A 67,316-nucleotide genomic window follows, 5' to 3' on the forward strand; every position below is an offset into this window, starting at 1 on the left:
TGTTGGAGCAGAGAAGGCTGGTGACTGCAGTGGGGGAGACCATGGGGTCTTGAGATAGGGGTAGGAGTTTTAAAGATGGAAAGAAGTAGACCTTTTGCAATTTATTGTTGAGGCAGGACAGCAACTGGATTTGGGAGTGAAAGAAAAGGGGAAGCCAGGAAGACGGTTAAGGAAAAGGGAGTAGCACCATTTGGTGAGACAGTAAGGGGTCCTGGGGGCAGGAATTCAGGTGGAACGCCAAGAGGTGGATGACTGACACAGCCCCTTTCAGACGCTGAGATATCCAAGTGGATGTCCCATCAGTCAACAAAGAGGGAGCACTGTGCTCTAGGTCCTGGGGGGCCATGGTGAAGAACATCGACCATAACGTCTTCCCTTGGGGTACTCCCACCGCAGAAGGGCAAACTAGACCCAATAGAAATAATACGTGGTTTTTTGGAGACTATCAATACTATTGAGAAAAGCAAAGCAGAAATCAGGAACAACAGAGAGCAGCATTTTCAAACAGCATTTTCAAACCATTTCAAAAAAATGGTCTAAGAAGTGCAATGTTGGAACAAAGGCCTGAAGGACAGGAGGGAAGCACTTCCCCTCAGCAGCTCAAAAGTATCATGTTCCCTCCTGCCACAGAACCCTTGTGCGTGCTGGTTCCTCTATCTGAGATGACATCTGTGTGACCTCACTTTCTCAAGGACATTCCTTCCCCGCAAGATGAGTAAGTCAGAGGTCTTGGTTGAAGGTTCCTACCGGGTGACCCTTTGCTCTGAGGTCACCTCAGTGTACACTTGTCGACTTGCTAGTTTGTGTGTTCAACCAGGAGTCTTTGGGAAGTGCAAACCCATCTGTGAGCTCATCTGATGGGTCCCTCAAAGATGGGTGGTTCAAGTCTATCTCCGAGGGCCCCTTGGAAAAAAGACCCGCCAGTCTACTTCTGAAAAATTAGCCATTGAACATCCGATGGTGTCAAAGACAATGTTCTACGTTCAGCTTTGGTGAACAGTAATTAAGGCCTTCAAACCTACTGAGTGGCCGTCTAAGAGACAGCCAGTGGTCTCTCCTGGTCCAGAGCAAAGAAGAGTGAAGAAAATCAAAGACGCGAGGGAGCAATCAGTCCAAGGGCCGAATGGAGCCTATGAACCCCAGCGATGTGGCACTTAGACCAGAAGACCCGGATGGTGCCCCGCCGGCACTATTGACTACGCAGAAAGGGATTGCCATAGGAGATCATGAATAGAGGGGGAGGGAAATGTGGAGCAAAACTCAGAATAATGAAATATACCATGTTCACGGTCTGTTAGACTGGTGAGCCCCCTGAGACCATGAGCCTTAGACCCCTTCAGTCCTGGAACTGGACTTACCCCCATGGCTCAATTTTCAGCCAAGGGCAGACCTGTAAAGTGGACAGGGACAGCAAGGAGGTACACACCCCTTAGACCAATCAACTGCATGAGACCAGGGATCCAGCTCCGAAGGCAGGGAGCGATAGGAACCGGCTATGCAGGGAAGGAGGGGAGGAGTGCCGTCTCATAGTGGGGATAGCAGTCTGCGTCACAAAACAATCTGCATGCGTTGTTGAAAACCAATGTACTCTGTAAACTTCCACTCAGATCATAATAAAATTAAAAAAGGAAAAAAAAAAGCTAGGGAGTGCAATTCTTCTACACTGATACATGCAGGGTTGTCCTGATCAGAATCAACTTGACAGTAATTGGTTATTGGATCATGGCTGTTTACTGTCTCCTGCCTCTGAATTATGAGCCTCATAAAATCAGGAAATGTATCTGTCGGGACAAAGCCCTTCTTCTTAGTGAGTGAGTGAGTGAGTGAGTGAGTGAGTGAGTGAGTGAGTGAGTGAGTGAGTGAGTGAGTGAGTGAATGAATGAGTCTGCCACAGAGGCAGCCACCATTTCACCATATGGGGCCTGTAGGGGGCCCTCCTGGCCCTCCGTAGTTCCTGGGGCCAAGCTCTGGACCAGAAGCCTCTTCCATTGCCGGCATCCGACACAAATTAGAATGGATAGGGTCTGAGTCACTGCTTGCTGACCACCGATCACCATCGGATCACAGGCAGTGCTCCCTTGGGAAAGTCCCATGGTATCTCGGGCCCTGGATACTTTAATCGCTAACCAGTGCCTCCTGACTCCTGTCTCACAGGGCTGCAGGCAGCACCAAAGTGCCGTTGGATGGGAAAGTAGTTTGAAATGCCTTTCACAATGAGCCAGCGGGAAGGGTTGTCTAACTTTTCACAAGGGAGTTTTCCTAGATCTAAATACAAAACCAAACCAAACGCACAGGGGGCCAAGGCTGATACCAGGGGTCCTATATTTCTTACCCTCCTGTGACAAGACAAGTCAGACAGGGGCCTGCTTCTGGCCCCACCCATCCCTCCCGTGTCCACCCTGCATCACTGGCTGGAATGCGCTCTGTCCTTGAGCCAGGAGGGCAAGTCATTCTCTGACCCTAACGCTCCTCGAAGCCGCTGCCTGCCCCTGCTGTGCCTGCTTCCACTCCTTGGGGACCTCTCTGGCTCCAGGCCCAGAAACCCGAGCACTGACTGCTGTTAAAGTTCTCTGACCTCCGCTGAAGCTCAGTGGACTCATCAAGGACCTGGGTTTAAACTCAGATCCCACTCCGCATCCCACTGTTCGATGTGATTAAGTCGGTTCCGACCCACAGTGACCTTATGCACAACAGAACAAAACACTGGCCCGTCCCGCGCGAGCCTCACCATAGTCCCATGCCTGCGACCATCGTTGCAGCCACGGCCTCAGTCCATCTCCTTGAGGGCCTGCCCCTGCTTTACTGTCCCTCTACTTAACCAAACATGATCTCCTTCTCTGGGGACAGGTATCTTTTTTTTTTATTTACATTTGTTTGTTTTTAATTGTTTCATTAGGGGCTCATACAACTCTTATCACAATCCATACATACATCAATTGTGTAAAGCACATTTGTACATTCATTGCCCTCGTCATTCTCAAAACATTTGCTTTCCACCCATGCCCCTGGCATCAGCTCCTCATTTTTCCTCTTCCCTCCATGCTCCCCACTCCCCCTCCCTCATGAACCCTTGATAATTTATAAATTATTATTTTGTCATCTATTTCCCTGTCCAACATCTCCCTTCACCCAATTTTCTGTTGTCCATCCCCCAGAGAGGAGGTCACATGTAGATACTTGTAATCAGTTCACCCTTTCCAACCCACCCTCCCTCTACCTTCCCAGTATCGTCCCTCACACCACTGGTCCTGAAGGGATCACCTGTCCTGGATTCCCTGTATTTCCAGTTCCTATCTGCACCAGTGTACATCCTCTGGTCTAGCCAGACTTGCAAGGTAGAAATGGGATCATGATAGGGGGTGGGAGGAAGCCTTTAGGAACTAGAGGAAAGTGTATTTTTCATCATTGCTACATAGCACCTTTACTGACTCATCTCCTCCCCTAGACCCCTCTGCAAGGGGATCTCCAGTGGCCTACAAATGGGCTTTGGGTCTCCACTCCGCACTTCCCCTCATTCACTACGGCAAATGTTTTTGTTCTGATGATACCTGATCCCTTCGACACCTCGTGATCGCACCGGCTGGTGTGCTTCCTCCATGTGGGCTTTGTTGCTTCTGAGCTAGATGGCCGCTTGTTCACCTTCAAGCCTTTAAGACCCCAGACCCGGACAGGTATCTCTTGACAACAGGTTCAAAGTGTGTAAGATGAAGTCCCACCATCCTTACCCTAAGGAGCACTCTGGTTGCACTTCTTCTGAGACAGAAGATGGGTTTGTCCTTTTAGCAGTCTCTGGTACTTTCGATATTCTTCTCCAGCACCACCGTTCAAATGGGAGGAGGAGCCACTGAAAGCAGTGTCCCACTAGACCAGAGGCTCTTAACCTCCCCATGCCACGGCCCATTCGCACAGTGCCTCATGGCGTGCTGACCTCCCAACCATAAATGTATTTTCATTGCTACTTCATCCCTGTCATTTTGCTACTGTTATGAATCGGGCGACCCCTGTGAAAGGGTCGTTCGACCCCCAAGGGGGTGGAGACGGGGTCGAGACCCACAGGTGGAGAACCGTGGGACTAGAGGCATGTTAGAAGTGCTGGGCTGCGGCCAACTTGGAGGAGAGGTAGAGGCGGGAAAGGGAACAGAGCCAGGCTGTCCAGGAAGCATGGGTTGGCCTAGGGAGCAGTTTAAGATTGTTCCCACCCTCCTGATCTCCTGTACGGAGATAACATTTACCACCCACCCCACCCCACCCTTACACAATTTCCCTTCTCTCATTGGAAGGAGACAGGATGCTGAGTTGGTGAAGGAAATGGGCACCGTGTGCAAGGTTGAAAAGACAGAGGAGCCAAATAATAATAATTTATGAATTATAAAGGGTTCATGAGGGAGGGGGGCAAGGGGAGGGAGGGGGAAAATGAGGAGCTGATATTAAGGGTTCAAGTAGAAAGCAAATGTTTTGAGAATGATGAGGGCAACAAATGTACCAATGTGCTTGATACAATGGATGTATGTATGGATTGTGATAAGAATTGTACGAACTGCCAATAAAATGATTTTTTTAAAAGAAAGAAAATACAGAGGAGCCACCGGGTCATTGAAGTGGGGAGGCGGGGAGGCTGCTCTGGGAGTTCTCAGGAGCTCCTCCACCAGCCTGTGCTCTTGGTTAGCACCTGCCCACCCTGCTCGGCCTCCCAGAGGCTCCTGGTCACTGGCCCCTTCTCATCCCACCTCAGTGACTGCTTCCCCCGCTGGACCCCCTGACACCTGGACAAGTAAAGAAGAGCGGTGTTGAGTCTGTCCTGACGCACGGCGACCTGTCCGTGTGCTTCACTGGGTTTCGATGTCGATGTCACCGGGGAAACCAAACGCCTCTTGGGTTGGCAGCTAAGCTAACACACCTCGTAGCACCCAGCGACCCCTCCTGCCCTTTAAAGCAAGGGTGGGTTTTCTGAAGGCTTGCTTAGGTGGTCCCTATGCTGCATTGACCCTTCTGAGCCCAAGTGGGGTCACTCAGTGGGCTGCTCCCTTCAAGGTCCGGAAGCCACCAGCTGCTCCGAAGAACGAGGGAACTTCCTGCTCCCGTAGAGCGACCTTGACATAAGCTCGAAGGGGCAAGTGTACCCCATCCTCTTCTAGGGTCACAATGAGTCAGCATCGACGGCAGTGAGTTTGGTTTGGGGTGAGTCATAGTCTAGATATGGATATGCAAGTGACCCACCAAGGAGATTAGATCCCTGGGTAATAATGCAACTGAGGTGCATGCGCTCTTCTGGGGACGGGACCATGTGAAGAAGGTGAGGAGACCGGTCAATTGTGCTGGCCCTTCTGGGTCCCCGAGAGGAGGCATGTCCGCCCCCACCTCGTGGGAGTTGGCCTCAGGCTATTGCTCTTGGAGCTTCTTTCCCACCCCCCACCACGTGAAGGTGAAGTCAGAGAAGGTCAGACCCACCCCCACTTACACCTCCCAAAATAAAGCCTGGAGATCAGTGGACTGCCGGGCACATTTTCAGGGTGGTGGCTCGGAGTTTTCATTCTAAGTTTCCATTGGGTGCGATCTCTAAAAATAGCAGATCGTATGACGTCGTTCAATGAAGCTGTTAAAGCTCCGTTTGAAGCGTGCATCTAATGGAACCCAAGCATATGGCAAACGGATAGCTTTCCTCATTCATTAAAGGAACTGCGAACCACACGCAAGGTTTCCGTTCAAACCCACCAGCCACCCGGAGGGAGAAAGGGGACCCAGGGGTGTGGCCTGGTTTTTATGAGTTGGACTGCGGTCTACACAGTCAGCAGTTCAAAACCACCAGCAGTCCCTTGGGAGACTGATTGAACTTTCCACTCAAAAACCCACAGAGGGTTGCTGGGGGTCAGCCCTGACTTGAGGGCAGTGGATTTGCCCGATGGTTTGGGTCTCCTCCTATGAAGAGTTCCAGGCTCAGAAACTCTGTGAATTGTTATAAGCCAGAACACACTCAGTTTGGTGTCATCTACAACCAATTTAACAAAACTAACCAACGTGAGCACATTCTGTACCTTGTGGCTGAGGCAGCCCAGTGGCTGTCAGGGCAGGGAAGGGGCAACTGGGAAGGGCTGTTGTGAAGGGCAGGCAGGCAGACCAAGGGGGATATCTCAACCACTGCCCTGGCCAGAGACCGACCAGCTGGACGAGACAGAGGCTCTGTGCATGGTTCCAACCAAACTGCCCAGGCCTGGGCAGGTCCTGGAGATGCTCCTTGGCCCCCGCCGGGGTGCACTATCCCAGTTGGCCATCACTGACACAGCTCTGCAGACTGTGTTCCCTGCCTTCCCCCCACAGACCAGCGGGGCCTCGCTCAGGTAGGGGCAGAGGGAGAAACAGGAGCTGGCACCCCACTGCAGCTACAAGACGTGGTTTCCTTTCTTTCCCAGTCCCAAGGCTGCCCCTCCCTCCACGGGACCCCACAAACTGCTCGGTGCCCTGGAAGACTGCTCCTGGGGAACCCAGGCCTCACAGCCCCTGCTCACGGGTTTTCTCACACAGGACCGGCTTGAGGACTGACGGAGACCTACTGCGTGCCTGTGCTGGGAGAGCCCAGAGATGGTGACGCGTGACCTTCGCCCTTTGTGGGGCAGGAGGGCGGCACCTGCTGGAGGCCAGGAATCAGGCCTTCTTTCTTGCCCTGGCCCTCCTCAGCACTCTCTCTCCGGGGGAGCCCCCCTTCCTCCAGGGCCCAGAGCACCCAGGGGTGGAAAGGTTTGACTGAGCAACACAAAAGGACAGGACGAAAGGGATACAAACTCCAAATCCAGCCTTTATTGCCATTCTCCAGCCGCTGGGCAGTAGGGAGGAGGTCCAGGCCTGCTTAGCGCATTTCCGGAGGGATGAGGGACGGAATGGCAGCCTGAGGGGAGCCCTGGGCATACTTCTCTAGCCGGCAGAGGGGCGAGGGATGGGGCAGTCACTGGTGCTGCTGCCAGAAGCAGAGGGCCGCCCCTGCAGGAGGGCGGCACCAACCAGCAAGGACTAGCACAGGTGTGGGAACAGGTGGGTGGGCTCCACAGGTGAGGAAACCCGTGGGCTCTCCCAACAGCATTGAGATTTCACAGAAGATTTTCACTGGTTCCGGGGACTGAGACCCTCCGAGAAGCAGCACACTCCCCCCCCCCCCACCCCGACGGAAACTGAGGTCCTGTTCACAAGGGTTGCCAGGTCAGGGGGCAGAAATTGAGAAAGCTGGTGGGCAGAGGACACTGAAAAGGGGCCTGGCTGCGAGCATGGGGGGCTGGGCGTCAGGGTCGGGCCTGGAGGGGCCCTAGCAGAGAGGGGGTGCTGGGCATCAGGGTCAGGGCCTGGCGGAGCTCTAGCTGAGATTGTGGGGGACTGGGCATCAGGGTCTGGGCCTGGAGGGGCCCTAGCTGAGAGGGCGGGGCTGGGCATCAGGGTCAGGGCCTGGCGGAGCTCTAGCTGAGATTGTGGGGGACTGGGCATCAGGGTCTGGGCCTGGAGGGGCCCTAGCTGAGGGGGGGGCTGGGCATCAGGGTCAGGGCCTGGCGGAGCTCTAGCTGAAGGTGGGGGGCGCTGGGTGTCAGGGTCAAGGCCTGGCAGAGCTCTAGCTGCTGGTCTGCTGCTCCTGCTGGCGGATGAGGTTGGCGATGGGGCTGGTGATACCGCCTATCAAGGTCCAGTACTCATCAAAGCTGATGCGCCCGTCATGGTTGGCGTCTAGGTTCTGGATGAGCTTGTCGGCGGCCTTTCGGTTCCCCGTGTCCTGCAAGGGGACCAGAAGTCAGCAACTCTGAGGGTGGCAGCCCCATGGAGCCCCAGATAGGACAGGACCCTGGCAGAGTCCAAGAAATCTAGCCAGGGCAGCCTCTGCCGTGAGAAAGCAAACAGAGCCCCTGTGGCTGGAGGCTGGGCACCCAGAGGAGAGGATAGAGGCCCTAAGGTGAGGGGGGGGGGGGGTAACACAGGAAAGCGGTGGAAGGATGAGAGTCTGGGGTGGGGGGCCCCTGAGAAGACAGAGGGAGAGGGGGGTGGGAGGGGGATGGGGGGCCTCCTAAGGTGGGGGCAGCTCACCGTCAGCATGTGGTTGAGCTCCTTCTGCAGCATCTTGCGGAAGCTGCTCCTGCTGATCTTGTTCTTGACCAGGCTATGCCGGGACACGTACTTGTAGAAATTCTCCACCAGGACCACGACGGCCTGCTCCAGCTCCGTGTAACAGTCTGCCATGGCTTCACCTGCTCCCAGGGCCTGCGCCACAAGGGAGGGGGGCCTCAGGAGACCCACCTCACACATCCCAAACCCCCCTCCCTGCCCCTCCCCAACCCTGGAGCTGAGACAGGAGGGGAGGCTGTGATAAGTAGTTGGGGGGGGGCAGTTGGTGCTGGAATGACAAAGATGTGGCTACCCTAATCCAGGTGTTGCCTGGTTCAACCGCCCCAGCAGGTTCTCTGGATCCTGCCCCAGCCCCAGGCCTGGGCTGCTGGCTGTCAGCATCAGTCAGACAGACTCCCATGGGAAGATGAGAGTACTGGCCCACCCCTCCTGCCCAACTCCACACCTGGCCCAGCCCAGCCCAGCCCTGCAGAGGTGAGCCAAGGAAGGCAGGGCTAGGAATGCTCACCTGCCCTCCCGCCTGCAGGGTTGGTCGAGGGCGGCACTAGCCCTAGGCAACAAAACAGGTGATAGAGACGAGGCCCTCCCCCCAGCCCCCAGCAGACCAGTCCAAGGGGAATGAGGCCAGGGGGTCCAGCTATGGCCGGCCCCTCTCTGGGAAAGGAGAGTCCCGGATCCATTGAGTCACCGCACTGTGCAGAAGGGCCCTGCCACACCCACGCCTAAATCTGGAGCAAGAATCCACCCACTCACACGACCCATTACCTAGGCGGACATCCAGGCCTGGTGTCCCCCAACCCCAGCTGCAGTCAGACCGGACACAACACCGCAGCAGCTTTGCAGCTCAGCACCACATCCCCCTCAGCCCTGGACAAAAGGCACTCTCATGCTAAACGGATACAGGCCTCTGAATAACAGGATATGAGGGGAGCAGGCGGATCTGCTCTGGGAGTCACCGCCCATGCCCAGAGCCCCCCCAAGTCAACCCTGGCAAATCAGACTCCCCTCCCACCCCCAAGCCCAAGCATAAACTCCAGCCGCCCTCGCCTGGTGCGTGGTGGACATAGCGGGCAGTGCCAGTCTGGGGCCCAGGCAGCCCACAGTCTGATTCAGACCAGCTGCCTGTTGTGCCAGCCCCCAACCCCCACCCGCAGGCCTGCGCTCACCACCTCCTGTCCAACTCCCACCCAGCCTGTGGCCCTCCCTGCTCCTCCAACCACACCCACTCCCCTGGCATCGACCTGAAGAAGCCTGCCCCTCACGGCCCTGCCCAAGCCACACCTCCTGTGGGAAACCTGCCCTGACCCTTGCCCTCAACACCCTCCTCCAACTCCCACAGATGCAGCCGGCCAGCCGTGTTCCCTGCCCAGCCTTGGCATGGGCCCATGGCAGGATGACCCAACCTCTTCTTGGAGCCTACCTCCCCACATAGTCCTTGAAGCCAGGACAGCATTGCCACACAAAACCACCAGTCCCTCCTTACCAAGCCACAGGCCCAGAGATGACCCACCAGACTGGTATCCAGGGAACATGCTGCTTTAATCCCTGGGCCTACCAACTTCCTGCTTCAATCTCCCTGTCTCCCCTCGCCCTTCCTGCAGAAGGACAGTGCCTTGCTCGGGACAGAAGTTATGAAAATGCTCCCTCCTCTCCTGCAGGCCCTGACACCAGGGAGCCACGGCTTCTGAGCTGGGGCAGGCCTCTGCCTTCCGGAAGCTGTTCCTTCAGGGAGGCTGGGATGTGGATGGCCAGGGAGAAGCAAGGAAGGAGAGGCCAGGGAGAAGGATCAGGACAAGGTGGACAGCCATCTCTGGCAGGGAACCCTGGCCTCCCTCTGCCCCTCCCGACCCACCTGACCATTCTGCTCGGTGGCCAGAGGACAACAGGGGATGAGGCTGAGACTGCGAGAAACCCTTTTCTTTTCCTTACTGGGTACTTGCTGCCAGTTTAACTGTGCGGGGTTGGTGTTTAAGACTTCCATAAAAAATTCTAGCCTTCACAAGTGAAGTGAGGGGAAGTGTTTTCAATACATGAGTTGCCCCTCCTGTTGCCTTTGAATGGGGGCGGGGGGCGGGGAGGAGGCCGTCCAAGTCCTTGGGGATGCTGAAAGTGGAACTCCCTTCTGGGAGGTCTCATGCCTGCTTCTGAGCAAGAGCCATGGGTGTGGGGAGAAACTCAGAAGGTGCCCTCGTCCTGGCCAGTGCGGACCTTGTTCTGTACCTAAGGAACTCGGAGCCCGCAAGGGACAGAAAGGGGAGGAACATGATTTGGGGGGCAGTGTGTCTCTCTGCTCTCTCTGACCCCACCCCACCCCACCCCCCACCTATCTAACTTCCACCTCTTCTTCTCCAGACCCCTCTTCAACACCCTTCCCAGCCTCTGACAGCCGCCTTGCAGGCAGCACCCAGGATGAGCCTCCCAAGGGGCTCCGTTGACTGCAGTCAGTGTGCTGAGTGACCCCAGAGAGGCAGCTCTCTGGGCTTCAATTCCCAGGGCCTTCTCCCAGGCACCCCACAAATACACATGGACACACACACGCCTTCGAGTCGAGTGACTGATGCTGGAGCTGACTGGCTGCACAGGGCTTCCTGAGCATGGGGCACAGTGGCACAGGGCTGCTGCCCCACCCATTCCTCCCTGGGAAGGGTCCGCTAGAATTGCCACAGGGAGACCGTGACCTAGGAGTTAGCGACAATATGCAGCGTTGGAGCCTTAGAGAAAACTGGGGCTAGGGACCATGTGTCCTCCAAGGTCCCTCTCATCTGGGCCCCCAGCCCCCTCCCCACAAAGTTCTCATTGTCTTCTCCCCTGTTGACTCATCAAGCAATCAGGAGGCTCCCGCCCACCTCCACTGGGGCTTGCTGACTGCTCCGGAGCCCAAATTGCCCTGACACCATCCCCTGGACCTCCGCCACCCCAGCCCCGCCCTCCCGCCCCCAGATTCTTCACCCCACCCCATCCAAGGTCCTTCTAACCCCACCCCTTCAACTCCCAGGTCCCCTTCCACCCAGAGTCCTGAGCACCCACCATGCCTTATCAGTCCCATCAGCAAGCACACTTCCTGAGGTTTACATGGCTGGGGGGGAAAAAAGAGTCGGATATGGCCTGGGACGCCCACCCCTCCCAGGCACAGCTCTCCCCAGAGCCTGGCCCTCCCTCAGCTCTGAACTTAGCATCCTCTCTGTCCCTTCCACTGACCTTCCACTCCTTCACACCCTTTCCTTCACCCTTCATTCACTGCTCATTTGCTCACTCTTTCAGGAACACATTCATTCTCTCACTCATTCCCTGGGCTCCTCTAGAGACTCCATCTGCCAAACTAAAGCCACACCCACTGCCACGGAGGCGACCTGAGAGGACAAGGGAGGCCTGACCCTGACAGCTCCTAAGAAAGCCCGTCTTGCTCCCTTGCGACTGGTGCTTTTGAACTGCCCGCCCTGCTGATGGCAGCCAGAGGAGTGTCCATGCCATTTCAGAGGTCAGCCCGAACAGCCCTGTTCTCTGGTCTTTCTCTTCGCTCTCTCCTCGGTTCCAAGAGATGAAACTCTCCATGCCTCCTACAAGAGCTCCACGTCTTCCTCCCCAGCCCTCCCAGACTCACCACAGTCCAATGCAAGGGACTCACACCCACAGCTCAGAGCCCGTCACCTTCACCGGCTGTGCCTCTGCAGCAAGCAGCTGCGGGAAGACCCTGGCTGCCCCAAGCTTCTTCCAGACACGTGCCCCAGTGAGGTTGGAGCAGTTTGGCATGGGGAGACACACACACACAGGCTGATGGGTCCTCTTCGGGGAAGAAAGACTGAGCCCCAGAACCAGCACCACAGTGTGCTCTCTCCTAACAGCCCTGCCCTCCCCCCACTAACAGGGCTGGGCAGGGGGAGGCTGCTGCCTTGCAGCTAGCTGTGCCAAGCAAAGCAAGTCAAGCCAGGACCTGCTTGGGTCCTGAAGTTCTATCCCTCGCCTTCTAGGAAGCTCCAAGGCTCCCGCAGGCCCTCACAGAGTCCCTCCCAGATCAGCTCCCAGAGTCCAACAGGGACCTTGAGGTAGAGTAGAAGCCACCTCAGTCCCTGCTTTCGCTCCCTGGCTCCTCCTGGTACCTGTCACCTCCCCGTCCCCAGAACAGAAGAACAGAACACAGACCCAGAACCCAGAGAGGCCTGACCCGCCTCCTGCCCCCACCAACATGTTACACTCTTTTTCTGTTTGGAAAGGGTTGGGACAGCTGTGGGCAGAGCCCGGTGGCCCAGCCCCTGGAAAGGAGCCCAGGCAGCTGGCAGCGGGAGGTGGGGGGAAGGGGGGTCTCCCCACTCTATATCTTGCTCTGTAGGCCTTATACCATCCACCATCCCAATCCCCGGTGCTGAGGACTCCCCATTCCAAACCGGGAAAGTAAATATATCTGTGGAATCTTCCTGGCCTGCCTCTGTCCGGGAGGTGGGGGGCTCTCTCCCTAGCCCAGCTTCAATGCCCCTTTTCCTGGCCCCTGAAGCCCGCGGAGCCTCTTGGAAGCGTAGGCCCACCCAGGCTGGGTCCAGGGCACTCACCTGCCACTTCTTTTCCTGCAGGGCTCTGAGGCCTGGACTCTGGCACTGCCAAGCAGCTCCGCTCAGCCCAGCTGGGACTCCTCCCCGGTGCACTCCCAGAATCTGCCCCACTCCCTCCCTGCCCTGCCTGGTGGAGCTGGCTCCTCCGGTGGGGGAGATAGTGACTGAGCTCCCACTTGACTTGGCCCAGGGGTTGGGCCCTTGTTAAAGGGAAACACACCTTTTTTTAACACCCCTCCACCCCCACTCTAGAGGGAGTGGCGGAAGTCGGCACTCCCCCTACCCCACCCTCGGCACCGGAACCACTGAGCAGGGCTGGACATGGCGAGAAAGGAAGGGAAGGACAGTCACCCACCCTTCTCACCTGAGTCACTTGGGGACCCGGTTTCAGGCCCCCAGGCAGGTCTGGCTGGCCCCTGCTGCTGGGCTCTTCCAGGAATGGCCCCTGATTTCTGGAAGTCCCAGTCTGCCCCCTGGACGTCCATCCCACAAGCCACCAACAGGAGACCCGGGCTGTCGGCCATCAAGTCAGCTGGACCCCACAGGGGCTCCAAGTGCATAGAGTGGCACTGCCCCCCTCCTGTCCTCCGGGCTGTGACTGAACTCCTTCAGAAGCAGAAAAGCCAGGGCTGGCTTCCCAGGCCCCTGGAGATGGGTGGAATATGCAAAACACCCGGCTTTCCCCTGGAGCCCAGTGCTTACCTGTGGGCACCTACCAGAGCCTCTGCAACCCATCCTAACCTGCCCCATAGGACTTCTCAGGAAGCCCTCCTCCACCCCTGCCCCAAAGTCCCCTCTGAACCTGGCAGGGCCTGTCTCACTGAGCAGTGGCCGCTGACAGTGGAGAGGGAGCCCACTCCCACAGCTCCGGTTCGTGTTCAGTGACTCCTCACTGTGTGTCAGGATCTGCTGAGCACTGGACATGATGCAACCCTGTCTCACCTCGACAATCCTGGGGTGGGGGGTGCTATGAATATCCCCACTTTCCGGATGAGGAAACCAGTACTCTGAGTATCCGCCCGAAGTCCCTAAGTGCAGAGCAAGGATTCCAATCCAGACCTGTCCCTCTATTTCCATTGTCGTTGTCAGCCAGGTCCCAGGACACCTGGGTTCACATCCTTTCCCCTAGCCATGTCCACACAGTCTCATCTCCTGGCCAGGTCCCTGGCACAGAGGAACCTGTCCCTCAGAGAGGACTAGGTCTCCCACCACCACCGGGGTGGGGTCTGGAGGCACCCTCAAGCCCAGCCCATGGGGGAAGAGAAGCCCCCACTCACCTCCACTGCCAACCACCTGGGCCTTAGCATGGCCGCCCCCCTGCCCATCCCTTCCCTATGTCATGTACCTTCAAACCCATGGGATAGCCAATCAGAACAGCTGTCTTTTTTTTTCCTTTTTTTTTTTTATTAATCAAATGATACAAAACAATCATCAGTGTGTAAATACCCAAGCACCCAGCTGGTCCCTCCACCCCAAGGTCACAGGTCAGGCATGGCTTTCTCAGATTCCTCCCCCACCCAGCCCTATTCTCCCCTTCCCTTGCCTTTGCCTTGGGACAGAACCCTGGGCGGAGGCGGGGGTAAAGCTGGAGGTAGGAAGAGATGGCACTGGGCAGACAGCTATGGCTGGAACTGGAGGAGAGGCTAGGAGGGGCAGGTGCTTGGAGATACTTTTGAGTATCAAATATTCATATGAAGACAGCCCTGTTCCCAGCCCCTCCTCAAATCATCCCCTAGACCCAGCCTCTCTGCCCCATTACCAATTTCCTTGGATCTTACACTATTCTTATCCCTCAATATGCATCCTTGACCCCAACCCCTCTTTGCCACGCCACCCCCCGCCCCAGCCTCCTTCTGGTGGGACTCCTCGGGGCCCCATGGGCTCCAGGAATGGGCGCTCAGAGGCCCCGGGGAGGCAGAGATGGACCTGTGCTGAGCCACAGGCAAGGAGAACTGTAGGCTCTGTGATAAGGTGGTGGTGGTACAGAGAAGAGCTTTATTTCCAGGCTCACGGACACACACACACACACACACACACACACACACAAATTCCAAAAGCGTCTCAGCTCCCCCTGCAAGGACTCTCCAGCTTCACACTCTTGGCAGCTTCTCCAATCAGCTCCCAGAAACTTCCAAACTCCAGTTTGGAGTCACTGCAGCCACCCAAGCTGGCGATCTTCTCTTCCAGCCCACAGTTGTTCTGCGGAGACAGAGGACACCCTAAGCCCAGAGAGGCAGCACCTTCAGACAGTCCCACCACACCCTGCCCAGGGGCAGGAGCAGAAACTCGGCCTACCTGGCCATGGCAGGGGAAGGGCTGGGGATGGCTGGTGCCAGGGGCCCAGCAGTCTGGGTGGGGTCCTGGGGAACAGGCTGGGGCGGGGTGCATTCCCTCTGAACCCATACCGGCATGAGGTGGGGCAGCTGCTGGGTGACCAGGTCCTGCAGCTCTGAGGAAGTCAGCGTCTCCTTCCCGCCCTCCACGGAGTACTGGTGGAAGTTCTTGATGAGGGTCTCAATGGCGCGCTCCACATCACTGAATTCCTGGGCATCCTGAAGCAGGGGAGTCACATTGCATCCAGGAGGCTCTCCCTTACCACCCACCCCCTTGCCCAGGGATCCCTTGCATCCCCAGAAGCCCACAAAGCCAACAAGGCACCCAGACTCCCACCCAGCCCCAAACGCAGAATCCAGCTGCCCCTGCCCCATGGGCGTCCCAGGCACACAGCAGCCTCTGTGGAGCCAGGTGAGGAAAGCCTTCCCTCCTCCATGTCCAAGCCTCCAGGCAAGGAGGGCAGGCCCCAGCATGTGGTCTCCCTGGGAGGACTCTGTTGAGAGCACCCTGTGTGGGCACCAGAGAGGGGGCTGGGGCTCATAGATGAGGTCCTTACAGGTTGGCAGGCTGAGATGAGGGCCCAAAGCTGTGGCGACCACAGAGACTCAGGGTGGGCAGGGCAGTATGGGAGCACGGAGCACAGGGATGAATGGGCGTGTACCTCAGCGTTGGCAGATCTGCACTGGCCCATGGTGCCGGGTATACTCGCCTCCCTGGAGAGTCCTGTGTCCTGCAGCTTGTCTCAAAGGAGCTGGTGGCTCATGCCTCGCCTAGAGAAGAGGGGACAACGGAGGGGCCCCCATGTCCTCTTCAGCTCCCCCTTTGGGATCCACCCAATTCTCACCAAGAGGCCAGACACAGGCTAAGGTCACAGCCCCAGTTCAGCCCAGTTAGAGGGAATCCCTTAGGTTTCACCTCAGCCTCCTTGTTCTTGCCCCCTCCTCTAAACACACACACACACACACACACACACACACACAACCCCAGCCCAGTTAGAGGGAATCCCTTAGGTTTCACCTCAGCCTCCTTGTTCTTGCCCCTTCCTCTAAACACACACACACCACCACCACCACCACCACCCTCAGCCCTTCCCCTGGCAGTCCAGGTTCTAGTCTGGAGGGGAAGTCTGCCCTCCCAGCAAATGGCAGCCCATTTGGGTGAAAAGACCTGGGTTTCCTTACCTGCTGGCAGCTGCTGAGGCAGGACAGGAGGGGCCAGCACACCTGAGCTCGGTTCTTATACCTGGGGGAAGGGAGGGGAAGCCAGTGGGGCTGGGCCTTTTCCCCAAGCCACCCCTGCTATTGCTGCCTCCTGGGTTGGGAGCCAGCTGTGTGGGCCCCACCCTCCTTTGGCCAGAGCAGAAAGCCCGCCCCCTTGCCGCGCAAAGGGAACCGGTGGAGTACCCAGTCTGGGATACCCCTGGCCCTAGACCAGCTTGTCGAGTTGTAGGGAGAAAGGAGGGGCTGGGAAGAAAGAGGGAGGGGCTTGGAAACGCCCTGGGTTAAGCCTGGGCGGTGGCAGGACCTAAGGGAACTGTGGGGCAGAGAAGGGGCCCTGGGTCTGCGGTCAACGACCAGAACTGGAGGGGCAGGGGCTCACCAGGCAAGGTTTGCAACACTAAGGGAATGAGGGGCTAGCGGGGTGAGAGAGGTCCCAGGAGGAGAGGGTACTCCGTGTGCCCAGGTCCCAGAGCCCTAGTCTTTCCCAGTCCGAGGAGGAGGGGCAGGTGGAAGGGACCGTAGAAGGGCAACCTGGTAGAGGTGGCCAGACTGGGTGTCATCCTGACTCCCCCACTCCCAGGTTTCCTCAAATGGTGATGGCCCAAGTGGCTCTTGGCAGCTAATTGCCTCTCCAAACTCGTTTGGCTGCTTGCTCCTCCCCCGCCCCCCTCCAGTCGCCATGCGTTTCCCTGGCTCAGCAGCTGCTGCACAGCAAGCTACCCTCATCCTGGGGGCATCTTAGGACCCCAGCTTCAGTTCATCCCCAACCCAATGGCCCTGGTCATCTCCCAGCCCCAGAGGAAAGGGGCTACAAAGGGCAGAGGGGTCAGGGTGGGCCAGAACCAAAGTCCCCCGGGGTTTCTTTCCCAAACCCTGAGATCAGACTATACCTTCCCACACTCCTCCCTCCCTGGGTCTCCTGCTAGGGCCCCTGTACTTCTGGACTCCGCAAAGAGACGCCTCCAAGTCTTGTCTTCTGAGGGTCTCTCAATTGGGGATGGAGGTGGGGGGACTTTCCTACTGGGGCCTCGGTTTGAATCTCTGAAGAATCTAAGTCTGGTGGTCCCTCAAGGGTCTCTGACTGAGGAGGGGCCCTAGAGATCCAGAATGTATCAGCCCCCCTTCCCAGAAAGTGCCAGCCTGGGCGTCCCACTGAGGTGTCTCAGTCTGCTGGGAGGGGCCATGGAGGGGTTCAATAGGCTCTTGAGGGGAGCTAGAGCTGGTCTCACATAAAAGTTCTCTAGACTCAGCCAGTAAAATCAGTTCCTATCCAATGGGGGGTGGGGGTGGTGGTGGTGGTGTGTGTGTGTGTGTGTGTTCAGAGTAGAAGTGAACTTCTTGGGGATTTCCAGGGCTGATAATTCCGAAGTCATCGCCAGAACTTACTTCCAGGGCAGCCTCTCAGGCAGCAGCCAGGCGCATTTGCCGCCCTGTGTGGGCGCCGCCCGGGGCCTTACGGACGGACGCGCGCGGCTGCCCCGGCTCCACCGGACTGGACTGCCGGGTAAATGGGCAGAGTCCGGTCTCAGAACGCAGCGTGCGCCCAGCCGCCCTGCCCGTGCTCCCTCTGGCGGCAGGTGGTGCAAACCACACGCCCCTCCAACAAGGGGACAGGGAGAGGGGGGACCAGCCAAGAAACTAAGTCCACCAACACTGGGCCAAGGCCGGCCCCGCCTCTACCTTCTGCTTCCTGGGATTTGCGGGTGCCAGTCACAGGTCACTCGCTGTATCAGCATAATTGTGGTCCCTTCTCACAGCCCTTTGAGACAGGGCCCTGCGGTTAGTAGTGCTTTGCATCCATCTCTTAAAGGCAGAGGAGCCACCACTGTGTTTCCTTCTGTTGTGCGTAGAGTCGCTATAGGTCAGAACCGACTTGAGGACAACAAGGACTAAAGCAGAGGAGGCAGATTTTGGAGAGACAAACAAGAACAGGGGAGTCTGGGTGGAAGTTGCAGAGTCTATGTAACTAACCCGGATGGCATGGAGGCTGGAGAACTCAGCACTCTCCTCCCCACCAGCCTCCCCTGCCCAGCAAGGTGGTGGGAGAAGGGGAGGCAGAAGGCTCTGTCTCAAGAGCTGTGGAGTGGGGGAGCGTTGACTTACCTCTCCCAGTGCCGGTGTTGGGGTGGGTTAAACACTCAGCTGCTAACCACACAGTCAGTGGTTCAACCCTACCCACCACCACTCTGTGGGAGAAAAACAATGAGGCAGTCTGCTGCTATTAAGATTTATTTACAGCCTTAGAAACCCAATGAGTCACTCTACTCTGTCCTGTATGGTCACTATGAGTCAGAATCAACTTCCTAGCAATGCACATGGTTTGGGTTTGGGTTTCGGACAAAGCATAGAGTTAGGTGCTTGCTGTGACTTGTGAAGGTGAGTAACATTCACTGCCTTCAAGAAGCCTGAGTACAGCAGGCAGTTTGCACTCGACTAGCCCCCAGGTGTGTGGTTGCAGCCCACCCACCCAGTGGCTCTGCGGTAGAAAGGCCTGGCAAAGTGTCTCCACAAAGACAGCAGCCAAGAAGCCCTATGGAGCAGCTGTGCTCCGGCACCTGGGGTCATCCAGAGTGGGAATTCACTCAACAGCAGCAGGGCACAGGTCCTTAAGGAGCCCACCGTTTTCAGATCCACCCCCAGGTAGGGGAAAGCTATCCCACTCACTTGCCTCAAGAGAAGATGCCCCCAGTGGTTAAGCACATGGCTGTGAACCTAAAGGTTGGGAGTTCAAATCCACCAGTCCTGCTGCAGGAGAAGGATGTGCACTCTGCTTCTGGGAAGGCGCAGTCTTGGAAACCCCGCAGAGCAGCTCTACTCTGTGCTACAGGGTCCCTACGAGTCGGAATCACCTTGACAGCAACAGGTGGTCTCAGATAAAATGGGAAGACAGTGAAGAAGCAGCACATTCTAGTTTCAAGAGGGAAGCTTTATTTGGGGAGGCTGGGGTTCTGCCTGGCCAGCCCGACCCGGCCCAGTCCAGCCAGCTGTTTACTTCTTCCGGATCTCCAGGGCCTTCTCTTTCCGGATCTCCTTGGCCAGCTCCCCAATGAGCCTCCAGTACTCATTGAACTTGAGCTCTGAATCCTGATTCACGTCCAAGCTCCTCATCTTTTCCTCCAGGGAGCTCATATCCTGGGGAGACACCAAGAGGAAGGGCTGAGTTAGAAACCGAGCCCCTCTTGAGACAAACAAGGACACAGAATTGCCAGCTGCCTTTCTCTGAGAGCGCGAGGATGGTGGGGGGCGGGGGTTGCCTGCAGCACCAAGGGGCACCAGCTGGGAGAGGAGGAAGAACCTGATTTAAGCCATTTGCTGGGGTGTAAAGACTTCCATCGTGGGCAATGTGGAATGACAAGCACAATGACCAACCATGCACAGCTGGGAAGAGACCAGACAGCCGAGACGGGCCTATAAGGAGGCGCTGATTCCAGGACGCCAAGTCGGCCATTAGAGTTGACCAAGGTCCCCTTACAGAAGAGCCTGGGGAGGGGGGTGGAATGAGCCAGTCAGGGTGCAGTGTAGCACCGATGAAACATACAACTTTCCTCTAGTTCTTTCATGCTTCCTCCCCCACCCCACTCTCATGATCCCAATTCTACCTTACAAATCCACCTAGACCAGAGCATGTACACGGGTACAGATAAGAGCTGGAAACAGGGAATCCAGGACAAATAAACCCCTCAGAACCAACTGGGAGGGTAAGAGGAAGGGGGGGGGAGAGGGAGAACTGACACAATGATCTACCCATAACCCCCTCCCCCCGGGGGATGAACAACAGAAAAGTGGGTAAAGGAAGACATAAGTCAGTGTAAGACATGTAAAAAAATAATAATTTATAAATTATCAAGGGTTCATGAGGGAGGAAGAGGGAAAAATGAGAAACTGATACCAAGGGCTCAAGTAGAATGAAAATGTTTTGAAAATGATGAGGGCAACAAATATACAAATGTGCTTGAGACTGGATGTATGTATGGATTGTGATAAGAGTTGTATGAGCCCCCAATAAAATCATTTTTTTAATGGGGGGAGAAAAAAAAGAAGGAGCTGATACCAAGGGCTCAATAGAAAGTAAATGTCTAGAAAAGAATGAAGGCAACATATGTACAAATATGCCTGATACAATTGATGTATGGATTGTGGTGAGTTGCATGAGCTCCCAATAAAACAATTTTAATAAATATAGTTAACACGATCAATAAAACAATGAAGACACAAAAATAAACCAAAGAGATTTAACCAAAGATACCAATGCAGGGGAGGGGGATACCTCTTGTAGGCATGGATCCAGTCTGGTCAACCTTGAAGCCACCTTCCTTCATGGGCGCTCTGGGCAAGTTCATCTCACTCATCTGCTGATTTGCTAATTGCCTCTCCACGTGGAAGAAAAATACATGCGGTCTCTCTCTCTCTCTCTCTCTCTCTCTCTCTCTCTCTCTCTCTCTCTTTCTCTCAGATTTACGGCCTCAGAAACTCCCCATTGAGTCACTAGGGTTGGGGTCAACCCAATGGAGTGGGTTTGGGTTCTCTTGGTTTCATGCCTTTCCAAGGAACCCTGGTGGTACAATGGTTAAGCACTCAGCTGAGAGTTAAAAGGTCAGTAGTTCAAATCCACGAGTTACTCCACAAAAGCAAGATGTGGCGGGCGTGGGAACCCTGGTGGAGCAGTTCTGCTCCGTCCTGTAGGGTCACTGTGAGTTGGAATGGACTTGATGACAGTGGGTTTGGAGTGTCAATATCTTCCCATCTTTCCCCCTGGGTCCCAGACTGGAAGGTAAGGCAATGGCATTCTAGGGAGCCCTTGATAACGTCTTCCACAAGTTGCCTGCAAAATCGATGAATACTGTCAACAGGATCAAAAGATGGGTTGCAGGATAAACAATCACAATCATAACATTGATGATTAAACATTAGATCAACATCAAACCAGAGGAGGGTGCCCTGGGCCACCGTTGATGCTCAACGTGTGAATCTAACTTGGATGAAGGCAGAGAAGACTTGCCAGGCCTACAGATGGCACAGCGCTAATTCATAGAAGAACTACACAAGGATTTTACCATCGCGCTTAATTGTAAAACACTATAAATATTGCCAGTGGAAAGCAAGGGTGCCCAGTGTAACATTATATTAGGAGAGATAACGACAACATGCAATTAGGCGAGAGAAATAAAAGGTACATAAGTATTGGGAAAGAATATTAGCAATTATATAATTGCATACTTAGAAAAATCAAAACTGTGATAAAGGCTAGCACTTCAAACAAGCGTAAGCATTTAATCGTGCTGACTGTCCCAGACATCGTGCTAAACACTGCACGCTTGACTTCACTGAATCCTCATAATCTGCTGCAATGAAAGGCTCCATGAGCTCAGGGCCTCGGGGACGTCCTCCCTCTTGTTCACCACTGCCATCCCCGTGCCTGGGAGAACGTCCTTGTGCGCCACTGGATGCTGAAGCCCACAACAGTGCCAGGGCAGGACAGTGGGGCTGCTCAGTAAACCCTGGTTGAATACCTGCAAGGCCAGCCCCACCAGGAGGATATTGTTCTGTGTCGCCGATGAGAAAATGAAGGCTTAGGAAGAGGAAGTCCCACAGGAGACCAACCTGCAACTGAACCTAGACTGTCAGCTGCCCTCGGATCCCCTTCTCTGTATCCCTCACACATGAAAAACTTTTAAACCATCAGAAATGAACAGGGCACCGATTACAGTATCACACACCAAAAAAACCCAATAACTTTTAACTACATGAAATTAACCAGTTAGAAGATAAAATGAGAAAAATCCCACTTAAAATAGTAAAATCATAAAACACTGAGGCAGAAATCTAGAAATCACATCTTTATGGAGAAAACCGGGCCAAAGGAGACCAAAGAGAGCTGGGGTCAATTGAAACCCACTGCTGTTTCATAGTAAGACTCAATAGTGTAAAGATGTGTTTTTCAACAATTTTGACATGATTCCAATTATATAGGAGTCCCTGGGTAGTGCAAACAGAGTAGCACTTGGCTACTAACAAAAAGATTGGGGGTTCAAGTCCACTAGAGGCTCCATGGAAGAACGGCTCAGCCACCCACTTCTAAAAGATTAAAGCCGAAAGCACTGTGGGACAGGGTCCCACTCCAACACACGTGAAGCCAGCATAAGTCGGAGATGACTCAACCATCCTGGTTCAATTCAAATCTACAGGATCTTTTGTGATAAAATATTAAAGCACATTACCAATGGAGAGATAATAAATACATAGATCCGTGAAGCAGAATAAAGAAAGCCAAAATGCACATGGGAGTTGAACAGATAACAAAGGACGTGTTTCACATCAGTGGGAAATTTTTTAAATAAAAGGAAGAACTGAGTTATTACTTTTTATCTATTAAAGTAGGAAAGATCCACTTTATGCTATAAACCATTTAAAAGTCATTTAGGAAATCCTTGAGAGAGTTGATTGTCCAATTCTTTTTTTTTTAATATATATGTTTCACATGGCAGTAACTACCAAAAGCAAAGGCAAAGGACAAATGGAAAAGTCGGGGAACCTTGCAACAGATGTTCACGGGCAGAAAGCTAAGGTCCTGATTCTATGAAGAGCTATAGCAAATCAATGTGGGAAAAAAATCTTTGATAAAAAGAACTAAACCCCCCTAATAAAATGTTTTTAAAAATTTTAATAATAAATAAAATTTTAAAAAATAATAAAAAGAACTAAACAATGGTTCATAGAAAAAGCCATGTAAATATTTATCAAGACTTTTTTTTAATTGTTCCAGCCTGTTGTTAGGTTAAGTGAGTCAAGTCACTTTCGACTCTTAGCGATCCAGTGTGCAATAGAACAAAGCACTGCTCAGACATGTGCCGCCCCACCATCTGCTATGCCGGAGCCGCCTGTGGCGGGCACTGTGTCGATTCATTTCTTTTAGTGCTTTCCTCCTTTTCACTAACCCTCTACTTGACCAAGAATGAGGTCCTTCTCAAGGGATTGGTCTCTGTTGAAAACATGTCTGCAGTGAGTGCAGGGAATTATTGGAGGTGGCTCTTCCAGCCAGTTTCTGTAACTCCCACCTACCAGCCTTTTCCTGGTGAGTCTGGGTAAGAGGGGTGGGAAAAGGCACTGGTCGGATTCAGTTGTAAGGGATGGTGAACAGAGTTCCTGGAGCATGCCATCCTGCTGGGTATAAAATGAGCTCTCTCGGAAGCAAGAAGCCGGGATTTCACTGCCTGGAAGAGAGAAGAGCCAGGAGTGAAGAGCATCCTTTGGACCTTGAGGTCCCTGAGCATTGAACCTCCTTGATCCAGGGGACTGCCATGACACCAGAGCAGTGGCAGAGGAGCAGCAGCAGCAGAACCAGGAGCTACAGCATGAAAGTGGTGCACTTCCCAGCCCACTGAACAAGTGGAGCTGAGGGCCTTCAGGCATGTGGAGTGGGATACCTCTGTGCACCTAATTGGGAGAGTGAGGTTTACTGACTGTTAGTCTGGGCAGACTAGAGAAACGAGTCCATAACACTCATATGTGTATACGAAAGAGTTTTAGATACAAGAGCAACTGAACATTGAGAAACCATCCCAGCCCAGTCCAGATCAAGTCCGTCAGTCCGATATTAGCCCATATGTCTGATAACAATCTATAAAGTCCTCTTCAGACTCACAAAACACATGCAATGACACCAAATGCAGGAAGATCACAGGCCAGTGGGTGGAAAGTCTTGTGGCTCCAGTGGTGGCGGGAGCATCTCAGCACTGGCGTGTGTCTCCATGTGGCCCCTTCAGGGCTCTGGCTCTATCAGTGCCATTCCATGTGGCTTGTCAGCAGGAGTGTCTTGCAGAGAAAGAGTGTATCTGGCCTCCAGTGAGCTATTTATCTTCTTCACACCTCCAAAAGAGGTCATCAAGCTGCGACCTGATTGACAGGCTAGACTCCACCCCTTCACAAGTTGACAGCTTATGTAACAGCCACAATGGGGATTTTCAATATTCTTCTCCAGTACCATAATTCAAAGGCTCTGATTCTCCTTCACTCTTCCATATTGAATGTCCAACCTCTGTATATGAGGCACGTGTATATGAGGCAATTGGAAATACCATGGCTTGGGTTAAAGTCACATCCTTGCTTTTCCTTTAAAGAGGTCTTGTGCAGCAATTTACCCAATGCACTGCATCATTTGATCTTGACTGCTGCTTCCATGAATATTGATTGTGGATCCAAGCAAGACTTTCACCAATACCATAATTCAAATGCATCAATTAATCTCTTATTCATTGGCCAGCTTTCACATGCATCGGAGGTAACTGAAAATATCATGATTTGGGTCAGGCACACCTTAGTCCTCAGAGTGACATCTTTGTTCTTTAACATTTAAAGAGGTCTTGTGCAGCAGATTTCCCCAATGCAATAAGTTGCTTGCTTTCTTCACTGCTGCCTCCATGAGCATTAACTTGATAATTTCAATGATTTCTTCTTCTATCATAAGCTTGCTCATTGGTTCAATTGCAAGGATTTCTGTTTTCTTTGGGTTGAGATATAACCCATACTAAAGGTTGTAGACTTCTCTGGAGAAAGACAGTGTTTAAGAAAGAAACGTATATCGAGAGAGCAGCCCACACAGCTGCAGAGTGGATAGCCCTAGTCCAGCTCAAGGGCATGGGTCGGATACTAAACCAGAGGGCCTGCCTAACTCATGCAGCTGCTAGAGTTGACAAATCAGGAAGTAGGAAGACCATAGGTAAATGGATCCAGAGTCAAGGGAATCCAAGTCCAGCAGGCAACATGGCAAGTTGCCAACAGCACCCAGAACCAGCTGGCAACATGGCAGGCCACTGATCCAAATAACAAGAGGCTAGATGCAGGATCCAGGCCAGCAGGAAGAAGAGGCATTCTCGACAATGATGATGTGTATACACAAAGCAAGTCACTCCCCCAAGGAGATATCATCAGGCTGTGACCTGAGCAAGGTGTACTGCTGCACACAACCCTTCCCACAATGGCATGCTATAGTATGATAGGTCACATAATAGGAGGGTGACAGACTACTTAGGATCCTGGCCCACCTAAGGTGACACAAAACCTAATACAATCAGTAAATACTTCAAGCCTTTTTGCTTTCAGCAAACAAGGCTGTGTCATCTGTATACTGAATGTTGTGATTGAGTCTTTTCTACTCCTAACGCCACCTTTTTCTTTGCATAATCTAGCTTCTTGAATTATTTTTGCTCAGCATAAAGCCTAAATAAGTATGATTAAAGGCTACATCCCTGACACACACCTTCTCTGATTTTAAATCATGCAATATCCCCTTATACTGTTCAAACAATTGTCTCTTAATCTATGTCTAAGTTCTGCATAAGCACAAGTAAGTTCTGGAATTCCCATTCGCTCCAATATTATGCAGAATGTACTTTGATCCACAGAGTCACACGCTTGCAGCCAAGATTCATCTGACATCAGCAATGATACTCCTTGTTCCAAGTCCTCTTCTGAATCTGACTTGAGTTTCTGGCAGTTCTCTTCTGATATACTGTTGTAAGCGATTTTTAATTATCTGCAGTAATTTTACTTGCATGTGATATTAATCATACTGTTAGATAACTTCGGCATTCATCAGATCACCATTTTCGGAATGAATATGAATAGGAACCTCCCCCAGCAGTTTGCCAGGTAACTGTCTTCCAAATATCGCCGCACAGACAAGTGAGTGCTCCCAGCACGGCACCCATTTGTTGAGACATCTCAGTGGGTATTGCACCAAGTCCTGGAGCCTTGTTTCAATGCCCTCGGTGCAGCTTGGGCTTCTTCCTTCAATATCATCAGTCCTTGGTCATGTTCTACCCCTTGAAATGGATGAATGTTGACCAATTTTTTCTGCTTGTGATTCTGCGTATCACTTCCACCTTCTTTTGATGCTTGAGCAAGGTCTAGCATTTGGTTTCCTAATCCTGGTCTTAGCACATTTCATGATAAGATCTTGTCTTCTTGAGTAACACTTGACGTCTTCTGTTCAGTTCTTTTACCTCGTCGTTCCTTCCATTTGCCTTAGCTGCTCTATAGTCAAGACCCACTTCGGACACTCATTCTGGTCTTTCTCTACTTGCTTTTTAGTCATCTTTTGCTTTTTTCACAGATAACGTTCTTGATGTCACCTCATAATTCATCTAGTCTTTCGCCATTCGTGTTTGAGACATCAAGCCTACTCTTTAACTTTGTTGTGAGTTGAGTGAAAGTATTTAAGGTTATGTTTCATCTTTTTCTTCCATTCCACCACTGGCTGTCTATGTGGCAATGACCAGAATAGCTGACGACAGTAGCAGCTGGGCATCGTCTAGCTCTTTTGCTCTTTTGCTCACAGGGAAAATGATGCCATGACTCGTGTAACCTGTTAGTTTCTGCTAACCGCCATTAACCTCTGAGCTCTATATAGTCACCTATTAATTAGCTCCAACACGATTTGTCCTTCTGTAATTGACCCATTCAGCATGAGGTTCAGGGTTAATCTATAATGTTGAATATATCAAGACTTCATTTCTCTTTAAAGCAGTGCCACAAACAGGTTTATGTTTTCTTAATAGGAAAATATTCAATATGCATTATTAATTTTTAAAAGCTATTTCTAAAACAACATATAAGACACATTCATTCACTCACTCAACAAATACTTACTAACCACCTACTAGGAGTCAGGCGCTGCCCTAAGTACTGGAGATAAAATAAGCAGATTCCCTTCCTTTATGGAACTTACAATCCTGGTAAACAGCTAACAATAAATGGAGGTCAAGTTATAAGGGTGGTGAAAGATGAGTCTGAGGATTTTCCATTTGAGCAGAAATCTGAATTAAGTGAGGACGAAGAATAAGTGCTGTTGAATAAGTGTTCTGAACCAAGGAAGGAGCACGCCAAGAAAGCCATGGAGTGGAAATGCTTGGCATTGAAGAAAGGGCAACAAGGCTGACACAATGGCAGAGGCATCAAAGGGAAGAACAAACGGAATGAGAGAAACAGAGAGGCCGACCTCAGGGCCTTTTGGCTCATAGGAAAGAAGTGAGATTTTGTTCAGTGTGTAAGAGGATACCCAGGGTTGAGAACAGAGGAATGACATGATCTGATTTACAATTTTTTTCTTTTCTTTTTTTTTTAATCGTTTTATTGGGGGCTCGTACAATTCTTTTTTTTTTTCTTTTTTTACATTTTATTAGGGACTCATACAACTCTTATCCCTCGTACAATTCTTATCACAATCCATACATATATCCATTGTGTCAAGCACATTTGTACATTTGTTGCCCTCATCATTCTCAAAATATGTGCTTTCTACTTGAGCCCTTAATATCAGCTCCTCATTTTTCCCCCTCCCTCCCTGATCCCCCCTTCCAATCTGATTTACAATTTTAAAAAGAAAACTCTTCCTGCAGGTTTGAAAATAGACTCTAGGAGACCAAGAATGAAAGTAGAGAAGTCATTTATGAAGCTGTCCTAATAGGACAGGTAGTGGAAGAATTGAGTTGCTAAGATGTGATTGGATTCAAGTATTTTGAAAGGGGGGCCAATCTGCTGATGGATTTGGCAGAATGATTTGGGGTATGAGAACAACAGAGATTTTGGTCTGAGTAATCGTAGACCCATTTTGCTTAGACGGTGAGGCATAGTTGCACACAGATATGGTAAGAAATGTGATTCTGCTTTGGACATGCTTAATTTGAAATGCCTAAGAGGAAAATTCAAGGTAGACAGTTGGAGGTAGGCAGATTAGAGTCCAAAGAACAGTTCTGATGAATCTGGGGATCATCAGCATATAGACAGTACTTAATGTCACCAAGGGAGTGAACGTAAATAGAGGAGCAAACCAGTCTACAAACGGAGCCTGGAGGAACACCCAGCATTCAGAGATTGGGAAGAAGAGGATTCTGCATGTGTAAAGCATAGGAGACTAAAGAGAAGCAGCCGCGGAGACTGTAGGAAAATCAGGGATGCATGGTATCTAGTACACCTAATAAAGAAAACATTTCAACAATGTAAACAGGTCTATGAACTGACTGCTTAGCAATAAGAAAAGTCGTCTGTAATAGTCACCAGTGTGTGGTGTGGATGAAAACCTGAATAGAATGGGTTTAAGCGGAAAAGGGCAGAGGGAGGATCATGACATGAGGCAGTGGAGAGAGGGTAACTCCCACGGCTTCTGAGCTTTGCGCTGAAGCGGATCAGAAACAGAAGGTCTTGCTGGAGGAAGTCAGAAGGCCAAGGGAGGTGTGCTTTTTTCTCATCTTTTCTTTTTTTCAAGATGGATGGTATTACAGTATATTTGTAGGTGGGTAAGAATGGCCCAGTGGAGCCTGGGGGCTCAGCACCATTGTCTCAGGGAGACACCGAGGTCATCAGGCCTAACATAGTCCACAAGAGACACGCTCAACTTGTGACTATGGTTGAGTAGTGCCTGGAGTCTTAGGAGCAACTACTGGTCTCTCCCCATCTGGAGGAGAGAAGAGTGGTAAACATGGAAAGACACATACAAACAATAAGCCCAATTGTCAATGGGCCCCACCAACCTCAGCCTCCACTCCCCAGAGACCAGAAAAACAAGATGGTATTCAGCTACCTCTACCAACTGCCCTCAGAGCGATCACATTAAAAGTCCTGGAGAGAGCGAGCTAAAAATATGCAGCAAAACTCAAAATCACTTTTTAAAAAGACTAGGCAGACTGGTCAGATAGACTGATGGAACCCCTTTAGGTCTAGAAATGAATTCACGCCCATGGCTCAGGTTTCAGCCAAGTAACAAACAGTCCTATCTGGGGAACAAGAACTCTGGTAAGGGCCACACCCTTTAGAATAATCAACCATTTGAGATCAAAGGGGCACCATTTATTCATGGAGAAAGTTAGGGAAGGAGGAGGAATGAAAATGGGAAACACGGGGGAAGAAGTAGGAAATGTAATGTTACGTTGTGGAGATTACAATCAATGAGATGAAACAAAATGTGTATAGATTGCTCAATGGAAAACTGATCACCCAATTCATTTTTTAAAAAGTTCTGATAGAAAGAATGACCCATCAGAAAGGAACAATTGGATGATGCATGATGACAGGCACAGGAGAATAGCAAGTGTTCTAAACTTGACCGCGAGGAGTGGGTAGCTTTTCTCGACGCATTTAGACAGATGAATTGTAGCTGAGAGTAATTACTGAAACACGAATGATGGGGAAACATCACTGTGGGATAGGAGGAAAAAATAATATAATTTTAAAATATATTTATATATATGCATATGTAACAAAGAAGCAGATGGACTTTGGATCTCTACTTGAATCTTGCCTTAGTACAAGAATGGTTTGTTCTAAAAATGTGACATTGTCTGATACTCACCTTCCTGACACGATCACTGAAGACAAAATGGATACATAAGCAATTGCGGTGAGCAAAGCTGATGGTGCCCGGCTATAAAAGATCTAGTGCCTGGGTCTTAAAGGCTTATAGTTAAACAAGTGGCCATCTAGCAGGGTAACAATAAAGCTTACATGGAAGAAGCTCACCAGTCCGTGTGATCATGAGGTGTCAATATGAAGAAGTGTCAGAAGTTCAAAAACACACAACCAAATCAATGTAAAGGGGTGGGGATGTATTGGAAACCCAAAATCCACCTGCAAGATAATTGGACAATCCCTCTCAGAAGGGCCACACGTATAGCACTGGTGAACCACATAACTATCCTCTAGATGTCTAATATTTCCTCCCCTTACTATTATGGTTTTTATTTGTTCTACTCATTAATCATGTTAGATTTGCGTATGTTCATTTGTATATTTAAGATTGTTCGGTACATGAAAGTCAAGATAGATAACTTCAGAAACAGTAACAGGAGCAACAGTTCCCTGAGGGTGTGGGAAGGGGGTGGAGGGAGGTGGGGAGATGGGGAGCTGATGGCATCAATGATTATATAACTCCACTTGATAGGACTGAACAACAAATTTGTACATGAATGGATATATTGGATTGTGTAAGATGTGGCATTAAAACGATTATTTTTTAAAATCAAATGATGCAAGAAAGAAAGGGAGAGTAATTGCCAGTGTAAAGTCTGTAAGAAAATGAGAGGAGCAAATGGAATCCAGGCCACCAGTGAAGAGGTTGGCTTCAGAAGCAGTGACAAGCATAAGACAGACCAAGCATGGTAACAGGAAGGGAGGCAGAGGATGTACTGATCGCCCTGGGAGAGACTTGGGAGAGAGAGTAAGTAGAAGGTTCCAGATTGATCCAACTTTCTCAGTGCACTATGGAGCAAAGTCATCAACTGAGAGAAAGCATGTGGGAGGAGGCACTGAAGTTTAAGGAAAAGTTGCCAGGTAACCATCTGGGAGAACTGGTGAGCTGACGAAGGAGATAAGTAGAATTTCCAAGGTCACTTAGAGTTGCAGATTTAAAGTGAGACCAGTCTGCATGACTCGGTGCTTCTTCTCCAGCCAGACTCAGCTCCACGTGCAGATGCAGAACGTTGGGAGTTGATGTCGACAGACTGTTGGGTTTAGTCTGCGCGGCATCAGCAGGTTGTGCCTGACCACGCCCCTCGAGGTGGCAATTTAAACCCGCCTCATGGCATTACAGGAGTCCCGATGGCACCGTGGGTGATGCGTTCGACTGCTAACCACAAGGTCAGCAGCTGGAGGACCACCAAGGATTCCTCAGGAGGAAGAGGAGGCTCTTGACTCACATGAGGAAGAGCTACAGTCTCGGAACCCGAGGGCAGCTCCACCCTGCCCGATAGGGTTGCTGTGAGTCAGGAACCACCAGATGGCGCTGAGCTTTAGTTCAAGCAGTGGCATGGCCATGGTGAGCTGCTTCCATAAAGATTATAACTAAGACAATCCTATGGAGCAGTTCTACTCTGTGCCGCATGGGGTCGCCAGGAGACACACGCAATTTGTCAAGGCAACAAGTGACAGGGATGCTGCCAGACAGTAGGACAGAAAGCAAGGAAAGCAAGGGGGTTAACGGAGTGATCCTAAGGATGAACCTTAGAACTGGGAGTTGAGAAGGGCAATGAGGACGTGAGGGGCGACCGCGCTGAAAACAGGGTTCACGAGAGTGTGGTAGTTATATAATCATTTGTCAACTTGAGAGGATTTAGAGTGAAGGAGTAGAGTCTAGCCTGTCTATCAGATCACAGCCAATGAGGCCTCTGTGTGGGCATGGCCTTCTCCTGAGGATTCTGGGAACTCCTGTCTTCCACCGTGGAGGCAGGAGACGCTCCCTCTCAGCTGACTCTCTGAGAGACAGTGCAACTGACAAGACACATGGAACTACACATGCCAGCGCTGAGATGCTTACACTACTACTGGATCCACAAGACTTTCCACCCACTGGCCTATGATCTCCCTGCATTCAGCATCATTGCATGTGTTTCATGAGTCTGAAGAGGACTTTAAAAATTGTCATCGGACATATAGGCTAATATTCTGACTTATGGACTTGATCTGGACTGGGCTGGGATGTTTTCTCAATGTTCAATTGATCTTGTATATAAAGCTCTTTGTTACACACATGAGAGTGTTGACTTCGTTTCTCTAGTCTACCCAGACTAAGGCAACGAGATTAGAGGCCAAGGTGTCGTAAAGGGAATCCTGGGTGGAAGGACAAGATAGAAGAGTCAGTTTAGCAAGTCATGAGATGGCAGTCAGATAAAGAAATGCTTGAAGTTAAGATTTGGAGATGGTACCTTCTTTTGTGTGTGTGTGTGTGTGTGTGTGTGTGTGTGTGTGTGTGTGTGTGTGTGTGTGTGTGTGTGTGTGGTGGGGAGTAAGGGTGGGGGGTGGAGAATGGCTAATGATAAGGTTTAAAGTATGAACAGAGAAGTAGGCTGCTGAGAAAATGCAGGCCAAGTCGATTTTGAAAGTGGGGAGTTCGAGAAATTGAAAGAAACCCGGATTCTGGCTGAGTTACCTACAGGGATACTGAGGCCACTGAGAAGGGCAGGAGCGATGGTGAGAAGAGAAGAGTAAGCCAGAGGCGGAAGGGCTGTAAGGAATGCAATAAGGGAGGCTGTATGTTCTCACGAAAAGCAAAAGGTCGCCCCCTGCAGGCCGAGGAAGAATGCACGATCAGTGCTCGACAAGGCCTGGGGAGTGGGGCACCTTCAGGGCATCCAACACTCGGGGAAGTCTGAGGATGCTGGGGATTTTGCAGACAACAGACCACACATTTCAGAAAGTCATTTGTCTTTTAAGAAAATCCATAGTCTCACCTGCTTTCAGGTGGCTGGGATTTTTCAGAAAGGATGTAAAAGAAACTAAGCAGCCTGGAATGATGTGCCGGCCCAGAGGTGATGAAATTGAAGCCCCAACTTATCGTGAGTAGAAGAGGAATGAGCCCAGCAAGTACCCTGTTAAGGGGACCTAGGGGGTCCCCCCCAGTGGGTGAAAAGTGATCACAAATGCTCCTACCAAGTCCCTCCTACCCTGAGATACTGTGATTCCACAAAAATTGGCTGTATTGTTTTTGGCAAGCCCTTTGCACTACATAAAATGAAGACTTGGGACCACGCTTTCTCTTCACCTCCTTCTAGCTCCGATGAGTCTCCTGGGAGCCAGCTCTGGGTCCAGCCCTGTATCGGGAAACGAGACTAGGGAGTCACAGGACAGACAGAAGAGCCCAACAGTATGATCTGATTCAAGCACAAAGCCCCACAACATCCATACTTACACATATCGCTCTTCAGCTATTTAGTTACACGTACACACACGAGGCGAGAAAATCCCAGCGTCATCTGTCCAGTGCCCTTGTGATGATGATCAAGCCAAAACTGAACGCAGTGCCGTCGAGTCAGTGCTGACTCATAGTAAGCCCTTGTGGGTTGCCAAGACTGTAACTAGTTAGGGGAGCAGAAAGCCCAGTTGTTCTCCCGCAGAGCTGCTGGTGGTTTTGACCTGCTGACCATGTAGATCGCAGCCCAACATGAAACCACTGCACCACTAGGGCTCCTGTGGTAAAGATGGAGGGGGTCAAAGAGGGAGAGGACTGTTAACCCAGACACTAGAAATAAAACATAATGTATATGTGGTTGGTGGAAAATCCAAAGTGTACTAGGCCCGTCCCTTGCTGTAAAAAATTCGTTTTATGGACATTGGGCCTCCATTCAAGTACTCCCTCAATGCAAGAATATTTTCTTCTATTAAATTGATATTCTATGAAGCTCACCTTCCCGACACAACTGATAAAGACAAAGCAGGTGAACAAGTAAATGTGATGAAGAAAGCTGATGGTGCCAGGCTATCAAAAGAGATAGAGTCTGGGGTCTTAAAGGCTTGAAGGTAAACAAGCAACCATCTAGCCCAGAAGCAACAAAGCCCACATGGAAAAAAGCACATCAGCCTGTGTGATCACGAGGTGCCGGAGGGATTAGTTATCAGGCATCAAAGAACAAAAAATCATATCATTGTGTGCTCACCTGCATGATACGATCGCTGAAGACAAATGAGTGCATAAGCAAATGTGGTAAGGAAAGCTGTTGGTGTCCGGATATCAAAAGAGATAGTGTCTGGGGTCTTAAAGGCTTGAAGGTAAACAAGCAGCCATCTAGCTCAGAAGCAACAAAGCCCACATGGAAGAAGCACACCAGCTGGTGCGATCACAAGGTGTGGAAGGGATCAGGTATCAGGCATCATCAGAACAAAAAACTTACCATAGTGAATGAGGCGGGCAGTGGGGAGTGGAGACCCAAAGCTCATTTGCAGGCCACTGGACATCCCCTTATAGAAGGGTCTCAGGGAGGAGATGAGCCCGTCAGTGTGCAATGTAGCAACGATGAAAAATACAACTTTCCTCTAGTTCCTAAATGCCCCCCTCCTATCATGGTCCCAATTCTACCTTGCAAGTCTGGCTAGAGGATGTACACTGGTACAGATAGGAACTGGAAACATAGGGAATCCAGGGCAGATGATCCCTTCAGGACCAGTGGTGTGAGTGGCGATACTGGGAGGGTAGCAGGGTGGGTTGGAAAGGGGGAACTGATTACAAGGATCTACATGTGACCTCCTCCCTGGGGGACAGGCAACAGAAAAGTGGGGGGGATGTCGGACAGTGCAAGATACGACAAAAAAAAACATTTTATAAATTATCAAGGGTTCATGAGGGAGGAGGGGTGGGGAGCATGGAGGGAGGGGGTAAAATGAGGAGTTGATGCCAGGGGCTTAAGTGGAGAGCAAATGTTTTGAGAATGATGAGGGCAATGAATGTACAAATGTGCTTTACATAATTGATGTATGGATGGATTGTGATGAGTTGTATGAGCCCCTAATAAAACGATTTTCTTAAAATTCCTTTTAAAGGTAACCAGTGGGGATGTGCTAACTCAGGAAGGAGGCTAGCACGACCAGCCAGTCGGGGGGCTCCTTTCACCCCCTCTACCAGTAACATTATCCTACCTGATGGTATTACCCTTCACACACACCATGTTCCACAATCAGTGCAGACCCTCACCTACCTTGAACAGGTGAGGCAACTGCTGGGTGACCAGGTCCTTAAACTCGTTGATGCTGAGGCTGCCCTTCCTGCCCTCCCGCCCCGCAAAGGTGAAGAAGGTGGTCACCACCGTCTCGATGGCCACCTCCAGCTCAGTCAGTGGCTCGGCCGCCATTAGGTCCCTGGGGCTGAGGCTAATGTCGGAGAGGCTGACCTGCGGAGAGGCAGAGTTGCAGGGAGAGAGTCAGGGAGCCTGGGGAGCCAGGAACTCCCCCACTCTGCCTGGCAGGGGGATCATAGGGAAAGGGGAGGGCGGATAAGACTTCAGGCAGCTGCATCTCAGTGGGGCACTTTTTCCTGGAGTCCGGAGTCCACTTGAAGAGTTGCGTGCTTGGCGAACTCTCTAAATGGGATGGTCCTCGGATGGGAGTGCCCTCTGTGGGAGGGGCTCGGTTAGGGGAAAAGCGGGGAGTGGGGTTTCTTTGCAGTTCCCTGTCTCGGACCCCTCTGAGGGGCTTCGGTTCCTGGGGTCCCTCTGGAGTCTCACCCAGCCTCAAAGGGCGGTGGACTTGTTTGCCTCCCAAGCTTGTTTGTGTCCAGAGCCGGATCTCCACCCGCTGCACTCCGCCCACACCCTCTGACCGCCCTACCGGCCGGGGCCCAAGAAGTCCAGGGTCTGGCAAATGCCCAGCGGTGGTCTGGGCTGTCTCCGTCTGGACAGACCCCTCCTGCCTCCCCCCTCAGGCGCTGAGCCCCGCACCCCAGAGACCTGCTCTTTTCCGGACCCAGGAGGGACTTCACAGTCTGCCCAGGCGGGTGGGGCGGGCTTGGACACCCAGCCTGGGGGGTTGAGGGGAGAGCTGGGGGCCAGACTGGAAGCAGGGGACCAGGCTCAGTGACCACCTCCACCCACCTCCCGCCCCTTCCCGCCCCGGCGCTGCTGGGACGGTGGCTTGATCTTCCCAAACCACTTCCCGAATCCCTTTCCGAGCTGGGCTCCCCAGGGTCTGCCCTGCAGGGTTATAGACACGCTCACTCACCCGGGCGCGGACACGGGGTGCGGAAAGCGGAGCCGCAGGGCTGAGGTTTATAAACGCCCGCCCCGCTCCCAGGCCGGGGTGTCAGGTTGCCGAAGCAAGGGGACCGCCCAACCACACCCCTGAGCCACCAGGCCCGGGGCTCTGGCGCCCAGTCCAGCCCCACAGCGCCTCCGCTTGGCAGGGATGGGAAGTCCGGCCAGAGTTGCCGGACACTACTGCCAGCAGGGGTCCATCCCTCCCAGGTCAGGGGGCTTGCTGTCCGCACCCCACCACCACCACCACCACCACCACCACCACCACCGTGCAGATGCTGAGGGCTGAGGTGCCCGCACGTTGAAAGCCCTGTGACCGATCTCGCCCAGAAGGCGCTCAAGGTTGAGAGATCCAATCTGAGGGCTCCTGGATGAGACTTTACAAAGGAGGCTGGACACTGAGAGACTGAGACCCCCTAGAGGAGCCCCTGGGGGTCTCAGACTGAAAGCCCTCAGGCAGACACATACACACACACACACACCCTGGCCAGGAGGACTCAAGGACCCAGGGAGACCCTATGTCAGAGCCCCAGGCTAAGACATCCCCCCCTCCAGGGATCCCTCCCCTTTCCCTGTGCAGCAGAGCACAGCGGCTGCCCAGTGGACCCAGGGGCTGAGGCATCCATACCCCTCCCAGGGCCTCCTTGTTGATGAGAGCAAGGGAGAAGGTGGGGGCACCACGGCTGGAGAGGAGGACACAGGCAGCCTGTCCCAGCCCAGAAGACAGATGGCGCCTCTGTCCACTGCTGGCCCTTTGCCCCACTGGGTGTCGGTGAAGGGGAGGAGCTGGTGAAGGAGGGGGGTCAGCAGGGGAAGGACAAGTGAAGACAGGTCTCCCCACGCAGCTCCAATAGCCACATTCACAGGCTCAGCTGTGTGTCCAGAACCTGCTCTCACCTCGGCCTGGCCAACCGTGAGTATCCTGCCCTCTCTAGGCGAGGGCCCTGCCCTGGTCAGCTTGTGGGGAAGGGGATTTCAGGGGGGTCTCCAGGAGACTGGGGGAAATGACACGGTAAGGGACTGGGGATCTGAAGGGGACATAGTCAGGGTGGCAGTGGTTTGGGGTTGGGGGAAACAAGGTCCGGAAGGTGGTATGGGGAGGCGAGTGAAAGTTGGAGGGAGATCTGAGAGTTCAAGAGATAATGCCGCCAGCAGGAGCCTGGCAGCCGAGAGCTTCCCAGGTGTCTGGCCTGCCAGCAAGAAGCCCACAAAACTCTTCCCAAGGATCCCTAAATCTCCCCGGGGAGGCAGGGGTGGGGACCCAGCCCTTGCCTTCTTTCTGGGGGAGTAAGACTGAGAGCCCATAGAAGCCCATGCTTCTGCCCACCCGTTCCAGCTCCAGCCTCAGTCTCCCGTTCCCACCCAGCCCTGCCAAGAGCTCAGGTCTCACAGAAGTCTAGGGCTGGCGGAGCACGAGTGATGTGTATCAGGAAGAGGAAATACTGTGGCACTATTCCCGACCCCAACTCTACCTTCACATGACCTCCCCCTTCCCCCTCCCCTTCTTTGCCCAGGCCTCCAGGCTCTTCTCCCCCCACCCCCAAGCCCCCCTTGTTTTCCCATCTGTAACTCCCCACTCCCATCCAAGTCCACTCAGAACGGTACACACACACACACACACACACACACACACACACACACAACAACAACTACTCCAGGGTGCTTTCAGTGCTCCAGGCAAACTCCGGGTGGCCTTCCTGGATGGGACAAGGATTCAGGCCCCGTACCCCGCCCTCCCACACACTTATCTCCTCTATCAGTGCCAGCTCCGGTTCCACAGGTTCTCTGTGACAACTTCTCATGTCCGGGAGTTCAGGTGACACTCACAAGGGTTCCATTGAAGAGCCGGTATGTCATCGGATCAGGCCCATTGTCCAGCCCCCCAGGCCTATGGAAGGATGGGGACACTTGATCTGAGATACCTGAGCTGCCCCCTGGGACTGTGGAGAGGCTGATTATCCCCGGGCAATGGAAAAGAGGCCCCCTGGACTGGCAAGCTTCTCGCCCCTGCCCTCTCACCAGGCCCCTTCATTCATCTTACTCCCAGCCCCTTCAACTTCAAGGTCCCTCACACTGAGTCCCTTGATCTCTTCCAACACACACCAACCTCATTCTCCAGGTTCCCACTGTCCACAGTGACCCGGCTGGGCCCAGGGGTGGGGGGTTATCAAGGGATGGAGAGCAGCAGGGGGGGACAAGGCCCTGCAGGTCTCCTCTCCCCTCTCTGGAGTTAGACCGTTAGACGCCAAGGATAAGGTTAAAGACTCCCTTCCCACCTGATGGAAGGGTGGGCTGCATGGAGAAGTTGAGAGGACTCCACCTGGGGGAATGGGAAGCCACGCAGGGAAGCCCACCTGGCAGCGATATCTGAGTTGAGGGACTAAAGGTGTCTCATTGGCAGTGAGACCCTCACCCAAAGAAGTCTTGGGCCACCCACTCTGGCTGCCACCCCTCCATTTAGGCATACCAGAGACACCAGAGTGACTTCCCTAGAGGTGGGTATGGAGTCAAGGTTGTGGAGGAGACCCCAGCCCACTACATTCAACAACTGGGCAGGCAAGGCCCAGAGTAAAAATAGACTGTTCCCATCCCGTGACCACTCCTCCTGCCCCACCCTCTTCAGCCTATGCCTAGGAAGCCAAGCGTCCACTGCCACGGCCCAGCGTCAGCCCAGCTCCCTCTGCCCTATCCCCATGCCCAGAGTCTGACTCTGTCTAGTCTGGACTGAGGTCTGTTTGCAATTTCCCCACCACATACAATCTCAGTAAAAGACTGGACAGCCACAGGGCTGTGGGACCAAGGCCCTTCAGCCCGACCTCTCCATGTCCTGGGCCTGGTCCCCGCCCCCGGCTCACTTCCACCCTGGGGTGGGTGGGGTAGGTGAGCCGAGCCGCTAACATGGGTTCCGAGCTGGAGTCTGCGATGGAGACCCTTATCAACGTGTTCCACGCCCACTCGGGCAAGGAAGGGGACAAGTACAAGCTGAGCAAGAAGGAGCTGAAGGAGCTGCTGCAGACTGAGCTCACTAGCTTCCTGGATGTGAGCTCGGGGAAGGGGCAGGGGAGGGGAGGGGAGGGGAGGGGAGGGGGGGGCACCTCCCTCCCTGTCATCTCCTCACCCCCAGCCCCAGCCCAGGCCAGCCCTCTCTCTGCTCTCCCAGGCTTCTCTCTTGGGGGCTCCCGGTTCCAGTCTAACGGCGCTGGTTTACTGAGTCCCTTCTAAGTGCTAGGGCCTGTGTAGCTCCATCAGTCACAAGGCTCACAGTGGAGGGCGGAAGGACTGGCGAAGTTAACCGTAGCTCTAGGAAACAAGCAGAGGAAAAACCCCTAACAAGGGTCTCCCCCACCCCAAGAAGTTTGAGAGAGAATATTAACCTGATTGAGGTAGCTGCTCTGGAGAGATGCCGCTTGAGCCATGGACTGCCACTGGAAGCTAGTGGGGGGAGAGGTGACAGACAGGAGTAGACGCCCGCCGGCAGAGTGAGTCTAGGCAGGTGGACACTTTAGGGGACGCCATCAGCGGGAGCAAACGCATGGGAGAGCGCGCAGTATGGAGCATGCTCAGTAGTTGGATTTGAGGGGAGTGAGAGAGAGAGTTAGCCTGCGAATGCTAACAGGAGTCAGAGAGTTAGGAGAAGCCTCAAGATACAGTACAAAGTGCATCAGCTTTGAGCTTGGATGACAGACCTAGGTTCAAATATAGCCCCCCACTTCCTACCTCCGTAACTTAGGGCGAGTGACGGGCCTACTGACTGGCAATTTGTTTCTTCTTAAATGGGAATAGTGAAACCTACCTCCTACTGTTTGCCTTCGATTTAAATGAGGTCATGCTCGCTCACAGCCCTTCGTGCAGCGCGTGGCTCTCAACATCTGGTCATTTAGAGCATCTCTCTCTGCCATGTGAAAGAGCTTATTCGAGAAGACACCATGTTTGCTACGTTTGAGGAGGAAAGTAGAGGAGTCTCATTAGCTACCGCTCTCCCTTGAGCTCATCTGTCTCCAATCCATGCCTCAGTGCCGGACCCCTAAACTCTCTATGCGCCTGCCTCTCCCTCTCCTCCTCTGGCAGACCCAGAAGGATGCGGATGCTGTGGACAAGGTGATGAAGGAGCTGGATGACAACGGAGACGGGGAGGTGGACTTCCAGGAGTATGTGGTGCTGGTAGCCGCCCTCACTGTGGCTTGTAACAACTTCTTCTGGGAGAACAGTTGAGCAGGCCACCCACTCGGGCAGCGCCCTTCTCTTCCACCCTGCCAGACCTGCCCCTCTGCCCTAGGCCCCCATCACCCCGCATTTCCCTTCTCATACTCCCGTTCCCCATCAAGGGCGCAAGAGTTGCAGACCTGGCCTGCCACTCCTTTCATTAAAGGCTTCTCTCGCTGGCCGATGGTTGTCTCTTTCCTGTCGGGTCCAAAAGTGCATGGAGAGGTGACTGTCTGGCTGGTTACATTCATTCAGGAAGCAGCCTTGTTTGGGGAAGGGTCTTATTTGGAAAGAGGGCACTTGCTCTACATCCTGCTACTTGAGGAATGCTCAAAGGCCAGCAATACGAGGGTGCAGGGTTCCAGCCCAGAGTAGAAGCGATCACAGCTTCTCAGTAATACAGGCAGAAAAAGAAAGCAGCTTCCATTGACTATTCCTACCATGTGCACAATGGAGGAAAGGATGGAGACTCCAGTCCTCTCTCAGGGGCTGGGCAAGCTGCTTCCCAGACAGCAGCCAGTGAAAAACCTCTGGGCACAGTTCTGCTGACACACACTAGGACATCACCTGGGGTCCGAATCAACTGGGTGGTGACTGCTAACCAGTGCCGGGAGCTAGACATGATGCCAGTGTTGGGCATATGGCAGTGAACAAAAAACCCATGCTTGTTCTCTCGGGGCTGAAGCCCATTCAAACACACTTCTACAAGTACTACGCAGGGGAGTGAAAGGGGGCTTTTCTTCCCAAAAGTTACACTCTCAGACACCCACAGGGTTCGTTCTGCCCAGTCCTACAGGGCCGCCATGAGTCAGTTTGGTTTTTTTTGGTTTGGATGCATGAGTACGATGAAGGAACGGTTTAAAAATGCGTTCATTCATCCATTGCTCAGACACTTGGGCACCGTACTGGGTACCTAGACCTAAGTCCTTTTACACACGTGTAGAAATCTGCGTGGATGGCAGGTGGGAAGGGAAGGATGACGCCAAGATCAATATTCGGGGCAAGTAATATTCACGTCAAGTCTGGAGGGAAGTGGAGAGGACATCGTGGTCAGGCGGTGGTGAGCCGCGCGGGGCCGGTAGAGATGTGGGGCTTGCGGGCACTTCTCCGTCCTCTCAATCGGGAGAATGGGGATGGGGGTTGCGGGGGGGAGGGGTGGGGGGAGGCCGTTGCAAATTACCCTGCTCGGCGATCTCTTAAAAAAAAAAAAAAAAGCGGGATTAAATTCCTCGTCAGGGCTTTGAGACCTCGATCATTTGCTGAAGGGGTAAGACATGTACAAGGAAGTGTAGGGTTTTGTTTGTTTTCCCCAAAACCGGGGCTGAACGTGCTCAAGCCAGCGGAGAGCGAAGGACGCCACGTTACAGGAGCCCAGGGGCCGCAAGTGAAGCCGGAAGAGCCCGCAGTGCCGAGGCCGTGGCCACGCCCCCTCGCGCTGGAACTTCCCCTCGCGCTGGAACGCCCCGCGTAACAAAAGGAGGGCGCCGCCCAAGCCCCGCCCCCCGCCGGGGCGCCACCCACGCCCTCGCACGGCCGCAGCGCGGTCTTCCCCGGCCCCGAATCTGTGCGTGGCGCCGGCGTCTGACGTCATCGCGCCGACGCCATTTTAGCCGGCCCCACTCCGCACTGGGCGTGACCGCCATTTTGTTTGGGACCTCGAGCGGGAGGTGGCGGCGACGGCGGCAGCTGTGGGGACATCAGACGGAAGGCAGGGTAGGCCCTGTGAGCACGCGGACCGACCAGCCAAACAGCCAGCAAACAGCCAAACTTTAGCCTAGTTCTCTCTACCGCTTCACGTCCAACCAACCGTCCACCGGGCTCCCCCGAGCCCCCTCTCCGTCCACTCAGGTTCGGCCGGTCCCCGGCCCTCCCCGCAGCCGTGGTGGCAGCCCCGGGAGGCGCACTGGCTTCCGTCTCCTTTGGTGAGCTTCTGCCGCGGCCGGGCCAAGGCGGGGGGAGCGGGAGGCGCGGGCGGGGTGGGAGTCGGAGGCCCCGGAAGGGGGCGGAGCCCGGGAGGAAGCGGGCGGGAGCGACGGAGAAAGCAGGGACAGCAGTGGCGGGTGGATGGAGCCCGGCTGGCCGCCTTGCCCGGGCTTGGGGGACGATTGGGAAGCTGGCGACTGTGGGCTCGCGGAAGGCGCGCTGGCGGCCGGGAGTCGAATTGACTCGATGGCAGCGGCTTGGTTTCGGTGGGTCCCGGGCTTTGGCTTGAACCCGAATGGCGGCCCTGGAGCTACAGCGTGCTGCAGGCTCTCGGGGAGCTCACTCCCAGGTGAATGCCTGTTAGGAATCCTCCTCTCGACGCCGTCGCCCGGGTCCCCAGCCCCTTGCGGAGGCCCCTACGTCATTGTGGCGCCAGGTGTGCCTGCTTCTCTATTGATTGCCCCTGTAGATCAGCCCCCTCGGAGACTGGTTCCATTGTCCTGTGCCTAGGCGGCTGGATATTTTAAAGTTCCCTTCGTGTCAGGCACGTGCCGCCAGAGTTACCAGTTGAGAACTGCTCTAGACTAAAAGCCAAGCTCGGACATTTCCCTCAGCCATCTCTGCTCCTGCTCTGCTGGAGACATGGACAGACGTTTTATGTCTAAATGTTTTAAGTAGGCGATTAATTAATTGCCTTATCACTGAAGTACCTGCAAGGGGTGGGGTGGGTGTCGTGGAGAAATGAGGGGAAGGTTACTCCCCGTTTTGCTCATGGCGCCTTTTTGTCTTTTGTAGATTCTCGAGATTTGAAGATGGCTGCACAGTCAGCTCCGAAAGTTGTGCTAAAGAGCACCACCAAGATGTCTCTAAATGAGCGGTGAGGCAGCCAACAGCAACTTCAGCTCGTTCTTCCCGTGGGGTCAAATGCACACACACCCAAAAACAAGTTTAAACTAAATACCAACAGAAGGCTACAGACCTCTGTTCTTAGTTGCATCTCATGTGGTACACAAGACAAATTGGGCGGTTGATTCAAAACCCCTTATCAGATTTTTATGTTAAGCTATCTGAAACATTTATCTGGTGGGATGTATTTTGAAAAGACTCCTCACACCCTCCCTCTCTTAACAGTTATTTTTTTTAACGTGAATACAGGGGTGGTGCAGCACGGGAGCATGGTACCCTGGCTGCAGTAGGCTTGCCTACCCAGTCCTAGGCCAGCAGCGTTGTGTCTGGCCTGTAAGAGGCAGGTAGCAAGTCGTGAACCTGTCCAAAGGCCCTTGAATGTCCTTCTTGGGCCTTGTAAGAGGCACTTGCTTTGCTCCATTTCACTTTTCTTTCCATTCTGCTTTTTGTTCGTTTTGTTCTGGATTCTTTTATGTTGTGTTCTTCTCTTTTTGTTTCTTCAATTTAACCCTGCCAGGAATAATGGAGGACTATCTTCACAAGCTCTTAAATGATTGAACTAATCGAACTTTGTCAGCGGTAATTATTTGGGATTAGGAAAGTGATCATTTGAGACTTAAGAAAAGTGTAACTTTATCTCTGAGAGCTTTGGTCATCGAAGGCCTCTTACCAGTAAATGGATTGTGTTGATGTCAGGCCTTGAGGAGATTTACTTAATGTCTGTAATCACCTCATCTGAAGCATGTGTGTTCGTCCGTACCCTACGTATGATGGCACTTGCTAATAAACCACTTTCACAAGCTACTAAATGGACGAATGTGTAAGAAAATGTTATGTGCTCTCATCATTTATATGGGCTTGCTCTCTCCAAAGTCCTCGTGGCATGGTACAAATATTTAACATGCTCAGCTGTTAAGAAATATGGCAGCTGGAATCTTCCCAGAGGTGCCTCAGAAGCAAGGGCTGGCAATCAACTTTTGAAAAGTTGACCCTTGCAAACCGTTGGAGCACAGTTCTGCCCTGACACGTGGAGGTGCCATGAGCCAGAATCGACTTGTGCTGCAGCTGACAGTGCTTCCATGGACCTTGATGGTGCTCTGCTCATGTCTGCCCTTAAAGTGCACTCCCAGGCCCCCCAAGAATTTGCCTTTGTGTGTGTGTCTTTGAAACTGCATCTTTTGTCATCATATCTGCTTACTGCGTGTTTTTCATACCTTCCACTTCTCTAGAAGTCGTTACCTGAGCCCTTGTTATCACTTTTGATTGGATGTGCTACACTAGCTGCATTTTCTGAGTTTCTGATTCTCGCAAGTTTGTGGAAACAGAGGAGTCTTTAACCCACATCAGCCTTGATCTAAGTGTACCACTTTACTTAAAGTTCGTGGGATCTGGAGCTCCTGGTCTAGCAAGCCATGAAAATGCCAATAAATGTTTTGTAATAAAGCTTTTATTTAAACATCCATTTTGTTCGACCTTGAAGCTTTACTAATATGCTGAAGAACAAACAGCCGATGCCAGTGACTATTCGCGCTTCGATGCAGCAACAACAGCAGCTAGCCAGCGCCAGAAACAGAAGACTGGCCCAGCAGATGGAGAATAGACCCTCTGTCCAGGCAGCACTAAAACTTAAGCAGGTGAGGGCATGGTCTTGCTGCGCCAGAAGCAGCTGGTGGTCTCCGTCAGTCCACTCAGGCTGCCGGGACGTGACGGAGGATTGCAAGGTGACTCAGGGCAAAAACTGAAACTTCTCTGGAGGAAAGAGAAGTTCAGAGAATTCCAATTTGGGCAAGTACTGCTAAGTAACTTTTCCTTGTTTTCTCAGGGCGTTATCAGTGAGTGTCAGTGTCTCTTTATTCTCTGAGCCTTAGCTCTTACGTGGGTGCACTGGCTTTTTCCACAAAGAGAAAGTTGGTTTCGATTGAAGATTATCTTCAGCCAACCTTCATTGTCTGTTAAGTGACTTAGAATGCATACATGATTCCCATCTCGCGGTGGGAGCTGAGGGGCTTGGTGTAAGGTCTGTGTGCTGACGTGTAGAAAGTGGTGGCAGACTGCAGCAGGTGCAGCCTATGCCACAGCACCGCGAGTTTTAGCAGTCAGCGGCATGGAACCTTGAGTGATTTAAGATAATGCTATACGACCTGAAATAAAACCTGCTCTTTATTATTCATAGACTTTATATGCAAGTCCGGACAGTGGCTGTGGAAGGATATGTCCAAGCTGTGGCTGGGCGCCTGGAGGGCAGTGCCATGCAACTGTAAGGACGTTAGCTGGTAGCCCTGCATGGCTGTGCCTAAATTCAGTAGTTAAATATAACCCGACCTCCCACCCCACGCTGAGCCGTTGGACTCATTGACCAAAAATAAACAAGGCGCTCGCTTCAGCTACCTTAATCCTTGGAGTGACTGGAAGCAGCTCTGACGCAGGAAAAGTGAAAAGCACCGCATTTTCCCAGAGTGAATGGAAGAAATTGCTGAAAATAAGTATCTGATAGACCCTCCCATAAAAGACCCCTTAACATATAGATGTAATTACTCTGTAGAAAATAACCTCCGGAGCAGTGCTGCTTCAGTGGAACTGAATGCAGTGAAGGAAATGCCCTTGATGTGGTTTTCATGACTGCAACCACTTGCCACGGTTTTCATGACTGCAACCACTTGCCACGTGTGGCTAATGCCATTCAGGAACTCCAGAGTTAATGAGACTGAGGGGTAGAGCTGGCCCCTTAAGTTTCCTATCAGTGTTGGAGTACAGTATTGGTGGCAGCTAGGATTGGGAAGGGAGAAGCACTGTGTGGTGTGGTTCTTCCATTTAAAGCCCAGAGCTCAGGAGGATACGCTCAGGATGACTTGGCACTGGAGGACGTGTGGAATGAAGCTCCAGCCTCGTAACTGTTGTGTGCTATTGGAGGTTGGAGAGGGGGGGGTCACCTGACCAATGTGGTTGGTTTCTGCAGTACATGGAAGGTAGATGATGTTTAGAACCTGCCCCTCTGGTTAGAGACCGTTTCTGATCATGTGCTAGAAAGCAAATACCCCCACCACATCTTTGGGGCACATTTCTGCAGGAAAAGGAAAAGTTGGCTAGTGCCTTCTGGGTGTGCTCTGGGCGATAGACATTATTTTCTCCGTCCTTTGAAATAAGTTATTTCCTTGATATGTGAATATTCTTCGTTGATTTTTTTTTTCCTTCGGGGAGCTTATTACCAGAACTCTCCATCTCCTCTACACTATCCTGTGTGAATTTTGTGATGACAGCGCACTTGCCGGTTGTAACACAAACGTAACTGGTGCAGTACAGGGTTACATTTGAGTGACTTGTTTATTTTGAATTAAAGGTGGTTCTACTGGCTCGGTGGAGCTGTATGAAAAGACAGACGTGGAATTACGGATATGTGAGAAATGGAAGGGAAGGAGGTTTGACTTTTGTGTTTACATCTTAAGGTAAAAAAGTGGACCATCTGGAGCTAGATGTTCTGAGGAAAAGTGGAGCAGAATGGCCTCTCTTTTTTGAGAAATCAATCTTGTTCTTGTCTCGAGAACACAAATGAACTTATTTCAGTTTCACCCAGAATGTGATTGAGTAAAACCTTTGAAGACTGGTAGTCCTTGGGCAGGTAGGAACCAAGTAATATCGATGTTAGCCCTTGGCTCAGAAAAAAAACATCTAGAAGTTGAACTACAGCTTATTCTTCTGAAACTAACCCCCTAAGTGGTGGTATAGATATATGACTTAAGAAACCACAGTGGTGAGGTATTTGTGGTCATGGGACCATACTTAAGTTTCTTAAAAGAGTTTCTGCTTTGAAACAAAATTCTGCCGCTTTAATATTCATATTGAGACACAGGCTTGCTTCTAGTTTGGGATCCTTCTAGCACAGGTCACTTCCCTACAACATCAAGCATCTCACGTGCTTCTTTTTCTCTGCACTTTGAGTTACCATATCCCACTGGATGGCTTTTTTGATCTCAATTCCCCCAACACCTTTTCTTCCAGAAGAGCTTAAAGCAGCGCCTGGGTAAGAGTAACATCCAGGCACGACTAGGCCGGCCCATAGGGGCCCTGGCCAGGGGAGCAATCGGAGGACGAGGCCTGCCCATAATCCAGAGAGGCTTACCCAGAGGAGCACTGCGTGGGGGAAGAGCCACAAGAACCCTGCTGAGGGGCGGGATGTCGCTCCGAGGTCAGTGCTGTATCGCTGTGAAGCCCTGTCCTTTTCCTTTTTCACTCGGGTGGCGGGTGAGCACAGTTGTTTAACAAATTTAAGCCTGAAATTGTATTCATGTACTTACAACTTTTGAAATGGCATATTTTTAATAGTGGTGCATGTCTTATCGATACCATTCCTTTTCTGATAATGTGCAGTGGTGAGAGATTATGACCTGCTTAAAAACAGGCCATGTCATCTCCATTCCATTTTAAAACATCCAGCTGCTGCTTGAATCAAAGCATGTTCAAGTCTAGTCTTAGAGAACATGTGTGGTCTGTCAGCATGCTAGTCATCAGCGTTTCTGATGTCAAGTGTCCTGTTTAATCTGGGGGAAGAACAGAACCAATTGACTCAAAACACTTAGTGACACTATATTTTGGACACTTAATACTCTTCTCTATTGTTTTTCTTCCCTACAAGAATATATTGAAAACTGGGACCATGAATATACTGAAAACGAGCCATATCATTAAATCTACCATAATGCTTGGCATCTACATGTCTGATTGCATAACAGCTGTTATTAAATGTGTGTGCTTATTAATTTATTCCATTTCTTTTAAAAATGGATTTTGATCAAGCTTGTTGAATTGATTAAACAAAGAGCAGCATAAATCTATTCACATTGACCCGCTCAACCTAAAAATTAACCAAATTATTCTCATTTAACCCTCACTGCCTTCCTTTGGTTAAATTCTACTTTGTCTTTCTTGGATTTACCTGCCTATACATTGTATGCCTCCTCTCCAAGGTCAAAGCCTGCTCCGCGGTGGACGAGCCGTAGCTCCCCGAATGGGCTTAAGAAGAGGTGGTGTTCGAGGCCGTGGAGGTCCCGGGAGAGGGGGCCTAGGGCGTGGAGCTATGGGTCGTGGCGGAATCAGTGGTAGAGGTTAGTCGGCTACCAACTTCAGAGAGTAGCTCTCCCCTGTTCTCTCTCCCTCAGAAACTCCGCCACCTTTCTGCATTGCGTCAAGCTCTAGGCAGGCTTACTTGTCTGTCTTGTTTGGATTTGAAGCAGGCTTGTTTTGTAAACCCTCACGCTGGTAGTACCGAAATTGCATGCTTCTCCCAAGAACAAGTTAAGTGCTTATTATAGAGCCAAGATTACATGTACTCTTGCGAATTTAAATTGCATTCTTAAAATGACAAAGGAGTCGGTTTGGGTCCTGCCCCACCTCCACCACCACACACCTACCCTCTAGCTCAAAACCCCAGTTTGAGTCAGATAGGAGTAGAGCAGAGTGAGAAAAGCTGAAGTGAGTGAGACTCAGGAAAGAGGATGGTGATATTGAAGCTGGGCGTGGGTTCTGAAACCAAGTAAATTCAAGGTAGTTTGTCCCTTCAGGGGACCAGACAGGGACTTCATCCAAAAGGTTAAGGGTAGAAAACAAGGTGGTACTGTCAGTTAACTAACTGGCTATTTTTTATAACCTTACCTTTGAGACTTATTTGATAAGCACTTTGTGGCATTATTACACAGAACGGGAAATTGTTCAGTGGTGTTGGCTGTTACTGATGCCAGACTTCGAGAGAGCGGTCTAGCTCAAAGCTTAGTGGAAAGCTCCCAGCAATGTCACTGGGGCAGGGAGAGCTATTCTTTGAGCTTCTGTGTGTATTTGCTGTGGGTCCACTTCAGGGGTGTGGTGGGTCTTCTATAATTTATGGCCTTGCAGTTGCAGGGGATAATAACTGTTAGGAAGGGTAATTTGATAACAGGGCTTGTTTTCCTCTCCCATTGTTGTATGCCTCTTAGTTTATTGAGTGAAGAGCAAGCTAAGTTTGGGTTTCAAGATAACATAACCTGCTTCCAAATTATCTTTGGCTTGGCGTCTGAGACTCATGGGTGTGAGGGATAAAGTGACTTTTCAGAAAGCTGGGTATGTTTTGTTAAAGGTGAATTGAAACCATCTCTCCGATAGTCATATCATTGTCCTAAGGTGACTAAAGTCAGGTGTAAGTGACTGGAACTACTCAGAACGGTTTTTCCATCTCCCCACCTTGTTCCTGTGTCAAAATAACTCCTTGGTCCTCTGACCCAGGGTCACTTCTCTGTGCTTGGTAAGTTTAAGAGGAGTTGTGATAATTTTCCACAAAGGTCTTCATGGAGTCCTAATTTGAAAACTAGCTTCCCACCCTTAATTCTTTGTGCCTATCTTGGCTGCTCCCTAGCGGTTATAATGTATTTTCATTATAAATTTATAATGGGTATAAACGGAATAATTTGTCAACGGAGAGATTAAGATTTTTTTTTCACAGTACTTTTTATTTTACCTTCATTGATAGAATACTTTTTTAGGTTAGAATTTAGAGATAAGCATGTTTATTAAGAGATCCGAAAAAAAAAAAAAGAGAGATCCGTTAGGCGCTTTCCATGTGTTGCTATGTGTTTTTCTGGTTTTCTCTCTGCCCCGCCCTTCAGCCTTTCTCAGGTAGCCTCGCTGTTCTAAGGGGTATGACGGCAGCACCGGTTAAAGCTTATATGTGACGATTATCTTTTTCTTTTTCCTCCGCCTTGTGCCAGGTCGGGGTATAATAGGTCGGGGAAGAGGGGCCTTTGGAGGACGAGGCCGTGGACGAGGACGAGGACGAGGGGCCCTTTCTCGACCTGTGCTGACCAAGGAGCAGCTGGACAACCAGTTAGATGCCTACATGTCAAAAACGAAAGGACACTTGGATGCTGAGTTGGATGCCTACATGGCACAGACAGATCCAGAAGCCAATGATTGAAGCCGCCCACCCATGAGAGACTCTTGTTGAAGTCACCACGTGTGTAAATAATGTTGAGATAACCGATGAGAAGAAACCTGATTGGAGCTGGAAGGACTTGTCACAATAGGTTGTGGACTTATTTGCCACCTGTTTGCATTTAGTGTGTTCCTTTATGTTTTGATACTGTGTTGTATGGAACCCATTTTCCTTTGACTTGATTTTACGTATTATATATATTTCATTCTCTCACGCCCCCACCCAGAGACTAATGTTTGTTTGGGGACTTATGGCTAGAGCTCCTCCTGCCCTCTGCTTTCCCTCCCTTGTCCTGTGTTGGGACATACTAGCAGTTCCCTCAACGGAGGTCCCAGGAACAGCCAGTGGGGAGCTACTTTCCAATCAGTGGCCCTCTTTAATGAACTCGGAAAATGGTTGAGCAGCCGAGCAGACGGCTAGCATTGACTTAGCTACAGGCCCACCTGTTGCGCGGGCAAGAGTGGCACTGAGCTGGTTAGACTCACTACCAGTGTGTGGTTGACAGACACTACATAGGAGACACCCTCATGTGAGACCCACTTTTTGCTTTGTGTCATGTCCAGGGGACACTATTAGTTTGGCGGGTGCTTCAGAAGGGCAAGGGTTCAGTGTGAAGACTGAGCTGCGGGGATGGGGGATCAGTAGACACTCATGCTGAAATGCTGTTGTAATGTTTTCTTTCAACCTCAGTCTTGGGCTTCTCGGTTGGTTGTTTTGTGTGACCCTATTTCCCTTGAAGGTTTAATTTTGTATTTGTCAGCTGTTCCAGTTTAAATGGAATCTTGTATTCATTATGACAAGAAATTGTTCTCTCAAATCTAACCAGGGCTTTGACAATATTTATTGTTGGGTTTTCTGAAATATGGTCACATTGATTAGATCTTCATAAACCATTTTCTTCCTATTTCTATTGAAATTCTGGAGAGTGTGTGTTTTGAGGACAGAAACGGCAAACGATTTGAAAGTAAAAGGATTAGAGGATGTCCAGATTTCGAGTCACATCTCAGCAGTAGGTGGGAAGTGACAACTACCCAACCTAAGTCAGTGAAGCTTTTTGGCCTATCAGAAATGAAGGCCCCTGGCCCTGGTTTCTCGCCCTCCCTGCGCAATTTGCTCACCGCACCAAGCTGGTCAGCACCAAAATCTGCTCAAGATGAAAGCGGGTGCTGGACCGGATAGACTGGTCAGGACACACTCGGCTTGCCACCGGTGTGATTTGTGCTACTTATATGGCCTCTGGGTTTGTGAGGCTCGGTGGCTAATTATGCAGGATGTCGAGCTTGAGGAATGGACCGGGTGTCATACCTCATGCACCATCCTGAGCTGGTGGCGTGGATTACAGTTTGAGGTCACCAGCCACTCTGCAGGAGGAAGTTGAGGTGCTCTCCTCAGAAATACACAAAGGCCCGTGTACCCCGTCCTCTCAGGGTTGCTGTGAATCGACTCTGCAGTGTTGGGTTTAAGCGTAGTCCTGGTTCTCTAGCGTCTTGTCATTTCCTCTTCAGAGGATACACGACAGGGTTGGGTCTTTAACTCAGAGGTAGCCATACCTTTGGATGAGGGCAGGTGTAAGGAGAGGTCCACTTGGCCCCACCAAGGCTTCAGCATCTGCAGGTTGCCTTTGTTATGGTGGAGTGCATGGGGGTGTTAACATAACCTTCGACACCTGTTACTTAGGATCTTACCAGAGTTGGCCCCCTTTCCGAGTGTTTTGCCGCCTTCTCTATGCGGACCTCCCCTTTGAGCTGCCCTAATTGGCGGGAAGCCTCCATGTGAGAAAAGCAGGACGGGTTCACATAAGACTTGGACTACGTGGGGGATGGATGGGGGACTTGAAAATAAGGTCCTCATTAAGAGGTTAAAATACTCTTGAGAATTTGGCGAGACCTCCATTTGAAAACCAGAGATGTGAGAAAAGCTGAGGGTAATGAATGGGCTTTGCCCAAGATAGTCTCAGACTACTGTTGGGGCTCAGCTGGTTAGGAACCCAGTCATCGGTACTGCACCAGCAAGGCGCCTGATGGGTCGAGAGGGTGGCACCGCAGCAGTGCACCCTCATACACCTGCCCACCTTCCCTTGTTAGGCAAACATTTTTTGGTCAAGGGTTCAAGTTGGAGTGTGGGAATGGGAAAAAGCCCAGGATGGCGGTGGGTCTCTTAACAGAATTCCTTTGGGTGTCCCTCCCACCAACCTGGTAACAGGATTTATCCCCACTAGCGGGCACATGGAATTCCGCCAGCCCTGTCTGTTCCTCAGTACGGTTGCAAGGGCCAGTGCCCACCTCTGCCCCTGGGAAGAGTGGGACAAGGCCAAGGATCCCCGCTCACCGGGCCAGCCTTATACTCATTCAGCCACCATCCGCCAAACAGCACAACAAAGGGCTGTTGTTTGTAAGCAGGACCGGAGACAGGAGCTACATGTTGAAAGTCGTGAAAGTCGGCGCGCCTCAGGCAGAGCTGGAGAAGTGCGCTTTCAGGGAGGAAAAGAATGGGAGAGCCAGACAAGACAGTCTGCTAAGGAGGTGGGGCTTTAAGCAAGAGCCACCGGCCCCACCCACGCAACATGTGCTCATAACTGGTGAGGATGGAGGCCAGCCCCGAGAAGTGATCAAAACTAGGGGGAGAACTGGATTCAGGCAGTGGGGTGTTGTGGGGGTTGACCCACACCCTCGACAGTTTCCTAGGCACCAGATGTCTCTGGGAGTGAGAGGAATCAGCGGCACTTCTCAGGTCTCTCTCTGGCTTGAACCAGCACAGTAGACAGCAGACAAATCCCTCTACCTGCCCACCCTTGTTCTGTCTTCCTAATGCCCCCTGTGGTGACCTCAATGCCCACCATCTGCCCACAGCAGCTACCTGCTTCCCACGTCACGTATCCTAGTGAGCCAGGCAGCTCCAGCTACTTCTTGGCAGCCCACCTGTAAGGCAGCCTGGGAGCCAGCCAAGGGCACAGAGGACCTGGCCAGGGTGCCTGTGCCCTCTCCCCAACAACTGCAGCCCAGCCCTCATACCCCCTCCCTATCGATACTTCAGCGGCTGGGTGCCCTGGACTTGGGGTCTCCAAGCACTTATTTCCCGCTCAGCCCTACCCCCTTTGTCTCTACACACACACATACAAGTATACACACAGACCCAGGAGCAGGGCATGATCCTGGGATAGTGGCCCCAGCAGCTCTCAGTCATGTGCCCCTGGCTGTGTGGGGCAGGCTTCGGGCAGCAAAAGCTACATGAGGCAGCTTCAAAGCGTTCTGATTCTCCACTGAGGCCTGATTTATTCTTAGTAATTACTTTATCCTTTAGTGCAAGGTGATTATCAGCTCAAGATTGAAGTATATCCTGTATCCTTTCTCCACAAGAGAAAGACGGGGCTTTCTACTCCCATAAAGAGTTAGTCTTGAAAACTCATAGGGGCAGTTCTGCTCTGTCCTGTGGGGTCACTGAGTCAGCATCGACTCAATGGCAATGAATTTGGTTGGTTGGTTGCTTGGTGGAGATTTCCACAGTGGGAGTGGGGGATGAATGGGTGAAAAGCTAAATAGAGGCGTCTTGATTGAAACAGGCTTACGTAAAGTTTCCTCCAACTTTCCCCTTGGGACTTTAACTGAAAGTACACCCACTTAAGGAGTTGACTTAAGTGGGAAACCAGGTCCCAGAGGGAGAAGAGAGAGGAGCTGGAAAGAGGTAGACCAGAGAGATTACAGAGGAGGAAAGCCGCCGGCGCCACCTTCCAACAAAGTCAAGACCCACCCTTGGTCTCTGACCCTAGAGCCTGACCTGCTCCAGATCTGGCTGGAGGGAGAAGCTGCCCACAGGGGTGTGGCTGGGGAAGGGGTGTGCAGTAGACTCTTGGGCCTCCCCTGTCCTGCCTTTCCCATCCCTCCTGCTGTCCCCTTAAAGTCCTCCATCAAAGCATTGCATGCCCCTGTCCCTGTCCCGTCAAGTCCACCTCATGGCAACCCAACTGGTCCCAGAGTAGAGCTGCCCCGTCCGGTTTTCCTGAGTAATCTTTTTTGAAAGCAAATCAGCACACTTCCCTTCTGCAGCACCACCAACCTTGTATTTGAACCACCAACCATGTGGCTGAGGCAAATGCAAAGCATTTGTGCCACCCTTGAAGCATCCTGGACCTCCCCAAACAGACTCCCAGGAAGCAAGGCAAACCAGGGATACCCTTGTCTCCACCTGGACCCGGCAGAGATCCACAGAGGTTTGGCTCTTGGGTCCTTCTCCATCTCCTTCTACCCCTCTCCACTGGGGTGCCCTCTACTTTTAACTGCTCATTCTTGCCTTTGTACCACAAGCTCACTTAAGAAACCCAAATACCTGGAGCCCCAAATCAAGACTTGCAAAACAAGGCCTATCAGGGAGTCCCTGTGGGCAATAGTCAGGCCTCAGTAGGGTGGATACCAACATTTCCCTATAACTTGCACCCAAGTGATTAAAATAATGTTTTCAGTGTGCTGGAGCGGGCTTTGTGAGTTTCTAACTGGAAGAACGCCTCTCACTTCTCATTTGACAGGCAGTCTCAGCGTGGCTAAGACAAGAGGCGGGCCAAAGTGCATTTTATTGATATGCAGGAATCTTCCACATACCTAGACATAACTGACCGAGGGCGACAGTGGACCCATTCTGTTTGTCTGCTCTGTGACAATGGACTTGGAAGGCAGCGACTTGGCCAACTGACTGGAAGAGATCTATATTTGTGCCCCTTCCAAAGAAAGATGACCCAACAGAATGCTCAAACTGTAGAACAGCATTGATACTGCTCACAAGTAAAACCTTACTTAAGATCATCCAACAACGGTTGCAGCAATATATTGACTGTCAGAAGTTCCGGCCGGATTCAGAAGAGGACGTGGAACCAGGGATATCATTGCTGATGTCAGAGGGATCTCGCCTCAAAGGAGAGAACACCAGAGAGGCGTTTACTTGTGTTTCACGGACGATGCAAAGGCCTTCAGCTGTGTGACCCTAATAAACTGGACAGCCTTGAGAAGAACGTGAATTTCAGGACCCTTCGTTGTGCCAGCAGGAACTTGTACAGGGATCAAGAAGCAGGTGTGCAAACAGGACAGGGATTATGACATGTTTTAAAGTCAGGAAAAATATCAAGCATCAAGGAATAAAAATCACATCATTGTGGATGAGGGGGAGTACGGAGCGGGGACCCAAAGGCCATTTGTGGGCAACTGGACATCCTCTTACAGAAGGGCCACGGGAAGGAGACGAGCCGGTCAGGGTGCAGTATAGCAACAATGAAACATACAACTTTCCTCTAGTTCCTAAATGCTTCCGTGCCCCCCCCCCCCCCACACACACACACACTATCATCATCCCAATTCTACTTTACAAATCTGGCTAGACCAGAGGATGTACACTGGGACAGATAGGAACTGGAAACACAGGGAATCCAGGACGGATGATCCCTTCAGGACCAGTGCTGAGAGAGGTAATACCAGGAGGGTGGAGGGAAGGTGGAGTAGAAAGGGGGAACTGATTACAAGGATCTACCTCTAACCTCTCTGGGGGTCGGACAACAGGAAGTGGGTGAAGGGAGACGTTGAACGGTGTAAGATATGACAAAGTAATAATGACTTGTAAATTATCAAGGGTTCATGAGGGAGGGGGGGAAATGAGCTGATGCCAGGGCCTCAAGTGGAAAGCAGATGTCTTGAGAATAATGATGGCAACAAAGATGCAAATGTGCTTGACTCAATGGATGGGTGGATTGTGATAAGCATTGTATGAGCCCCCAATAAAATGATTTAAATAAATAAAATCAGGAAAGCTGTGCGCCAGGGTTGTATCCTCCCACCATACTTATTCAATCTGTACGCGGATCAAGTCATCAGAGAAGCTGGGCTGTATGAAGAAGAATGTGGTATCAGGACTGGAGAAGCGCTAATAGACAACCTTCGTCATTATGCACAACCTTGGTTACTGAGAGGACTTGAAGCACTTGCTGATGAAGATTAAGGATTTGCAGCCTTCAGGATGATTATAATTCAATGTCAGGAAGACCAAATCCTCATAACCAGACCGACAGGTAATCTCATGATAATCAGAGAAGAGATAGAAGTTGTCAGGGATTTTGTCTGTCTTAGATCTACAGTTAATTCTCATAGAAGCAGCAGTCAAGAGATCCAAAGACATGTAGCATTAGGCAAATCTGCTGCACACGACCTCTTGAGAGTGTTGAAAAGCAAGGATGTTATTTTGAAGACTAAGGTGCACCTGGACCAAGCCCTGGTATTTTCAATCATCTCGTGCGCATGTGAAAGTTGGACATTGAATAAGGAAGACTGAAGAAGAATCGATGCATATGAGTTATAGTGCTGGAGAAGACTGTTAAAAGTGCCATGGACTGCTAAAAGGACACACCAATCTCTCTTGGAAGAAGTACAACCAGAGTGCTCCTTAGAGGCAAAGGTGGCAAGACTTTGTCTTATGTACTTTGGACAACATTGTTGTCAGGCGAGACCAGGGGCAGCCAGGAAGAGAGGAAGACCCCTCAATAGGATGAAGCGACTGTAAGCATCGACTCCAGCACAGGAACGATTGTGCGCATGGCACAGGCCAGGGCACTTTCATTCTGTAGGGTCCTTATAGGTCAGGGCCAATGGATCCCTGGTGATGTAGTTGCTATGCATTGGGCTGCTAACCATAAGGTTAGCAGTTCAAAACCACCACCAACTCCAAGGGAGAAAGATGAGGCTCCCCTCAAAAGTTTCTGTTTCAGAAACCCACAGGGGCATTTCTGCTCTGTGCTTCAGGATCCCTATGAACCGGAATCGACTCAATGGCAGTGAGTTTGTTTACTTTGGGGGTTAATGTCATGGCTGGAACTGCTGCTTTTTGGTGAGGCATGTGATGATGTGAGCTGCTATTCATGATTTCACAGGCCGGCTCTCCGGCCCCTCTCCCCCACACACACACTCTCCCTCCCACTGCTCCCTGGGAAAGCACCAGAAAAGGGCCTCTGTTATTTGATAAAGATGCAAGCAGAGAGGAGGGGTTGATGCCTAATCTCACAGTGTCCTAGGAACCAGCACAGGATGAATTCTAAAGTCCCGTCACCACTGATGGTCTCTGATGGCCGGAGAGGGGGAGATATTTACTTAATGTCAGTGGTATTTTAGAATGCAGACTGACCTGGGGGTTGGAGAGACTAGCAAGAACAGAGACCAGAGGGAGCCAGTTACAGTAGGCTTTGGGAAGATAAGGGTGAAATCAATGTTATAGGAGGAGTGGAGAGAAAAGCATACGAACAGAACGGATTTTCCGCAAGAGAACTAGCCTTTGAAGTAGGATGACCAGATAAAATAGTCCCACTAAAAAAAAAATCTCCCACGTTGGTAGGCAGTTCAAATGCGACAGGTGTCCTGTGACTTCTGGTGTGCTTGTTTTGCTGTCTAAATCTGACAGACCCGTGGCCTGTGTGGGGGACAAAGAAAGCGATGATGTGGGATTTTGTCTCTAGTTTCTGGAAATAGCCCTGGAAATTCCTGAGCCACCAAGGGGCCTTTGTTTTCCAAATGACACAGGCAACACTGAATAGGTACAAAGGCACAAGGGGGCCTCAAAGATGGAATGCAAAATATAATAGAATTTTTTCCCACGAACTTTTTGAAGCCCCATCATAGAAAAAGCCCCCAAAACTACCCACCTGAGAGGCGCGAGGCACTCAAGCGCGCATAGCAATCCTGGTTGCACTGATAACCAACAGTGCATTAAGGTCCCAGGAGCCCTGATGGTGTGGTGGTTACGAGTTGGGCTGCTAGCCTGAAGGACAGCAGTTCAAAACCGCCAGCTCCTTCTCAGGAGAAAGGCACGTCTTTGTACTTCCATGAAGTGTGGCAGTCTGGAAAGCCACTGGAGCAGCTCTAGCCTGTCCTGTGGGGCTGCTGTGAGTTGAGACGGATTCAAGGGCAGCGAGTTTGGAGGGTCTTTTGGTTTGTGAAGGTCTCAGTCACTCATTCATGGAGCTTCCAAAGACTAAGGGATATGGAATTCTGGGCTCTCTCTCTGGAACTCCCTGGAATGGTGACGCTGCCCTGCCCGGGGAACCATGACAAGTCCTGTTTCCCTCTCCTCTGTGACCCAGCTCTTTCTGCTTATCAGCACGGGTCACTGTAAATACAGGTCACTTTAGGGAGTCCAAAGGAGGCAGAGAGCAGGAGCAGAGAGACTGGCGTTTGCTTATTTGTCAGGAGCTGAAATCTTAAATTGCAGAGACCCAACTTTGGGTAGTTCGGGTCAGAAAGAAAAACGCCATGTAGATCGATGTCAGAAATAATACCAGAGCAGGGCAATGAATGTACAAATGTGCTTTCCACAATTGATGTATGTATGGATTGTGATAAGAGTTGTATGAGCCGCTCATAAAATTATTTTTTTAATCTAAAAAAAAGACAATCTATAGAAAGGCAGTGTGACTTGTCTAAAGTATTACAGCTAATTTATGTGACAAGGGAATAAATGACTGAACAAACTTAACAAATAATAATACCAGAGCAGCCAAATGAAACCCACTGCTGTCGAGTGACTTGCAACTCTGAGTGGCCTTCTCAAGGGTCCCCGGCTGTAAACCGTCACAGAAACAGCCTGGCCCTTCTGGCCCTTGGTGGGTTTGAACCCAAGGCTGTTCTGGCAGTGCCACACAGAGAAGGGGGGAAATGGAGATACGGGTTACCTTAGGAAATGTCCTAGGGGAAAGAGAGACCCTTAATGTAAATGTATTTTGTAGAGACCCATTTACTAAATCTTAAAACAGGACAGAGATAAGGCAAATCATCCAGATGAGGGAAAGCGTCTGCAGGTGGCCATAATGGTCTCCAGAGATTTAGAGTTCCCCCCACGACTGCAACAGGACATGGAACACACATGAAACATCACAACCGGCGGCAGGTCAACTCACCACAGTTGCGGGGGAACTACAGAAGCAGGAAAGGGACTGGGATCCATGCACTGTTACCAATTAGAAAAATTGACAAGATTAATTAATCCAGAGCCTTTGCTTCCAGTATTATGCCTATGACCCTGGGGCCCTAATATCCCAATTTCCATCAAGGACTAGACTGCCCTCCATGGGCTGGCAAGGGGAATAGCAGCAAACTCACTGCCTGAGGGCAAGTGGAGACAAACTGGATTCAGGACTCCCACTGTAAACTATAGCCTTCCGCAAACCTAATGCTCAGAATGGAAGTTCTAATACAGAACTAGGTTTAAATAATCCGTTGTTAGTGTAGCCCTAACTCAGGGACTTCTTGTCCAGGCACTGAGCCACCCATCTCCAAGACTACTTCTCAGCAGAGGCCAGCTCCAGTTCTCCCTCGCCTGGGTAGACCTCAGGACCTTGTTGGTTTCTGTCCCTCTTCAACCTGGCCTTACTCTCCCTATGTCACGGCTTCCTCTTGGCAGGCGTGACTGGGAGACGGCTGCAGTCGACTTGCTGTTCCTTTTCTTGTTATCTAACTCCAAAGATGAATCTCTGGTTCCTCATAAGAGTTGTTTTTTACTTCTAATCAGAAGAGGAAAAGACGCAGGGGGAAAAGCACTACAAACAATAAGGTGAACAGAGCTAGTACATGTGTAGATGAATGGTCAGTGAGTCCCACTATTTTCTCGTAGCGATTCAAATGCGGTCCTCTTTATCCTTCGGATGAAGCTCAAGGCTGCCCGCTGCCCGTCTAGGGTCCATTTATCTCTACGGCTCCCTCTGCCCTCCTTAAGCATATCCGAAGACAAGTTATCTTTCCTCAGGGCCCAGAGAACTGCTGAGCCCCCTGACTATTCGCGGGTCTGAGGGATGAGGGCTGGGAGCTTCTTGGAAATTCAATAAGAGATGTAGCCTCTCTAGAAAGCTATAAGGTAAGAAACAAAACCAGGGACACTTCTTAAGGGAAGAAAAAAGAACATATGGAAACATGTAATCTCATGTAGTTTAGTGCCATTAAGAACAAACTTTGTTGCTCAAGTAGAAAATGTTTTGGAAATGAGGATGGCAACATTTGTACAAATATGCTTGATACAGTACAATTGATGTATGGAATGTTATAGGAGTTTAACAGCCCCCAATAAAATGACTTTTTAAAAATCTGAAAAAAAAGAATAAACTTTGTTTAGAAATATACATAAATTTTTTCATTTTAAAAACAATTACTATGTCTTTTTATTTAACTGTTGCTCGTTGATGGAAAGCCTTGGTTTTGATTTTAAGAAAATTTGTAAGATGAAAAATGAACTTTGAATATAATCTATTTTCTTCATTAAGTTAATGGGAGAAAGCTATGAACATCAAGGAGAGAAAAACAAACAAACCTACTCTCCCTTAAAAAAAAAATTTAAAAGGCACCTTCCCCAAGCTCCTGCAGGATGGAAAGTAGGATTGTCTAAGCCTACAGAAAACTACATCTTCCAGGAAACTCGAAAGCCCAGCCCGACTCGCGCCAGGGACTTCATTTCCCAGAAACCCCAGTGTCTGGATCAGAGACGGCATTTCCAGGACGCCCCCTAGCGGTGCACGTCGCCTGCGCTTCAGTTCCCGGCGGCCTTCGCGGCAGGTTCCGGGAATCAGGGAGTTCGTGATGGCTGGGGCTGGTTCCGCCGCTGTGTCCGGGGCCGGGACCCCGGTGGCGGGGCCTGCAGGCCGCGACCTCTTCGCCGAGGGGCTTCTCGAGTTTCTGCAACCCGCTGTGCAACAGCTCGACACCCACGTCCACGCAGTCAGGTGCCTGCGAGGGGGGGCGGGCCTCGCGCTGGCCTTGCAGGGGGCGGGGCCGAGAAAGGGCGGAGCCAAGATGGAGTCTAGCTGGCGTTCAGGTGGGAGCAAGAATCCATTTGGGAAATTGGGGCATGGCAGAACAGGCGGAAGGCCGCAGGTGCAAGTTATGGTGAAACTCGCTTCCCTCCTCACCTAATATAAATTAGTGACCCGGCTTCCTTAGTTACCTGACCGTGTGGGCCTCGTATCCCTTTGCAGAGAGAGTCAAGTAGAACTCCGGGAACAAATTGACAACCTGGCTACAGGTGAGTGACCATCTTCCTATACCCAGAAGCCTCCAGCATAATTTCAGGACATTTTGTTATGCCTTCCTGTGACCTGGGTTTTTGTCACTTGATTTCTGGCCACCAGAGCTGGCAATGGTATCAGACCTTCCAGGTAGGTCTCCCATAGGTGTCTAGTGGCCGTGTAGGTTGGTCCAAGTGTTGTCCATCCCATTGCGCATCTACTTCCCTCAAGGCCAGGCGAGGCCACTAGGTATTAGTTGAGCCTTACTTCCATCCCCAGAACTGTGCCGCATCAATGAGGACCAGAAGGTGGCCCTGGACCTCGATCCCTATGTAAAGAAGCTCCTTAATGCTCGGCGAAGAGTTGTCTTGGTCAACAACATTCTACAGAATGCTCAGGTAAAAGATTTCACCAACAGTGATTTTTATTTTTTCCGCTTTGTAAGTGTTCAAGTATTCGATTTAAGGGGTGGAGCCAAGTCCTCAAATCGTCATTAAAACGTAAATCTGGGGGGAAAGATTAACTAGTGTCAGCCGTAGTTTCCACTGCCATCGAGTTAATGCCGAGTCAGTGACCGCTGGTAGGTCTCCAAGACTATTTATGGACAAAGCCCAGTCTTTCTCCTGAGGAGCTGCTGGTGGTTTCAAACTGCAGACCATGCGGGTCGCAGCATTTTTCTTAATATCTAGTTGCTGCCTTTTATGTATCTTAGAACACCTGAGGTGAACTAAAAGCCGGAGATACTTGTCAACACCCAGATGGACAGCCACCTTTAAAGCTTTTCAGTTTCCCAATGTGTGTTTTATAGGAGAGGCTGCGGCGGCTAAACCACAGTGTTGCCAAGGAAACAGCCCGGAGGAGAGCGATGCTGGACTCAGGAGTTTATCCTCCTGGCTCCCCAAGCAAGTAACAAGCCAGAAGATGGACCACAGAATATTACAAGTACTGTTGTCCCCCAACCACCTTGAGAATTCTCCAGCAGACACTTAACCCCTCCTTGCAGACCTCGGGAGTACAGTCTTCGGTTTTACTTGAAGCGCTTAAATCTGACCCACTGATGGGAGGCCAAGAAACCAACGGTTCTGGACTCAGGATTCCAAAGGATTTAAGGCTATTATGGCTCTCGCTTCCACGAATGAGCTGAGGCTGTTTATTTAAGTGTACACTCAAGGCCCACCTCCTTCCCCTTCCTTCACCTAGTTAACCATGTGCTGATGTGGGGCCTGGACAGCATATCCCCTACCTGACGTTCCTTGGTTTACACTGAGGACTGGGCAAGGGCAGGCAAAGTCACGAGGACTGATGCCTATGCTGATGACTGCACTGGCTTAACAGCGTTGCTATAATCCCCCAATAAATGCTTCCATTATATTCCATTGGTACATGGAACAGCTTCTAAGCATCATTTGTACTTTAATGCAGATGGCTTCCATTGATTTCTTGGTGTTTACAATTTAAAACCTATGTATCATTTTCAATGAAAAGAGCAAAAACAAAAAGCTAGAAATTGTCAACAACCAAAGAAGAGCAAGACCAAGAGCCCTACTGCAAAGTGTTTTAATAGTTATTTTTTAAAAAGAATGAAAGAAAAATGGCATGAACAGTTCACAATATCTGAACAATAAAGTACTGGATGAACAGTTTGCAAGGGGTTTTCAAATTCGGGAGAGCTGCTATCCTGCTTCCCGGCAGAAGGGGCAGCAGTCACATAGAAGACTGGCAGCGCAGTTAACAGAACCCCCGCAGGGTGACACTTCCTCCTTACTTGTCTCCCTCCCCTAGCCTACAGAAGCGTCATAATGCCTCCGCCCAGCAGCAGTGCCCGCAGGCTCCACATGGTCTCCTGAGTCACAGGGCGCTCACTCCTGCGTCTCCATGCTTTCCTCCTCCTCTCCCGGAGGCGGTTCTTCTGTGTTCTCCTCCTCCTCCTCTCCCTCCTTTTTCTCTGGCGGCTTCTCATAAGCTTTCTCTGAGGGTGTCACGATCACTCCATCCCAGGTAGATATTTCAGAAGCAAGATCTAGAAAGTGATTTCAGACAAGTAGCCCAGTATTCGAGCCATGATTGACACGAATTAGGAAGAAGTCTGTCAATGTACAGTTTTGTACACCAAGACGGAGAGTACTCACAGCTGACGTCGCCTTCCTGGCCCAGGATCTTCCTGAAGCCTCCGTGTGAGAGGATTCTGACCAGAGTCTGCGCTGTGTAGCACACCATATCCTGGAAGGAGCCAAAGCGGGGGTAAATTCACAGATGAAAACAACTCTAATGACTCCAGGACCTCAGGTTCCTAACGTCTCCCAGAATTACCGAGTCGCTGTCTCAATACCTGCTGTTCCAGGGTCATGACGGTGTGGACCCTGAAGTTGCCACTCTCACAGGGGTCAGTGATACCCACTGAACCTGGCAGGAATAATCCTGCAGCCAGAATCTGTAAGCAACGCCTAAGAGGTAATGGGGGAAAGGGGATATCAATAAAGGCCAAAACAACTGGCCAGCAGCCCAAACCCAGAGCTGCCCGTACCTGTAGGCCACGTTGAGGGCCAAAGGCTGTCTGGTGGGGTTATTCATCACAGCATAGTGCCCCTGCAAAACAGCACAGGTTTGCGAGCAAATAGGCACGTCTGTCTTCAGACTAAAACTTTAATCACAAGAAAAACTGCTCATTTGAAACGTCCAGTTGGTTACAAATGTCTTGCCTATGGACAACACCTACTCGCCGTCCCCTGCACAGCTTCACAAAACTTCTGTCCTAGTGGACAGAGCTCAACGCAGTCAGACGGGAACGCTCATGAGTCAGGTCCTTCAACAAGGTCAACAAGGAGAAGTCAGCATTCTAAGTGCTAAAATGGGAAACTTGGAAGAAGCATCCCAAGCCCATTGAGGAGTGTAATGAAGGAGACTGGACTAATGACAGTGGAGAGCTACATACATTCAAAGTGGCAGGGTTGGCCACCACCTTTGAAGGCCCACTGTAATGTCCCGTGAACCTGCCTGCACTTTGAAATGGCTGAACCAAACCTTCCTTGCCACAAAGGCATCAACCGGTTCAATCACCTTCACTTGCGGCACTTAAGTCCCTCAAAGGGCCGACGCCTCTTTTCTAAAGCAAGCACTGATTTGGAACAGACGTAGTTCCTAGTGAGCTGCAGATGCTAAACGAAAAGACAGGAAAGGAGCCTTCTGTCGCTAAGTGCCCGGTCCCATCCTCCCAGACCTAGTGAAGTGGCAAACTCAGAGTGGTTGTTGGGTTCCTCGTCCACCAATGAGATGCCTGTAAGCTGTAACCAAATTTCATATTCTGAAGGGTTCGCAGCTATTATCACACAAGGATCGTCGAGAACTCTCAACTACCCTTCTTACCAGGAGGTCGAGAATCCACGGTGTGAGGGGCTCAAAGCCCGGAAAACGAATCCGCAAGTCTTTCAGCAGCCTAATGAGAACTTTTACTCTGAAGACAAAAGAAACCCAGAGATTAGAACTACACTTTTGTCTAAATTTGCTTATTTTGAGACTGGGGAGGGGGTGGGAATGACCTAAATCTAGCGACTGCAGCTAAAATCGCTATCAGGAAATAAGAGGGTATCGTAGGTTTGCTAAGGAGGGACTCACGTGGACTGAGAAGCATTTTCCTCAAACCAGCGAGCATGCCGGATAGCTGCCAAGGCGCTCTGCAGAACTTTGATGTCCACTGGAAGACAAGCCAAAGCCCGCAGCCCCTCAGCCAGCCAGTCGCCACCGCCACTGCCAGCCGCTCCCACTCCCACAACCCAGGACACCTGTGCCAACAGCCACTACGGCAATGCTCCGTATGGCCAATCGCCGTGGGAAACCGCCAAGTTCAGGGTAAATTCAAGTCAAAGGTTCATATGGAACAGCATTTCCCATCTCCCACAGGTGACCCAGCAATGGAGAAAGGGACTAACAGTGGAGTTCTGGGTCCAGTTTTCGGAGATTGGGGGGCACTGTTGTAATGAGGATCTTCACTGTGGCATCAGAAGAACTGATTTCAAAGCCAGTTTCATTGGTCAGCATGGTCAAAACTGAAAGAAAAAACACACAACTATTTCCATTCAATGACCAGAAGAGGAGGAGGCAAACTGTTGATTTTAAGATAGCAACAAAAGGTCAGAATACAGTTTAGATGAGAGATCGACTGGCTATTGAACCCCTGAGGGCCTTGGTAATACATTTCCAACATCAAACTCTGCTACTTTTCTAGACAGTCTGACCCACTTTTGTTTAAAGCACATTTAATTACACTGATTTCTATGGCCTCTAAAACAGCCCATTAGCAGCAAACTCAAACCTTCAGAAGGATCCTGTGCTCTTAGGCTTTCCACAACTTTGTTCCCGAGGGCCGCAACAGCTTCCACTAGACGAGAAAAGGAAAATAAGTAATGTGATAATCTGATGACGTGTTTTGATGTGCATGTTTTCACCACCACAGTTTAAATTTTCAAAAAGCTCCAGATGTTCTCAGCATCTCTAAGCTACTTTGCACACTTTGAAACAGGAGAAACTGGCACAGAAATCAGAGCGCTCGGTGAACAGAATACTTCCTAAACTCTCTTCCTGTGACAGGATTCTCATCAATTGTAACATTACCAAAAACTAAGCCAAACTCACTGCCATCAAGTGATTCCAACTCACAGCACCTCTACAGGTTGAAAGCCTCATCTTTCTCCAGTGAAATAAGTGGCTGGTGGTTTCCAACTGCTGACCTTGCAGTTAGCAGCCCAAGTATTAGCGACCTCTTGGGGACCAATAATGCTGTGTTGTGGGCAGGGTCATCCTGCACTCTGGAAGATGCTAAGCAGCACCCCTGGCTCCACTCACTCGATGCTAGTAGCAAACAACAGTCTTCCCCTTAGTTGTGGAAACTAACAATGTCCCCAGGTCAAATTACCCAGGGGAACAAAAGTCACCCCAGTTAAGAAGTACTATCCTACAGTTCCTGTAGGACACTGGCCATCCAGTCTCCATACCCACTCCAGTTTACCCCCTATCACCCTAACAACACGTGGAAAACCCCAGTTCCCAGTTGTCTTGCACAAACCCTTTCTCACAAGAAGTCCAGGTTTTGAAGATTACTTTGCCCCAAACCAAACAGTGTACTCCGCCTTCCGGGGCACTCACGTGTTGGCAGAATCTTCAGGATGACCACCAAGTCAGCCACATTGTGTCCCGTCGTCATAGTTCCCTTCTTATAGGACCCCACTTGTCGGACTTCTTCAATTTGCTGTTGGAAAAGGGATTGCAGAAGAAAACAGGCTGCCTAGTTCTTTTTGGAACTCTATTACAATATAGCTTCTTCATTACCCCAAATTGGATGTAACAGGTCAAATCTTATCCCAAAAACCACATGAAAGACTGCCATGTCATGGTTAGCTGATAGCAGAAAGAGACCCCAAGATCCCTATTATACAGGAATACACTGCACTTCCCATTATAGGCTTGGATTTAGAGAAAGGCAACTGGGAACTCAGATACAACCCAAGGAAAAGTCCACCATGCCAAGCCTGCCCTTACCTAGACCTGAGTCAACAAACACTCACCACTTCAAATGTCCCTGGGGCCACAATCAAATTGTCAATCACATTGTTAATTTTTGTCACCAGAGAAAGGATAGAAGCCTGGGGGACAGAAAAAAAAAAGACATGAAGCAAGAAAAGACAGTTTCTCAGTTTTGAGTATTTTCCCTAATGCCTTCTAGACAAGCCTAGTCAGTACCAACTTATAGGCTTTAAAAACCATTTGACCCTGCTACCCTTGAATACAAGAGAGATGAGGCTGCCTACTAAAGTCGCAGACACTCACGAGGGCAGTTCTACCGTCCCAATGGTTCAGAATCAACTCAGTGGCACTGGATCTTTGCTTTTGGCCTTGAATATGCCAGAACAAATTTTGAACCAACAGAATCCCCCATTAAAATTCTGACTGGGGGTGGGGGATACGTAGAGGGGGGATGAGGACCTGATATCAAGGGTTTAAGTGGTGAGCAAATATTTTGAGAATGATGATGGCAACGAATGTACAAATGTGCTTGACACAATTGATGTATGTATGGATTGTGCTAAGAGTTATATGAGCCCCCAATAAGATGTTTTTTAAAAATCTGACTGCATATGTAAATGGTACACACACACCCCTACATATTTATATTTACTCGTTTATCTGGCGCCCACGTAAGAAATAAGGAGAACAATGTGAAGTCCTCTGCAGCGTTTCAATGTCAGCTCAGATTACGTTACCTTGCGGACAGCTATTCAGGAGTCCAACCTTCTTAGGTAACCCTCACCTGTTCAGCAGAATTGGGAGCAAGCTCTTGATTCCTCTTCAGCAAGGCCTCACTGAAGGATGTTTCATCAGGTGCTGGCTTGACTCGGGGAAAGGCCATCTCACACTGAACCAGAAATACACAACCACCACATGTAACATGTAACAAAACTGGAAGCTAGGAAAGACTTTCCAGTACTACAACCGAAAAAAAATTAAAAATAGAAAAGTACACTTTTCCGCTTGTCTACTACAGACAAGGATGCAAACTAGAAGGGTCAGCCATAATTTAAGCTTGAGCCATCTTAATGTTAAGATACGCCAAGAATAAAATTACCAACA

General features: G+C 50.8%; 7 protein-coding genes across 10 annotated transcripts in view; 3 read left to right on the plus strand and 4 right to left on the minus strand.

Moving 5' to 3' along the window:
- Positions 1 to 6,770: 6,770 nt before the first annotated feature.
- S100A16 (S100 calcium binding protein A16) lies at positions 6,771 to 12,853 on the minus strand. The gene is made up of 3 exons (XM_075562267.1): positions 12,639 to 12,853; positions 8,056 to 8,229; positions 6,771 to 7,747 (listed from the first exon to the last, which is right to left on the minus strand). The coding sequence occupies exons 2-3, from the start codon at positions 8,206 to 8,208 to the stop codon at positions 7,589 to 7,591; spliced, it is 312 nt and encodes a 103-aa protein (XP_075418382.1). The 5' UTR covers positions 8,209 to 8,229; positions 12,639 to 12,853; the 3' UTR covers positions 6,771 to 7,588.
- Positions 12,854 to 14,117: 1,264 nt separating this feature from the next.
- Positions 14,118 to 17,790, minus strand: S100A14 (S100 calcium binding protein A14). The gene is made up of 5 exons (XM_075540384.1): positions 17,579 to 17,790; positions 16,154 to 16,214; positions 15,634 to 15,742; positions 15,044 to 15,190; positions 14,118 to 14,837 (listed from the first exon to the last, which is right to left on the minus strand). The coding sequence occupies exons 3-5, from the start codon at positions 15,661 to 15,663 to the stop codon at positions 14,700 to 14,702; spliced, it is 315 nt and encodes a 104-aa protein (XP_075396499.1). The 5' UTR covers positions 15,664 to 15,742; positions 16,154 to 16,214; positions 17,579 to 17,790; the 3' UTR covers positions 14,118 to 14,699.
- A 1,307-nt stretch (positions 17,791 to 19,097) lies between these two features.
- S100A13 (S100 calcium binding protein A13) lies at positions 19,098 to 35,802 on the minus strand. Its single transcript, XM_075562278.1, has 3 exons — positions 35,666 to 35,802; positions 34,648 to 34,839; positions 19,098 to 19,324 (listed from the first exon to the last, which is right to left on the minus strand). The coding sequence occupies exons 2-3, from the start codon at positions 34,798 to 34,800 to the stop codon at positions 19,181 to 19,183; spliced, it is 297 nt and encodes a 98-aa protein (XP_075418393.1). The 5' UTR covers positions 34,801 to 34,839; positions 35,666 to 35,802; the 3' UTR covers positions 19,098 to 19,180.
- A 654-nt stretch (positions 35,803 to 36,456) lies between these two features.
- Positions 36,457 to 40,081, plus strand: S100A1 (S100 calcium binding protein A1). The gene is made up of 3 exons (XM_075562292.1): positions 36,457 to 36,610; positions 38,578 to 38,736; positions 39,766 to 40,081. The coding sequence occupies exons 2-3, from the start codon at positions 38,596 to 38,598 to the stop codon at positions 39,907 to 39,909; spliced, it is 285 nt and encodes a 94-aa protein (XP_075418407.1). The 5' UTR covers positions 36,457 to 36,610; positions 38,578 to 38,595; the 3' UTR covers positions 39,910 to 40,081.
- A 1,438-nt stretch (positions 40,082 to 41,519) lies between these two features.
- CHTOP (chromatin target of PRMT1) lies at positions 41,520 to 50,501 on the plus strand. 4 transcript variants are annotated; one of them, XM_075562321.1, is made up of 6 exons: positions 41,520 to 41,822; positions 42,619 to 42,700; positions 44,210 to 44,363; positions 46,726 to 46,912; positions 47,691 to 47,828; positions 49,461 to 50,501. In XM_075562321.1, the coding sequence occupies exons 2-6, from the start codon at positions 42,636 to 42,638 to the stop codon at positions 49,664 to 49,666; spliced, it is 750 nt and encodes a 249-aa protein (XP_075418436.1). In that variant the 5' UTR covers positions 41,520 to 41,822; positions 42,619 to 42,635; the 3' UTR covers positions 49,667 to 50,501. The 4 variants fall into 4 exon arrangements, with proteins under 4 accessions (XP_075418436.1, XP_075418444.1, XP_075418428.1 ...); XM_075562313.1 differs by lacking the exon at positions 41,520 to 41,822 and adding an exon at positions 42,150 to 42,172 and having other exon boundaries at positions 46,729 to 46,912; XM_075562306.1 differs by lacking the exon at positions 41,520 to 41,822 and adding an exon at positions 42,151 to 42,172.
- A 9,723-nt stretch (positions 50,502 to 60,224) lies between these two features.
- SNAPIN (SNAP associated protein) lies at positions 60,225 to 62,084 on the plus strand. The gene is made up of 4 exons (XM_075562356.1): positions 60,225 to 60,413; positions 60,666 to 60,712; positions 60,975 to 61,093; positions 61,504 to 62,084. Exons 1-4 carry the CDS (start codon positions 60,271 to 60,273, stop codon positions 61,603 to 61,605), a joined length of 411 nt encoding a protein of 136 aa, XP_075418471.1. The 5' UTR covers positions 60,225 to 60,270; the 3' UTR covers positions 61,606 to 62,084.
- Positions 62,085 to 62,236: 152 nt separating this feature from the next.
- The window catches only part of ILF2 (interleukin enhancer binding factor 2), a 6,717-nt gene continuing 1,637 nt past the window's right edge, over positions 62,237 to 67,316 (minus strand). The window contains exons 4-14 of the mRNA XM_075562342.1: positions 66,997 to 67,101; positions 66,254 to 66,331; positions 65,835 to 65,937; positions 65,005 to 65,070; positions 64,622 to 64,738; positions 64,308 to 64,386; positions 64,059 to 64,146; positions 63,220 to 63,281; positions 63,025 to 63,139; positions 62,825 to 62,915; positions 62,237 to 62,715 (exon numbers count right to left, since the gene is read on the minus strand). Of these exons, the coding sequence (XP_075418457.1) occupies positions 62,555 to 62,715; positions 62,825 to 62,915; positions 63,025 to 63,139; positions 63,220 to 63,281; positions 64,059 to 64,146; positions 64,308 to 64,386; positions 64,622 to 64,738; positions 65,005 to 65,070; positions 65,835 to 65,937; positions 66,254 to 66,331; positions 66,997 to 67,101 (1,065 nt within the window). The 3' untranslated portion in view covers positions 62,237 to 62,554. The remainder of the gene's footprint in view (positions 62,716 to 62,824; positions 62,916 to 63,024; positions 63,140 to 63,219; positions 63,282 to 64,058; positions 64,147 to 64,307; positions 64,387 to 64,621; positions 64,739 to 65,004; positions 65,071 to 65,834; positions 65,938 to 66,253; positions 66,332 to 66,996; positions 67,102 to 67,316) is intronic.

The sequence above is a fragment of the Tenrec ecaudatus genome, chromosome 1, assembly GCF_050624435.1.
Source record: "Tenrec ecaudatus isolate mTenEca1 chromosome 1, mTenEca1.hap1, whole genome shotgun sequence".
Taxonomy (NCBI): domain Eukaryota; kingdom Metazoa; phylum Chordata; class Mammalia; order Afrosoricida; family Tenrecidae; genus Tenrec; species Tenrec ecaudatus.

What these genes read in the sequence shown, in the direction of transcription:
- S100A1 (XM_075562292.1), top strand. Translation starts at nt 38,596, where the DNA reads ATGGGTTCCGAGCTGGAGTCTGCGATGGAGACCCTTATCAACGTGTTC. An exon ending in AGCTCACTAGCTTCCTGGAT is followed by an intron (nt 38,737 to 39,765) that starts GTGAGCTCGGGG and finishes CTCCTCTGGCAG; the next exon opens with ACCCAGAAGGATGCGGATGC.
- S100A13 (XM_075562278.1), bottom strand. Translation starts at nt 34,800, where the DNA reads ATGGCGGCCGAGCCACTGACTGAGCTGGAGGTGGCCATCGAGACGGTG. An exon ending in AGTTGCCTCACCTGTTCAAG is followed by an intron (nt 19,325 to 34,647) that starts GTAGGTGAGGGT and finishes GTGTCTCCCCAG; the next exon opens with GATATGAGCTCCCTGGAGGA.
- CHTOP (XM_075562321.1), top strand. Translation starts at nt 42,636, where the DNA reads ATGGCTGCACAGTCAGCTCCGAAAGTTGTGCTAAAGAGCACCACCAAG. An exon ending in CAGCACTAAAACTTAAGCAG is followed by an intron (nt 44,364 to 46,725) that starts GTGAGGGCATGG and finishes CTTTTCTTCCAG; the next exon opens with AAGAGCTTAAAGCAGCGCCT. An exon ending in GGGCGGGATGTCGCTCCGAG is followed by an intron (nt 46,913 to 47,690) that starts GTCAGTGCTGTA and finishes CTCCTCTCCAAG; the next exon opens with GTCAAAGCCTGCTCCGCGGT.
- S100A14 (XM_075540384.1), bottom strand. Translation starts at nt 15,663, where the DNA reads ATGGGCCAGTGCAGATCTGCCAACGCTGAG. An exon ending in GCAGATCTGCCAACGCTGAG is followed by an intron (nt 15,191 to 15,633) that starts GTACACGCCCAT and finishes CCCCTGCTTCAG; the next exon opens with GATGCCCAGGAATTCAGTGA. An exon ending in AGCTGCCCCACCTCATGCCG is followed by an intron (nt 14,838 to 15,043) that starts GTATGGGTTCAG and finishes CTGTCTCCGCAG; the next exon opens with AACAACTGTGGGCTGGAAGA.
- SNAPIN (XM_075562356.1), top strand. Translation starts at nt 60,271, where the DNA reads ATGGCTGGGGCTGGTTCCGCCGCTGTGTCCGGGGCCGGGACCCCGGTG. An exon ending in ACCCACGTCCACGCAGTCAG is followed by an intron (nt 60,414 to 60,665) that starts GTGCCTGCGAGG and finishes ATCCCTTTGCAG; the next exon opens with AGAGAGTCAAGTAGAACTCC. An exon ending in ACATTCTACAGAATGCTCAG is followed by an intron (nt 61,094 to 61,503) that starts GTAAAAGATTTC and finishes TGTGTTTTATAG; the next exon opens with GAGAGGCTGCGGCGGCTAAA.
- S100A16 (XM_075562267.1), bottom strand. Translation starts at nt 8,208, where the DNA reads ATGGCAGACTGTTACACGGAGCTGGAGCAGGCCGTCGTGGTCCTGGTG. An exon ending in AGCTCAACCACATGCTGACG is followed by an intron (nt 7,748 to 8,055) that starts GTGAGCTGCCCC and finishes GTCCCCTTGCAG; the next exon opens with GACACGGGGAACCGAAAGGC.